This window comes from Tiliqua scincoides, chromosome 4, assembly GCF_035046505.1.
Source record: "Tiliqua scincoides isolate rTilSci1 chromosome 4, rTilSci1.hap2, whole genome shotgun sequence".
NCBI classification, from domain to species: domain Eukaryota; kingdom Metazoa; phylum Chordata; class Lepidosauria; order Squamata; family Scincidae; genus Tiliqua; species Tiliqua scincoides.
In genome coordinates this window covers 29,812,723-29,879,418 of record NC_089824.1, presented here as the reverse complement: position 1 = coordinate 29,879,418, position 66,696 = coordinate 29,812,723, and the positions used below count along the sequence as shown (strand labels likewise).

Below are 66,696 nucleotides of genomic sequence, written 5' to 3'. Positions count from 1 at the left end.
GCAGAGTGTTCTCTACTTTATCATTATACTAATATGTCTGAAGGAGAAGGCTGACTTTTCCATTTCATCTGCAACATCTTCCTTGGGGAAATCAGAAGACTGAAATCTGACCCATATTGGAGGGAGGAGTTGAGAATGATAGTGGTCCCAGTCTACAGGCAAACTTCATTTTCAACATTTTAACCCCACAGATCATCTAACAGTAGATTGTTCTTCTGGTGTCAATATAGAGCAGAAGGCATGACAAATTATTGTCATGACAAAGATTGTTCTTCTGGTGTCAATAGGAGCAGAAGGCATGACAAATTCTTTGGCTGAATTTTGCTTAGCCCTCTGGGAGTCCCAGGGCAAGATAAGGAGAGAGCCTTTCTTGTTCATTTTTGTCCCCCATGGACAGCAATTAGGCAGATGTCTGCAACCCTGTCATCAAGATACATTATCTGAAAATGAGACACTTTGGTGCTGAACTGTTTAGTGCTTGTCATTGCAAGTCTAACCCTACAGGCTGGTACAAGTTAATTTAGATAACATGTATTAGGCAGCTGGACAGATACTTGTAAGCCAGTGTTTCTTAAGCTGTGGGTTGGGACCCACTAGGTGGAATATGAGCCAATTTCAGGTGGGTCCCCATTCATTTCAATATTTTATTTTTAATATATTAGACTTGATGTTACCATAGTATGTGACTGCATTTGGGGAAATGTTACAGACCTGTACTTTTAAAAAAACTACTATGTATATTCTTTTACCATTGATAGTCAATGGGACTTGACTATCCCATTCTATCCCATTGGAAGTGCGGGATAGAAATAAAGTTTATTATTATTATTATTATTTAATTTTTCTCTCTAAACTGCTATGTGAACTTTTTTTTTTTTTGAAAAGTGGTATATAAATACTGTTAATAATAATGAGTAGTAATAACAATATTTAGCATTTATAAATCATTTTCATACAGTAACCTAGTAATCCTTACAATATGGGGAGGCGTATCTGTGGATCTGGTATCTGCAAATTCAGGACCCAATCCTATATTCTCCCAGCGCCAGTGCTCGGTGCCATAAATGTGCCATAAAGCACGATTATAACACCTGGATAGCAAGGAACGCTGGTGCTAAGCCCATGCCAGTCGACGCTGGGCCCAACGCCAGGAGGCTGATGCTGGGGGAGCGCCCGTGGTAAGGTGCACCACCAGGCAGCGGTGCGTTTCTGGAAGGGAGGGGAGGCGTTCCGGGGTGGGGGGGAGGAACTGGACGGGAAGGGGGTGGGACCTGTGACTCCGCTAATTCCTATCCTCCATGTCAGGCTGAAAAGCATGACATGGCGCTCCTCCAGTCTGCGCTGGCAAAATAGCAGGCGCAGACTGGAGGAGACCCATTGTGGCCCCTGCACCCTTACTTGGAGGAAGGGGACGAAAGTCCCTTTCCCCTGAATACGCCTCTGGCAGTCCTGACACAGCTGCTTGATACAGTGGTTGCCATTTTGGCACCACTGTACATGGCAGCAGTGCCGCAGTTAGGATTGAGCTGCCTGTTTTTTGCTAATTTGGCAGATTCGGGGCCCCTGAACCTCCTCCCCATGTGCTCATTGTATTCTTTTGTGTTCTTGTAGAAGCACTTGCAGAGTGGGTGCTTCTTATTTAACAGTTTTGTTTAACTGAAGAGCCAAACATGCAGGCAATCATCCTTTTATACTAGAGAGCATAAGAGTCCTGCTGGATCAGGCCAAAAGCCCATCTAGCCCAGCTTCCTATATCTCACAGTGGCTCATCAGATGTCTCAGGGAGTACACAAGACAACAAGAGACCTGTTTCTAAAACTAGGAGGTTGCACATACCCATCAGATCTTGTAACTTGTAATGGACTTTTCTTCTAGAAATCTGTCTAATCCCCTTTCAAAAGCATCTAGGCCAGATGCCCATCACCACATCGTGCTGCAAGTAGTTGCACAGATTACATGCTGGGTAAAGAATATTTTCTTTTGTCTCTTCTAAATCTCCCAACACTCAATTTTTAGTGGATGTTCTCTGGTTCTGGTGTTTTAGGAGAGGCAAAAGAATATCCCTCTATCTAGAGGGCAGGAAGTCTGGTCTAGAGGGTAGAGCCTCCGTCTGCCTGAAGATAATATCCACAAGGTCGCCAGTTCGAGGCCACCGGCACCGTGCGACCTTGAAGCAGCTGACAAGCTGAAGCCGAGCTATTTCCATCTGCTCTGAGCGTGGGAGGATGGAGGCCAGAATGTGAAGCCAGATCAGAATGAAACACCTTGAATAGTGGTTCTTGAAAGAAAGAACCTTCTTTCAAATTGTAAAAATCCCTATTTAATAAGGGATTTAAATAAAGCCTGCCTATGTAAACCGCCTTGAATAAAGTCTTGAATAAAGACCAAGAAAGGCGGTATATAAATACCTGTTATTATTATTATTATTATTACTCTATCCATCCCCTGCATAATTTTGTATGTCTCAATCACGTCCCTTCTCAGGTGTCTTTTTTCTAGATAGAAGAGCCCCAAATGATGTAGCCTTTCCTGGTAAGCAGGGCACCCTAGCCCTGTAATCATTTTGGCCATTCTCTTCTGCACCTTTTCTAGTTCCACTATGTCCTTTTTGAGATGTGGTGATCACAACTGGAGGCAATACTCCAGATGTGACCTTACCTTTGATTTGTACAAAGGCCATAATAACATTGGCCATTTTATTCTCAAACCCCCTTTTAATGACTTGTTTGGGTGACTAACAGGAAGCAGGAGCATTGTGCTACATAGACCCAACAGGGCTCTTTTAATGTTTTTATCTTGAGGGACTGTGACTGTATTGAAAAGAGAGAACACACCCACATTTGGGCTGCTGGGGTTCCTCTCTTGTCAGTGACACAGCTGGGCAGCCCCTTCCTATTACTGGCGGGGCCACTGGGTACAGCAGCACCAAAGTGGTGACTGCTGTATCCTGTGGCCCTGCGGAAGCCACCACATGTTTCCTCTGGGGAAGGGTAAGGTGCAGACTCCAAAATAGGGCTACTCAAGTTTGTGCCAGCTGTTTTGCTGGCACAGACTGGAGCACCTCAGTGTCCATACCCCTCCCAGGTTGGTCACTTCCCTTGTCCCGCCCTCCCCCTCCGCCAGAACACCTCCCCATCTCAAAAACCTGCACTGCTACTCAGTGGTGTGACTTACTTCCAGGCATTCCTGCAGTGTCTCAGTGCCCAGCACCGGCAGCCCCTCCTCCCCGGATACTGCAGACGTGCCTTATGACATGTTTCCAACACCTAGCGCCAACACTGGAGCTCAGTGCAGGCACTAAGGTAGTTTAGGATTGGGCCCTTAGTCCCCATCACCAAGTAACACATGGTAATATATAATGTGGGAAGTGACCTACTTCTAACTTATTTAAGAAATGTTTCTAGTCCTCATGGACAATCCTAAAAATCTTGCACTGTGTACCTTGAGTAACCATTTCTTAATGCAGCTACTGGAATATATCCATTTGAGCCTAAAATATAGGAGACGAGCCTCCTTTGTTCAAGATACAGATTTAAAGAGACTGGTTTGAAATGCTGAACGGGATCAGGCAAGTATTAGAGACAGGGTTGGGGTGAAGTGAATGAAGAAGGAGAATTGCTTTGAATAATTCATTTGCCTTAATAGTCTTGAAATGGAAGCAACACCAGCAGCAGAGGGATGTAAAGAATTTTGGTTATCAGTGAAGAAAGACTGCAGAGCTGATTGCCTTTTTGCAATTAGTAGATGCCTATTTAGATACCAATCATATTTTCAAGTAAAGGTCAGTTCAATCATGGAAGAAATTCTTGCTTCTTATGAACAGTGGATTAAAATGAATGGCAGATGTAGAATTTTTTTGTAAGTGGCTATCATTTTAAGGATTGTTATTAACTTTTTAAAATAAGAACTATTGTTTTGGTAAAATGAAAAAAAAAACCCAGCAAACTTTAGGTGCCTTCTTAATACACTATTTATTACTACCTGCTTATACTTATTTACTCATATACACTTTGACCTATTGTGAATATTTATTACCTACTATAGAAAAACTAGCAGCAAGTTTCAGGATGTTGGACAAATGGATACTTCAAAAACTATGACTCTTAATGACATTCAGGGTTCAACCTAGAAATGGGTAGCATGGCTTCAGCACTTTGTAAGATTGCATTAGGTCAAGTTAAAAAACACACTCTTGGCAGGAATGTGCTGGAGCCATAGTGCTGAGTCTCAAGTCAAGTCCCTAGTCTCTGCTTCCCCTTGGTTCGAGTCACCCACTAATCATTACAGCAACCATCGCAGCTCATCCAGATCCGTTTTTTGAGTCATTTTGACTCAAGTCCAAGTCTTTTCGAAAAGTGTTAAGCCGTGAAAGTGGCAAAAAAACAACAAGCAAGCAAACACACAAAACTGAGTCGCAAGCACACACAAGAGCTAGCTTTGACTTGAATCTATTCGAGTACTTTCATTTTTAGAGTAAAACCCCTAAATCAGTGCCCAAGTTTTTGACTTGAGTCCATACGACTCATGAAAAATGTGTGTTTTTACGACTCAAGTCCAAGTCATCTGAGTTGCGGCCCACCCCTGACTTAGGGCACAATCCTAACCAACTTCCCAGCTCTGAGATAAGGGTAATGCAACTCTAAGGGAACAAACATTCAGTTATCTTGAGGAGGCCTCCATGACTGCCATCAGACTGCAGGATGCAGCACATGCCCCATTGGCACAGCTGTGTCGGTGCTGGAAAGTTGGTTAGGATTTGGGCCTTAGTGTAATATTCATCAGTTCACTCATCTGGCACAGCCAAGGCTGATACTACTGCACTGACAAGAGCCATTAACAGCAGATGGAGTGCAGTAGTGTGGTACAGTGGACAATGTTGAATTTAGACTAGGGGGGATCTGAGTTCAAATCCTGACTCGGCCAAGAAGGTCACTTGATGAACTTGGTCCAATCGTAATGTTCAGGGTTGTTGTGAAATTAAACGGGGAGGGGGATCTTGTTTGCCATCTTAAACTCCTTAGAGGAAATATGAAATAAAAGTACAATATAATGACAAACAGCATAGAATTGGGCAGAGAGAAGGGATGACGAGTGTGCTGTAGTGTGTCATGGATGGGAAGGACTACATAACTGAATTTGAAAGTGTTTTTGGCCACTGCAGTGCCAGTTACCCTGTAGTTTCACAGAATATACTCCCATTCAGTTTTTAAGGTCAAAAGTAGTGCTACTAGGGGAATAGAAATGATTCCCCCCAAAGCCTCAGTATTTACTTGTGGGAATATTTACTTTTCTCATCCAGTTCCCTGCCACTGTTTTCCAATTTACTGCTGTTTTGGTGCCATTTTTTCTTCTAGTTTTTTCTTCTTTTCTTTCTGGATTAGTCATATGAGCAATCACAGCCAATCCAGAACCACCTAGTGATTGGGATTTTCTCGCAACACTACTGAACTGATCAGATTCGGCTACTTGATGACATCACCAAAGAAAAACAAATTCAATCAAGAGTGAAGGCAGTGTTTTCTGAATGGCTGATATGCATGTTCCCAGTCAATCAAGGATCACATAGTAGGATGATTTCGTGATGCTTCATAAGCAGAGTTGGGGGAGTTGAAGTTGGGCATGATGTCCAAAAATTGGCAGTCCGTAGAAATCCAAGGCATGTCTACTCCGAAGTACAGCCTGTTGAGTTCAATGAGACTTATACCTAGGAAAGTGTGTATAAGAAGAACTGCAGCTTTAAGATGGAATGCAAAAGTCTTATGTATGATTCTGCTGCTGCTTGCTGCTGCCCCACCACTGTGATTACTCACTGGAGGCAGAGGTGAGCTGCTGCTGCCCCAATCCTCTTCCCACTTACTCTCAGAGAGTGAGGATCAAGTACACCTCCTCGATTCCTCTGCTCCTACCCAACTCACTGCTCAAAGCTGCTACATCCATCAATATTCTAGCTAGGTTGGTCCTGCCCCCTGCCCCACTTCCTCTAACATTTGGAGAAGGGCAGGAGATCTGCCAGACCTCACAATGACTTGCATTTGAAGCCATCTCCCTAGTCCAAGTGCTACACTTCTTCCACTACACCATCCTGGCCACCCCATTCTCTGACAACACCAGTCATGAGATGGCATTTGGTCCAATACATCTGACTACATGTCTTCCCCATTGATGCCCAAATGTTTCTCCAGATGCAATATTGAAAAACATACAGGCCGTTTATTTTATGAAAGATCATGCTGTTATAAAGTTGGCAGATGCTACTGAAATAATTCCTCCAACTTAGGCAAATTGCCATGCCTGCAGTCATTATGGCGACAATGTCTTCATTTACACAAAGGGTGAGGAGCTTCTTATCTTGAAACATGAGCTCTTGCAGTGCTCCTTTATTGCTATTACCTATTCTGTATGGTGTCTCTGTCATTTCTGGTATAATCCTGCTATTCTTCTCAAATTTATTTTTAGAATAATGCACAAACTTTTTCCAGCCCAACACTCAAAGCGTTCTCGTTGGAAATATTAAGCATAACTGTCAGGCAAAACTCTTGGCAGAACCTAAAAATATTTTTCTACCCTAGCTGCTGCATGCCAAGGTATTATTGCCACTGCTAAGCCTCTCCTAGAGAAAGCCAGCTGTCTTCAAACATGATTGTTAATGGATTCTCTCCTCCCCCCCCTCCTCTTCACATGAAAGGAGCTCAAATTTCCTGTTACTTCTTCTATGATTTCAGTAATCCTAATGGCTGCTCCCCCTCCCCATGCTGTGAATCTTGCTTTCTATTTGTGGCATGTTAAGAGTCTACAAAATATAGGTAAATCCAGTCATTTTTTAATTCCTTGGTGATGATATTTCTGCAGTTGTCTCATTTGTGTGTCAAGACAGACTGAAGTCCAAAAGGACAGGGCCCAGTCCTATCCAACTTTCCAGTGCCGGTGCAGCCACAATGCAGCCTTGAGGAAAGGGAACAAACATTCCCTTACCTGGAGGAGGTCTCCATGATTGCCCCCTCACTGCAGGATGAAGCACATGCCCCGTTGGCATGGCTGCACTGGTGCTAGAAAATTGAATAGGATTTGGCCCATAATGTGGGATCTTTTGTTGCTGCTTGTACTTTTTCATCACAGCGCTAGTAACTGCCTTGGGGTGGGGATGATTTAGACCAAGAAAAAAAAAAAAGGCAGAAGGTTTGATGTCCCTTTATAAAAAATAGGGGAAATCAAGTCATTCCCATGTCATGACTCTTCCATGTTCAAGCCCTAGCATGACATGTTCAAAGATCAGGATCTCAGGTGGGGTATTCCCATCACCTAGGAGCAGGGGTGTCCAAAGCTTTTGGCAGGAGGGCCACATCATTTGAATTTGAATGTAAAATTTGAATAAATTTACATAAGTTTACATAAATGAATATATTAAAGATGAACTTATATGAATGAATAAAGGTCTTGCAATAGCTCAAGGCCTATAAAAGGCCTTGCACAAAGCAAGACTGGCCTTTCCTTTGCTGCTGCTACTGCATCATAGATGTGAAACAGCAAGCAGTTGAGGAAGCCCTCATCCCACAGCTCACGTGAGAGGTCAAACAGTCGCCCTCACGCTGAGAGCAGTTGCATCGGGCCAGTGCGGGCTCCAACAAATCTCGGGAGGGCCAGAGGCTCATTGGAGACTGGGGGCTCTCTGAGGGTCACATTGAGAGGCCTTGAGGGCCACAAGTGGCTCCAAGGCCGTGGTTTGGGCATCCCTGACCTACAGCAGTGGTTCTCAAACTTTTGAGCACTGGGACCCACTTTTTAGAATGACAATCTTATCAGGACCCACTGGAAGTGATGTCATTAACCTGGAAGTGATGTCATGGCCAGAAGTGACATAATCAAGCAGGAAGTTTTTTAACACCCCCCATACAATCAAATCAAGTAAATTACAAGTTTACAATAACTATAACATTTATTTAACATAAAGAAGAATTTTTCTAACCCTCCCAAGCATTTGCTGATCTGTTTTTAAAAAAATTGTCAAAACATCCCAAAGGCTGCCATTCTATCCACATTTACCTGTGAGTAAGCCCCAGTGACTATCCTTGTTAAAAGCATATACTGTACATTGAGCCTGGTAAAAGTACAGATGGGTAACATTTCCCCAAATGCAGTCACATACAATGGTAGCATCAAGTCTAACATATTAAAAATAAAATACACCCTGAAATGAGTGGGGACCCACCTGAAATTGGCTCACGACCAACAGTTCAAGAAACACTGACCTAGACAGCACTGTCTATCAGAGTAGACAATATTGGGCTATACAGACAAATGGTGTGATTCTAACATGGTATTAGATTACTTGCTTCAGATGCCTGTTTTGGCTTTCAAAGTGTGAACACAGGAAACTGCCTTACAGAAATCCATTAGTAAATCTAGCTTAGCATTGTTTATTATTTATCATTATTAACCACTGCTTACACTGCCTAGGCGCAGCTCTCCAGGATTTCAGAGAGGAATTTTTTCATCTTTTATTTTTTAACTTTTTACATTTTTAGTCATTAGCAGTGCTATGGGCCAACCAGACTTTCCCTAACTTTGGACAGCATGTCCCTTATGTTAGAGTAGTGTTTCTTAACCAGTGGTACTCATAACACTGGTGGTTCTTGAGGTAGTTTTGGTGGTACTCACAGGACTCACAGACCCCTGCTGCCTGGCACTGAGACCAGCAATGCAATTAGACAAGCAGCAGTAAGAGGCTTAGTTTGGCAGGCAGAGCTCCAAAGTGTGCTTTTTGCACACTTGAAGAAACCCTCCTGTCTGCCCTGGGCCTCTTTACTGGCGACTGTTACACTGTATCTTGCCTCCCAATTCAGAAGTAACCAGCAATGCCATCATTGGTGGTACAGGTTGAGACTAATTGTTTGCATGGGTTCCATTCTAAGCACTCACCTGGATTTAAAAAAAAAAAAAAGCACTATAGCAAATCAATTTAAAAAACAATTTCTTTGCTCCAGTGATTGAAAAACAGCCTTGCTGACCTTTTGACTCTAAGATGAGAGTCATTAAGAAGACAATCCATCAGCACTTCACTCAGCCCCTCCCTTCACCAATGCAAAACCTTTCTTTCACATGCTGGGGGAAAGGAGGGGTCTGCAGGAGAGAGAAGGATTGATGGATTGTTAGCCTGCTGCCCTCTCTCTCTCTCTCTCTCTCTCTCTCTTATTAAGGAGGCTGTTGTTAAAGGACTGTTGAGTTTTTAAAACTGATTTTAAAGGGATGCATTTTTCCCCTTCTCCAGGGATCAGAACATTCTTTCTCATTTGCAGGGGCCATTCATGTTGAGTCAAATCTGTGTATAAAAAATTCGTGTATAAATAGGCTGGACCTGTACTTACCATAGGTGAGAGCAGTGCTTTTTTTGTTTTTGTTTTTTAAAAAAAAAGGTGCAGGAACTCACAATTTGTTAATCTTTTATTTATTTATTTATTTATTACCGGAATTTTATAATACCGGAATATAATCTACTTTACAACTCATCTTGAACCAATAGAGGGTGTGTGACCATATGATTTTTGATTCATAACTTAATCAATTCATTAACCCATCTTTTGTGGTTCTCCCCTGTGTACTATGTCCCCATTCCCCATTATTATTCCGATCAATCTATTAAAATCATTGGGCTTAGGGGTGCATAACTATGGGTTTGGTTGTAGGCTCAACATACAATCTACTGAGTCTACTCACAATTCTATATAGTGCATGTCTACTCAAAATTAAGTACACTGAGTTCAATGGGCCTTGCTCTGGACTAAGCATGCGTAGGATTACACTTTTAAGGATTACATCTTTGAATTTCTTATCTGCCAGATAATGGGTTTGCCATATATTGGATTTTGGTTAGAAAATGCACCTGGAACCTCACTGTGCAAAGAGAGGAGGGGTGAGAATCAATGTCTTAAGAGAAAAATGTTTTAATAGTAGTTCTTGAAATAAATTTGCACCTTTGCCAAGACAACGTCCCTCCCTTCTGCTCTACTTCAGTTTCTCTGACTTGCCGGGTGCACACCAGGTCTCACACTTCCTAAAACTGGGTACATTGCTCAGTCCAGGCATAAGATTAGTCCCTCTGTTAGCAAGCATATGGTTACTATAGGCACCACACATGAAGTCATGTTGCTGCCTGGTTGTCACCTGATGTCTTAACTAGAGCAGAAACTAGCCCCCCCCTCTCTGATGGCACAAGCCGTTTTACATATTGTTTTGCAGACCCCTTTGCAGGCCCCTGCAGAGTTCTTCTCATTGATCTGGTGGATCACATCAATTTAAACTTAATAGAGGAAAGAAAATAATGGTGTGGGGAGGGGAATGAGATGGTTCTTTGGTTCTCAGCACAATCTCATTATTGCTCCCTTATTGAGGGGCAAGACTGGGAGAGATGGTGGTGTGTCTATGGACGTTTACCATAGTTCAGTCTTCTAAGGACTATACATGGGCTGTCAGCTGCTGGGGAACTGAAGTGAAAAAGGAGGAAGTGGGCTGGGAAGCAGATGGGGAAGATGCATGGGCATGATTTGAGAGGGCACATGATGAGGCAGGCACCTTGCTGAAGCTGAGCAGGACAGGTCTAGGTAAGTGTCTGGCTGGATGCCCTCCTGGAGACCTCATGGGCTCAAAGATGCCTTCTTGGGTTCCATAATGGAACCCAATCTCTCAAGCTCTTTGGGGGGGGGGGGGAGACTTGCCCACTAGTCAGAAGCGTCATTCCTGTCAACGGGATTGTCTCCCGTGCAGACGGTGGCAGTCTGCACCTATGCACGTTTACTCCAAAGTAAGCCCCACGGTGTGCCTTGGAATCCGTCTCAAGTAAGTTCGGATAGGACTGCAGCATCCTTTCCTCCTTTTTTTAAACAGCGAAGGAAGGAAGCATCTCATCCTCGTCACTAAGGCTGCGATCCTATCCACACTTTCCTGGGAGTAAGCCCCATTGAACACAATGGGGCTTACTTCTGAGTAGACACGCCTAGCATTGCCTTGACAGTCTGGAGGAGAATGAAACGCAGCCCGGGACCTCCAAGGGGCACCTCCTCCTTCCAGCTCCAGACTGTTTTTGGAGCTCCCCCTCCACCTTTGATCCAGGCAAGTGGGTCAGTCTCCCAGTGTCTCACCCCACCAGTGGCTCTCCCCAGAAGACTTTTTGCCCCTTAGGGACATCAAACCCCCCCCCCCCATCTCTCACACAGGAAGGGACTGAAGATCACTTACATCTCCCCGCACACTTCTCCAGCTTGGGTGGGCTCGAGGTCCCCAGTGAGAGGAGCCAAGGGAAGACTTGCCTTCCCCTGTGAAGTGCAGGGGCAGCTCCACAGCTGCGCGCCTCCTGCTGCTTCCGCTCCAGGACGAGCCTTTGGAGAGCCTCTGGGCAGTGGCAGGGCGGGCAGCAGGGGGGGGGGGCTGCATAAAAAAAGGTGCAGGAACACCGTGACTTTTTTTTCCATTAGAAAAAAAAGCCCCGGGCAAGACTATACAAACTGGTACAGTAGGGGACAAATGTTGAGAAACATTGTGTTAGAGCAGGGGTGTCCAAACATTTTGGCAGGAGGGCCACATCATCTCTCCAACACTGTGTCAGGGGGCTGGGGAAAAAATTAATTTACATTTCAAATTTGCATAAATTTACACAAATGAATTTATTAGAGATGGAAATTATATGAATGAATGAAGGTCCTGCAATAGCTCAAGGCCTATAAAAGGCCTTGCACAAAGAAAGGCCAGCCTTTCCTTCGCTGCCACTGCTGCATCACAGATGTGAAACAGCAAGTAGTGGAGGGAGCCCTTGTCCCACAGCTCAGGTGAGAGGTCAAACAGTCATCCTCATGCTGAGAGCAGTTGCACCAGGCCAGCATGGGCTCCAGCAAGTCTCTGGAGGGCCAGAGGCTTATTGGAGACTGGGGGCTCCCTGAGGGCCTGATTGGGAGCCACTAAGGGCCACAAGTGGCCCCCGGGCTGGGGTTTGGGCACCCCTATGTTAGAGCAATGGTTATCACACATTTAGCACTGAGACCCACTTTTTAGAATGAGAATTTGTCAGGTCCTACTAGAAGTAATGTCATGACTGGAGTGATATTATCAGGCAGGAAAATTTTAACAATCCTAGGCTGCAATCCTACCCATGCTTACTCAGGAGTAAGTCCTATTTGCTATCATTGTTAATGAATGTACATAGTAGCTTGTTAAAAGTACAGGTTGGTAACATTTTCCCAAATGCAGTCACATACCATGGAAGCATCAAGTCTAATAGATTAAAAATAAAATATTGAAATGAACAGGGACCCACCTGAAATTGGCTCGCGACCCACCTAGTGGGTCCTGACCCACCGTTTGAGAAACACTGTTAGAGAAAATGAGCAATTGTTCAAGTTCTGTAGACTCTGCTCTGTAGACTCCATCCCAGGGAGCCAAAGGGTAGCACCAGCTGTCAATTCTGATGATCCAAATAGCCACCAGGTGGCATGGCATGGAGCTTTAACTAGATGGAATCAGTTCTTTCCTCCCATATTTTCCTCCTCCTATATGGATAGAAAAACACTAGAATGACTTTCCAAAGTTCCACTAACTAAGAGTTGAAAGCTTCCCGTAGCCACAAACTCTAGGTGTCATCAGAAATCATTATTTCTACACAAAAATCAGACCTGAATTTCAAAGAGCATCAACTCTTGTCTTTGCCCCTCTGTTTTAGAACATCAGATGAGCCCCACTGAGGCTGCAATCCTATCCACACTTTCCTGGGAGTAAGCCCCACTGAATACAATGGGACAATTCCAAGTAGATACGCATAGGATTGGGCTGTGGATCAGGCCAAAGGCCCATCCAGTCAAGCCTCCTGTATATCAGTGGCCCACCAGATGCCTTAGGGAGCATACCTGTATCTTGCTGTTACCTTTGGACCTGGCATTCTGAGGTAGCCTACTTCTAAAACCAGGAGGTTCCATGTTCCCATCATGGTTTGTAACCTGTGATGGACTTTTCCTCCAGATATCTGTCCAATCCCCCTTTAAAGGCTAGATGCCATCACCACATCCTGTGGCAAGGAGTTTCACAGACTAATCACTCCCTAGGTCAGTGATTCTCAACCTTTTTCCTGGCACACTGATAAGGTACTAAAATTGTCAAGGCACACCATCAGATTTTGGACAATTGACAAGGCGCACCTTGCTGTTGGTAGGGGGCTCATATCCTCAATGGTCCTATTAATAAATGACCCTCCACCAAACTCCCGTGGCACACCTGGGGACCATTTGCAGCACACCAGTGGCTGAAAATGGCTGCCCGAGGTAAATAAATATTTGGTCCCTGTTGTGTATATGCAACATTGAGCAGAAGAACATAAGAAGAGCCCTGCTGGATCAGGCCAAAAGTCCATCAGGTCCAGCTTCCTGTATCCCACAGTGGCCCACCAGATGCCCCAGGGAGCACACAAGACAACAAGCTACCTGCATCCTGGTACCACTGCCTTCATGTAGCCTCCTTCGGTAGCCTACTTCTAAAATCAGGAGGTTGCACATGCTCATCAGAGCTTGTAACCTGTGATTGACTTTTCCTCCAGAAACCTGTCCAAACCCCTTTTAAAGGCATCTGGGCCAGATGCCATCACCACATCCTGTGGCAAGGAGTTCCACAGGTTAATTACGCACTGTGTAAAGAACAATTTTCTTTTGCCTGTTCTCATGTTTTATTTTACCTAAGGGACTGCTCACACACACACACCCTCAGGAGACCTGCTATTGATTTTTGTGGGCACCTCTCTCGCTGCTGCTGCTGGAGAACAACAAAAAGAGATGTATTTTTAAAGTGAACCCAGAAGTTTTCCATGAAATGTAAGAGTCACTCTAGCGCTTTCTTAGCTCTGTGTCCTCTCCCAATGGAGAAGATGCATGAACGAGTCTATGTTCTCGAACTACCGTATCTTGTACTCTACGGTTTCCTGACTCTGTGGGCGGGGTCGTCTGTGGGAGTTATTGCCTCCCTCTCGAGAGGCGGCGGTTGTGTGTAGGCGGAGGCAGCGCGGCCGGGGACTCGGCGAGGGAGCGGAGCGGTGGCGCGGCCGGTCCTGCCATGGCCAGGCCTGGGGAAGAAGCGCCGGCCATGGCGGAGGAAGAGGGAGAAGAGGACGCGTTGGGGCTGCTCATACGGCGGCAGCGCAAGGAGAAGCGTGAGCTGCAAGGTGAGGAGGCGGAGGGAGATTGCACTAGGGCAGTATCCTTCCGCCAGTGTCCAGAGCAGGTTGCACTAGCCTGGGGTGGCTGGCTGGGAGCTGTGCATGGATGGCCTGGTCTGCTCTGCTCTGAGTAGGGTGGCCTGTTTAGGTCCCTCTTAATGCTTTGCAAAAAATGGCACCAGTTTAAAAGCCATGGCAGAAATCCCAACAGGGGAAGCTTTTTGCCTGCTAGGGGAATCAGTGAAGACAGTTGGCACTGCTTGGCTTGCTGCAATTCAACCTGCTGTTCAAGGGAAAGCTCCAGAAATCTGGGGGAGAGCAGATGAGTGGCATCTGTATAAGGGCCCCCCCCTTTTATGCAGGAATGTGTGGTTGGGTGGGGAGGCAGTTGAGGCAGAACCTCCCCCCCAAAGGCCTTCCAAAAGTGCCGCCACCTGTGAGGTGGTGAGTGCTTCCGCTGCCTCCCCACCCACCACCTTTTCAAAGGACTCTGGAAGGGAGGCAGAGCCTCTCTGCCAGAGTCTTTTGAAAAGTGCTGCCACCTGTGAGTCGATGGGTGGGGAGGCAGGTGAGGCAGAGCCTCCCCACTGGAGGAGGAGCGCTGCCACCATATGAGGCGCTGAAACACCCACAAACCATGTGTTCTGCCTGCCTGCTCCTCTGTCCTCCCTGCTCTGCGCATGGGTTGTGAATGCTTGGACACCTCACATGGTGGCGGTGCTTTTCGAAGGACTCTGGTGGAGAGGCTCTGCCTCTCCTGCCTTCTCAGCCACCACATGGGCTTGCTTGCATGCCTTGCTCATTTCCTGTGTTTCCGGTAGCATGAAGGTGGCATCCTGTCGTGAAGATCTGATGCAGGGTTTTGTACAGAGGGCCGAAACCTGTAGCATTCGTGGTGCCTGCTGAGGACCAGAAGTGACATTATTAAGAAGTGACATCATTACCTATTTCTGCTGGGCCCACATTTGGTCCCTGTTGCATATATGCAAAGTTGGGCAGAAATGGCTACGCATATGGGATCATTAACAAGTCCATTGAAATCAGTGAGCCTAAGTATACTCTAACCCTGCTTAAAATCTGATCTCAAAGAAGTTCATTGTCAAGTTCTTTAATTAGGCAAAAACAAATTGTAATTATAGTATGAGATTAAAATATGAAGTCTGCACTTGCACAACTCGGCACAATTAATTTTCAACATTGGAATGAAATTCAGGTTCTCTTTTTTGAGTCAATGTTTAGACAACAGAGACTGTTTTCCATATTATGCAGAGGATTACAAAGTCAGAAAAAGCACTTGACTTAGCCACTTTTTCTGAAATAGATGTTTGCTGAAATTTGGGTTTGTCGGGCAGTGATATTAGAAAAACTTGCTTAAATAGGCACACATGATATTTAGCAGGGAAGAGTAAGTGTCCCTCTTCACCTCAGCACAGTGTCTTTTCTAGTGGCAGGGGATGGTGTTCTGCATTTTTTAGATTGTGAGCCCTTTGGGGACTGGGAGCCATTTAATAATTTGATTTTTTTCTGTAAACCACTTTGTGAACTTTTTTGTTGAAAGGCGATATATAAATATTGTTGACAACATTGTATTATTAATTACTATCAAATGATTAATTTTCCAGTTAGTTACCTGTGAATCAGTTTTAGGTTCTCATCCCTGGTCTCTATGCTTTGTATTTCTGCAGCCAAAATTCAAGGAATGAAAAATGCTGTTCCAAAGAATGATAAAAAGAGAAGGAAACAGTTGTCAGATGATGTTGCCAAAGTGGAGGCAGAACTGGAACAGAAACACGGAGAGGAACTTAAGAAGCTCAAGGAGACGTTACCAAAGCAGAATAAGGTATGAATCAAAGTGGACCTTACTGTTAAGCCATTTCTGCCTAATGTTGCATATTCACAACAGGGACCTGTGGGCCGGGCAAAAGTGTGTTAAAGTCCTGTGAGGATATTTTATTCTTGGTCTTGGCGTAGTCACCACCAAAGCTGTATTTCATATTGAAGCTTTTGGGTTTTTTAATTGTGGTAGTGATATATCTTGAGGTGCACTGTGAATGCTTGAATGATCACTAAAGAATACATGTGGCTCTTGGTAGTTTTACTGCCTATGGGTGCAGTCCTAACCCCTTACGTAAGTGCTTTCCAGCACTGACATAAGGGCAGTGCAGCTCTGAGGTAAGGGAACAAACATTCCCTTACTTTGAGGAGGCCTCCGTGAGTGACACCGAACTGCAGGATCCCATTGCACATGTCCCATTGGCACCGCTATTCCAGTGCTGGAAAGCACTGACATAAGGGGTTAGGATTGCGCCCTGTATCAAATATAGGGTAGTACTGTTGCTTATAAGCAAGTTGCTTATAAATACATGTGGTACTTTGCAAGATATTTTAACTAAGTGGGTTTGACTATTGCAATCAAAGATATGAAAAGGGATTTGAAACTGGTAGGAAAAGATATCAACGATTTACAGTAATAGCTTTGATATTACAGGTGGTGAGAATGATATAGCATATTTGAAGGAGCTGTGAGGAATAGCAAAGCTGTAGATCTCTGCATTTGAACTGACTTTGAAAATGAGGTTTGAAAAATCAAGAAGCTTTTTAGTTCCAGATTTTAGGTAATGCGTATTTTCATTTAGGAAGAATCGACAATGATAGATATTGCAAGATTGGAGCTTGAGGATACAGAACTGAGTCAGCCTCCTAAAATATCAAAAGCACAGAAAAGGCGGGTAAGATTTGGATTTTTATGCTCAATGTGTAGGAACAGGTGCAGGATTTCGGCTTTGGTGTTGAAGCTGATGCCCATGGGATTACATTGGAAACTGGAGCCAGCTCCATGGCTCAAACAGATGCAGTAGTTGGCACAGTTGGGTAGCGGGGTCAGAATTCTCATCAACTTCTTCAGTAGAATTCCATGGATCTCTTCTAAACCTTAGGAGTTAGATTTCCATAAATACAGTGGGCCTGCCTTATCCGCAGCTTGGCATCCGTGGATGCCAAGCCCATCCTCAGAGGGTCTCCCAGATTTGACTGGTCTCCTGTTCATGTCAGTGATTTTTGGTTCATGTCGAGGAGGTGTTCTGAGGCGCGCGGGGGAGGGGGGGTTGTCCACAGCCTCCCTGTGTTTCACCTCCTGGACGAGCCTGAAAGTTGCTGACACAAACTGGAAACAGCCTCTGGTTGAGATGCCTTCTGAGGAGGCTGGCATGACCTCCAGATGGCCCAGCACAGCCTCCAGATAAGTTACTTTGGCACTGTGATCCTGGCCCCTGTGGATTTTAGTATCCGTGGAGGGTCATGGAACTGATCCCCTGCAGCTACTGAGGCCCCACCGTAGATATCGTGACCTTCAGTTTACAAGCCATTGACTTCTGGAATTTTAAGGGCTCTTCCTCCTGTAAACTAAGTAGAGCACCTTGCTTGAGCTCCTTGCAGAAAGTCAGTAATTGTTGCCAAGGAGGGTTTCTTCAGGAGAGTCTCTCAACCACCTCCATCAAGACAGCTGTGACCACCCCCTCTTGCAAGAAGACATTAATCATCACCTGAACCCACTGAGTCATCTGCCTCACATTATCAGGCAAGAGGGAACCCTCTAAGCGTGAGTTGTATTAATTCAGAATGTGAACACTTGTTTTTCAACCACAGGAGAAAAAAGCAGCCTTGGAGAAGGAAAGAGAAGAAAGGATAGCAGAAGCTGAGATAGAAAATTTAACAGGAGCTAGGCACCTTGAAAGCCAGAAACTTGTACACATTTTATCAAGAAGGCAATTGGCCATTAAACAGATTCCCTCTGATGGTCATTGCATGTACAGAGCTATTGAAGATCAGCTCAAGGAGCGACAGAATTCCTGGACAGTTGCAACTCTTAGAAGTCAGACAGCAGAGTATGTGAGAAGTCACATGGATGACTTCCTTCCATTTTTGACAAACCCAAATACAGGAGACTTGTACAGTCAAGGTGGGTAGATATTTTGCAATTGAAAATGTTTCCCTTACCAGTAAGCCTGTTGGCTGCAGCAGCAAATGCAGTTGATATCAATACTGTGATGCCAGTACTGTGCTTCAATTATATAATATGCCTATGTCCAGATCTTGAGGACCTCAAAATTATGAATATAAAAAGCTGCTTTACACTCGGCTTTTGGTCTGTATATATTCTGTCATGATTGTGGCTCTCCAGTGTTGCAGTCTTTTCTAGCTGTGCAGGGAAATGCCAGGGATGGAACCTGGGATCTTCTTTTGCTTACGAAACAGGTAGTCTCCCTCAGAGCTGTGGCCTGTCCCTTGAGCAGGTGAAGGTGTGCAAATCTGATCCTGTTCATGTTGTTCAGAAGTAAACCTCTTTGCATTCAGTGGCCATTACTTACAAGTAACAGGATTGCAGATTTGGAGGACAAATTCAAGTACTACATAAAACATAGTACTGCAAATCCTTGTTACTGGATCACAGCTTGAGGGCCTGAGACTTTAAATGTATCTTAATATCACTGCAGTCCCCTATTCCCCAAAGTATACATGTGTGATTATATACCTTGTATATAAAAAGGACCTCGGAACAGTTTGGAAACACACAAGTTATTATACTGGAATGGTTGGCAACCTTCAGTCTTGAAAGACTATGGTATAAGCCTACAGCACCCGGTATTCCCAGGCGGTCTCCCATCCAAGTACTAACCAGGCCTGACCCTGCTTAGCTTCCGAGATCAGGCATGTGCAGGGTATTGTCAAATCAGGGTATTTTATACTGGAAACGTTATTGGAAAATTCATTCCTTTATTGTATTTGTCATATAACCCAATTTTCCAGCTTTGCTCTTATTTCTGCTTGCTATGACTGATTGTTTGTCTTTACTATCTACTTCCCTTTCCCTCATATTTTACTATACTAAGATTTGTTTCTTCTCAGACTTTCATTTATCTTTTTTAGTTTACTTGATCTTCCAACATCCAAATTAAAAAAGATTCACTTGCTGCCTCTCTTTTTCTCCCTAGAGGAATTTGAAAAATACTGTTACGATATAGCAAACACAACTGCATGGGGTGGTCAGTTAGAAGTAAGTATATTGATTCATGCTTTCCTAATATCTAATTTTTGAGGTTTTTAAGAAGAGAACTTTAAAATACTGAAATTGCTTCAGCTTTAGGCAGTCCTTACTGCAGATGATACCAACAAGCATTTTTGGTTTGTCTATACCAGCGATTTTCAATCTTTTTCATTTCACGGCACACTGACTAGATGCTAAAATTGTCAAAGTGCACCACTGGTTTTTTGACAACTGGCAAGGCACGCCACATTGCTGGCTTGGAGGCTCCCATCACCTAGGGGCCTATTAATAAATGACCCACCCTCAAACTCCTGTAGCACACCTGTGGACCATTCACGACACACCAATATGCCATGGCACACTGGTTGAAAATCACTGGTCTATATTGTGGAAGAATGTTTCTACTTTGTAAAAAGATTGGGGGCCCAATCCTATCCAGTTTTCCAGTGCTTGTGCAGTTGTGCTAGTGGGGTTTGCGCTGTATCCTGTGGTGAAGGGGCAGTAACTGGGACATTCTTAAGGTATGGGAACATGTGTACCCTTACCATGGGACTGCATTGTGGCTACACCGGAGCTGCAAAACTGGATAGGATTGGCCCTGGGTCTTTCAGAGTTTACATTTTACCGTATTATAGATCTCAAGCTTGCCAAGACGTTAGAAATAGTTGGGTAAATAGGCTATAATAACCAATTGTCATTCATAGCTCTGTACCTTTATTTTAGGTCCGTTAGTGACATTTGTGCAGTTGACATTCTGCTACTAGCAACAATAAAGAGAAAAGCCATATTAGTCACATTAATTACAGTCTCCTGCGCTTATATGCTTGTTGCTGTTCAATCCATTTCAGTATCTGAAGCGGACTGTAATCTACAAAAGTTCTGCTTTTAAAATATTAGTCTTTAAGATGAACAAGCACAATTTATATATTTACTCTGAAGTAACTTCTGTTGTGTTCAGCAGGCCTTGCATCCAGGAAAGAAGATATAGAATTGCAGCCTCTTTCCTTTTATTAGGAATTTTTACAGTATCTTTAAAAAAAAAAAAAAAAAACTGGGACCAAAACTAAACAGAATTTTGCTTCACAGTTCTGATCTCTGGTCTTGATTTGTTCGTGAATTGTTTTTGAGTCATGTTTGAATTTTTAATTTTTTTTTAAACTCTGTTACTGTAAATTGCCTTGATGCTTTGAGATTGTATGTGAGAAGATGGGATAAATTAAATTGTCATTATGCCTTAACAGCTAAGGGCTCTATCACACATCTTAAAAACACCAATTGAGGTTGTACAAATAGATTCATCTCCCATTATTGTTGGTGAAGAATACAACAGGAAGCCACTAATACTTGTGTAAGTATTTAACCTTTTGTGTAATTTAACTTTTTGAGGTTCAAAGGTTTTATTTTTGTGTTTGAAGAAGACTATATAGATGACTGATACTTACAAATTTCTTGAACAATAAATTTAAGGTTTCTTTGCAGATCATGGGGAAAACCTGGGCATAAATAATGTATGCTCTCAAGTAAATTCACTTTAACCAATGAAATGTACGTGCTAGGTCAGCTTCTATTCATGCTTAAATGTAGGGGGTCTTATTTCTGGGTAAACAGCACTGGCATACCTGGAGGGGGGCAAATGCCCCAGGTGCTGACCCTCCAGGGGCACCGCCTCAAGCCTTCCCCCCTCTGCCCGCCCGCCCGCTTTTTTCTTTAAAGGGAGAGAAACCAGCAGCTCTGCTGGCTTCTGTCCCTTTAAGAAAAGCCTTCTCCCGACGGAGGGGTGCCCAGGAGCACGCCTGGAGGGGCAGCAAGAAGCTGAGTCGGCACTGCCCCCCCGACCTCCTCCTTTATAGGAGGCTAGGGCAGGGGCACCCTACAGCATCAGCGCAACTCCTGTCGCACTGATGCTCTGGCCTGGGCGCCCCGCCCTCTCGCTGCCTCCTGAGAGGCCTCCGGAGGCGAGAGGGTGGCCTAGAGCATCAGTGCTGACTCTCTAGCCCGGGCGCCCTTGTCTTCTCGCTCCCTCAGAGAGGCCTCTGGAGGTGAGAGGGCAGCCTAGAGCATCAGCACGACTTCTGTTGCGCTGATGCTCTAGGCTTCCCGGGCCCGACAGAGGCTTCTGTGTCGCTTGTAAGCAGCGGAGGTCTCCTTTGGAGCGGCCTGAGGCTGCTGGAAGCAGCGCCCCAGACAGGTGGGCTTCCAGCAGCCCCAAAATGCTCCAACGGAGAAGTCTGCGCCGCTTACAAGGCTTACAAGCCTTGGCTGCCTCCTTCGTTTCCCCTTTTTTCCAATGGAGCAGGTAGCCACACAGAAGTCATTGCGGTGACGATGACATCACCAGAAAACGGGGTTGCCCCGGGCGCCAGGACCCCAAGGTATGCCACTTGTATGGGAAGGTAATAAATAACAGTGAATAGGTCTCCATCTGTGTTAAATAATTTATTGAAAGCATCAGTTTTGTCAGGGTCATCTGTAAAACTGGTGTTTGCCTGTACAGTGGTGCTCTCACTACGGCAGGGGACATTTGAAAATGTTGGTGAAATTGTTTGCTTAGAAGATGGCATTACTATGGTGAAAAATGAAGCCATGTTGTGCATAAATGAAGCATGTCCAATTGTAATAAAATTAATCAATCCTTTCCTATTGTACAAATAAGACTGCTGGATGGGGAGTCCCAAGAGTAGAGGCATATTGTAGGAGCAGACTGTGTTTATTGGTAGATTTTTGTCACTTTGCAGTTGATCAGTTAGGATTTCTGACTCTCAGTTATTTAACAGTGGTGACAACAACAGTTCTTTCTACAAGTATATCATGAGTGATAGAATTAAGTGGTAAGTAGAATAGAAGAGTTAGATGGAAAATCAGTAGTGACTGTACAAAAAGTCTGACAGCGCAATCTTAAACATTTATATCTACAGAGAAGTAGATATTTGTCAAATTCCATTTCCCAAATTCCAGTGTTTACTGTATTTTTCAAACTGCTTTTGAATTTGTTCTTGTGATGACTTGATTAGAAAAGTTTTTATTAAAAAGTGCAAATTCATAAGCATAAAAGTTTCAGAGTGTGGTAAATATGACAACATTGGCCAGAACGCCAATATTAAATTCTACACAATGAGGATTTTTTAAGCTTTGTTCCATGTAGTAAAGGTTAGGGAATAGCTTTAGAGATAAGGCGAGAGATTAAATGGTTTGGGGTAGAAGTGAAGGTGGATTCAAAAATTTTATTTACTTTTTCAGCTTATAGCTTGAGGCAGTTACTTGAGGTAGAGGTGGTCATAGAGTAAAAAATGAAGCATTTGTTAATCTGATAATCATACCAGGTACATTGCCACTCCAGAATATGACGTTACCTTCTAAGATTCAGGAAAGCATTTGAGCTCCGAATGCCTGACACACCTCCACTTCATCGTGTTGTGAAGTGCAGGTATTGTAAAAGCACTATGCCAGAATGGAAGACAGTTCAGCTGATTGCTTGTTTCATGCAACAAGCATCCTTACATGCAACAAGCATGATTCTGTATACAGTCATCTCATTCTTCTTTTTTTTTAAAATACAAGTTGAACTTCATTAGTTAACAAAAGATAAGTGTAGGATGAGGTGGAAAGGCAGGATTTTCAGAATATGACAGCTTAAATGTGTTCTTTCTAGCAAGAAATTAGCTGATGAGAACTGAATTCCCTTTTGTGCTTTTGATTTTATTTCTCATATTAACTTCATTCTTAGTAACCAGCAGGTGACTAAGGGTTGGACATTAGGTGTCTTTGGACCCATAGTGTGTGTATCTGCACAGGCCTCCCCCCCCGTAGTTCTATCCTTCTTCCTTCCCACACTTATGCAGCTTTCCTCCTGTCTCTTCTTCCATCATCCCTTTTGTGGTTTCCTTCCCTGCTTACCCTCTTACTAGGTCAACGCCAATAGCATTTCAGGCAGGTGGGCAATTCCTTCTGTTCTTGGAGTGTGGGAGAAGGAGAGGAATACTCTTTCCCCAACTCACCTGCTTCCTCCCAGGGGCCCTTCTCCTGCAAAGAACCCCTGGGAGCAACCTGATTGACTGGGGGAGAAGGAAGGCAGCAATGTCCAAAAGAGACTAGTGCAGGCACTTTCTCCTTCTCTCCCTCAGCAGTCGGCTTGCTTCCAGATAACTTCTGTATACAGTCATGATTTTCAAATACGTAGATATTTTCAAACACGTAGATAGTGGGGGATCCTCCTTCCCATGCTACAGTTCAGTGCACCATTACTTAAGAATAACACCCATGGAAAGCAGTGGGTCTACTTCTGAGTAAAAAGGGTTGCAAATATCTCATCTCTCTGCTGTAAATTGAATTGCACACTCTCAGTTATGTGTTATGGGTTGTATGTTGTATGTAGAGCTTCTGGCTTAACACGCCAGACATCTTAAAGGTGGAATTGATTCATGTTTCTCCTGCAGGGGTTCCCAACCTTTTTCACTTTCATATCCTTTGGCAGCCCATTTCTATAAATTGTACCCTTCATATTAGCAAAATGTTTGTAATAATACAAGCCCTCATCTCTTCTCTATGAAAGCCCAGACTTCATGTATTCATCACACACTTTCTCTTTTCATCTGTTTGAAGAACAGAAGACTCTGCCTTTGCACTCTTTTGCACCAGAAGTGTGCTGAGAAATTGATCACTTTCCATATTATGTTTCAGCTCTTTTACTGTGCTGGTTTTCAATCACTGGTTCATAGATGCATTGATGACCAAAAACTAGCTATTGGTGGGGCTTTCACAGCCAACTAGCTATCTCCCTTCCTGCCTTGCTGGTCCTTGCAAGGCATTCCAGAGCAGAACCTTTTCCTGCCATTATTCCATTCTTTTTCAAGTACCCTTAAAGGTCCTGTTGAGTGTCCCTGGGAGTACATGAATACCAGGTTGGGAACCACTGTTTTACTGGTATGTAGTTTACAGTGCACTTACTCTGATAGTGTTTACAAAAAGGTGGTGAAGACCAGAATTTAAAAAAGAATAAAAATGAATCTTATGATCTTTTACTATGTTTTTAATAATTTAGAGACTACAGTTCTTAGGTAACAATTAGTGGTAGATTATTTTTCAGGAACTGGCCCCGGGTAAAATCAGACAAAACTATAGTCAGACGCCACCCTAAGTTTAACCCCCGACTTATCTGAGGGCCATAGAAAATTCCATGATTGTCGGCTCAAAACCTGCCCTTGACTTATCTGTGGGGTCTACTTATAAGCAAGTGTCTGTGGTAGATTATCCCTGTCACAGGGCCCTTTGGAACTGAAGGCCCGTAGCCTTTGTCCAGGTTGGCTTACATCTTAATACTATCACTGTAGTGACATGTTTATGTGCTATTTGAATTCAGAGGAAATTTTTATTGTTTGTCTATAAATTTTTTTATTTTAGGTATATGAGACATGCATATGGATTAGGAGAACATTATAATTCCGTAAAACCTCTAACGGACATGCCTACAGAAAATGCAAGCTAATGCGCAATTCATCAGCAGACAAGAATGATGGTACATCTTTGTACTTAAGACTTCTCATCTTTGAATAGGTCTGAAAGCATACCAGTTCTGTTCCAGTTCTTTAAAAGACACTGATGATTTGGAGAAACATAAGAAGTCTGTTCTATAAACACTATAGATTCTGATTCAAATCATGTTTTAGAAACTTTTTCCTGAAGTGTTTGTAATCTCTTAATAAACTGTGTATTACTGAATTTTTGGTTGGTTTTGCATCTTCTTTGAGTTTGAGTTCGAGAACCTTTATTGGCATAAAACAAATTTAACAGGGCACAGGAACCAACAATTCTGTTCACAGCATAATATTCAGGTAGATGAAACACATGAGGATGTTTTCTTTATAACAGCTAACAAATAATCAGCGACCAAGTCAGTGGTAGTTGCAAAATTATCTTCCAAAAGAAAATGCAAGGGATCATCAGAAGAACCAGGGGGAACAGGCAAAATTGGATCAAAAAAAGAATCACGAAGTGTTCGAAGAGCAGGGCAGTGACACAGGATATGAACCACCGTGTCAGGTTCCAGGAAACTGAATTTGCAGGTCCTACTATCGAATGGAACATTGCAAAATCTTCCCTCAAGAACTGCAGAGGGAAAAATAATGAACCTGGTGAGCATAAAAGCCCGCCTCTTACTTGGATTAACTAGCTCCCTAAAATAACAGCACGGTCGGCAGCAAGAGATAGACCGAAATAATGAGGGGAGCAGGTGGGGTTGATGCTAGAAATTAATAACTGGGATTTGACTTCAAAAAGTATGGTCTTAATGATGGAATGGGCCTGATTAAGACCAGTGTCGGCAAGTGATTCCAAGGTAATTTCCAAGGATTGGAGTTTGGCTTCGAAGAGCCTAAACCAATTAGAAGTATAGGGATCTTTTAGTAGATCGTGGAGAAGGGAATCAGGTTGGGAATTGGAGACGCAACCAATCGTTGGCATAAAGCAAAATAGGGAGGGGGCACCATTGAGGGTAGGGGCAAATTGATCACAGTGAAACAACCAAGTGCGCAAATCAGCCAAAAATAAATAAAGGGGGAGCTAAAATGCAACCCTGACGCACTCCTTTCATGACAGAGATCCTGTCCGAGAGAGATCCGGATCTGTTGATACGGACCCAGCAAAAGTTAGAAAAATGGAGTATTGGATCAAAAACAACAATCGGGTCAATCCCCATGAAGCTAGTTTGCTCCATAAAAGTTCCCTGTTGATGGAGTCAAAGGCTCCACGTAGGTCAATAAAGGCCACGAAATAATTTGCCCTTATGGTGGACTAAGTATTTCTCTACGAGAAAGGATAGTAAAAGGGTGTGGTCAAGGGTAGAAGAACCCAAATGGAAACCTATTTGTTCCCTCACAGGCAAGGCCTTCTGCTGGGCCCAGGCACTTAGCCTGTTCAGCAGATGTTTGGCATAGAGTTTCCTCACGGGAGAGGAGGGATCACCTTTTTTATAAATGGGAACAAGAGTGGAAGATAGACCAATCAGGGTCTTTCCCTGATTCGTGGCTATCAAGGTGAAAAGATTTGCTAAAAGATCGGCCCACCAGCTAGGATCGTAGGTTAGAATTTCACACAGAATGTCGTCTGGGCCAGGAGCTTTCCCACTCCTCAGGGAGTTAATAAGCTGTACCACCTCATCCTTGGTGACCGGGGGCCATATAGGGAGATCATAGGGTGTGCGTACAGGAGCTGGTGTCAGACGGGGAGGTAAAAATTTTTGAAAAATGGGATACCCAATCAGAGGAAGAGATAAGACATTGTTCATTTGAAAGGGGAGGTGAGTTAGATCGAGAAACCAAATGCCAAAAGGACTTGCTGTTCTTAGCTGAGATAGCTTCCAGCAACAAGAACCACTTTTTTAGGGCAAAGTAGTTCTTCTTTGACTCAAGAAGTCTTTGGCAATACTTCTTGAAAGAAAAATACAGATCTAAAAAAAAAAGGTGAGGAATTGGAACAAGCCATACGATAAAGTTGTCAAACCCAGTGCTTCGCTGACCAGCAGTCTGTCAAACCAAGAGGGCAGGCCACGGTTGCTGGTAAAAGGCTGTATCGAGCCAAGCCTCTCAACTAGCATATGAGTAATTGTTCAACAGGTCAAAATTGCAGTATGAGAGGAGTTGGTTGATTCTATAGTGTGTCTAAGGTTTTCTATCCCAGGTTCTCTGGACCAGTGATCAAAGGCCGCCTCAGTCTTGGGCAACCACTTTGGGCGAGAAAAGAACTGGGAAGGGGGGTCACTATGTGCCCGCATAGAAAGGGGGCACGCTAATGACAATAATACAGGTAAATGGTCGCTATCTGTCCGAAGTCCAATTTGAAAATCAAGGGTCATGGGGAGGAGCTCAGGGGAAACTAAGATGTAATCTAACACACTCGCCCCATGGGGGGAAAGATAGGTAAATTCTCCCTGGGCATCACTCCCAAAAGAACCATTGAGAATGTAAAGACTGAGACTAAGGCACAGATCGACCATATAGGGAGCATAACCGTTAATGCTATGGTCAAGGGATTTCCTAACCCCCTGAAACTGGGGGGGGGGGGATCGTATCCTCCAGGTCCCATTTCATGTACTTGGCCAGGAAAATATTACTTGTGTCAAGTCTAGAGTTAAAATCACCTAATAGGGAGGCAAAGGGATAAGACAACGATAACTTCTCAGCCGTTCTCCTCATGGCTGCCCAATAGTTCAGGGGAGATGGGTCAGAGGGGGGGATGTACACATTCATCATGAGGATTTGAAACTCATTACATTTAAATAAAAAAACTTGAAGAAAGAAAGAATAGGAAAGAAGAGGGATTATTATCAAACCAAGGATAAAATCTAACCAAACAACACAGGCCAACCTGGGGTTGTCCCTTCGCTTTGGATTTAAAAGCTGCTAGATGATGAGAAGCAAATCTGGAAATCATTGAGGCTTCCAAGGACCTGGTCTCCTGTAAAAAAATAATATCAAAACTGGACAAAAATTTGATAAAATCCGGATCAGCCTTCTTCCTATTCCAGCTTGCAATATTCCAGGAAATCAATTTCAACGAGGGCGCAGAAATCAGGGAGGAAGGAGAAGGGACTGATAGTCAATGGGAAAAATCATTAACTACAATACATTGGGGAGATACGGGAAGAACACAACCGTTCACATAGAAGTTCGCAGTCGCGGAGTTCTTGTCAATCGATTTAGAGGAGGTATCCAATACGCCGTTACTGGAGAAAGCAGTTGAAAAATTCTCCATTGAGACATCCAATCGAGTCTTCTCCTTATTAGTGAAATCGCAACTAAGGGGGGGCACTGCTTGGGTCTGCGCATCAATAAGAGTGAAGGCGCCTCCTTGGGAACTTCTGTCTACAACACATGTAGGCGATAAGGGTACGCCTGGGGGACAGGAAAATGAATGAATAATAGATGGACTCCCCTCAAGGAAAGTGAAATTGTCACGGGTGGGGGAGGGATGGAAAATTGTTTAAGTCCTTGGAATCAGGATTTGAGATTTCAGGGGGAGGAAGAGGGCTGAATGAAGAACGAGGTGAAAGTTCTTAGCGTTCCACCATAGGGTCAGCAGGGACACTGGAATCCGGACATGGAGCCAACTGAAGAGAAGGAAGAGTAGATGATATTGGGAGATCCAGAAGAGGTGGAGAGGAGTTGTAGTTCAGAACAGGAAGCACTTTCCGAGCAGGTGAGGGCTCATTGGTGGGCTTAAGATTGTCCTTGGTGGAGGCCAAAACAAGCCTCGTTACAACCGCGTTCTTAAAGTGCCTGTGAGGGTTAATTCCAACATCTCTGAGGTCATGGGAGTAAGTGAACATCAAGTTTGGAATATCTTAAGAATGAAAATAAAGCAAAAAGCGTTCCTGTCGTTGGTACGTATGCAGTCTCACAACTCTGGATAGATTGATTTCAGATATATCCTTCCTTAAAAGGTTGGCCAGATGCTTCTTAGCCTTCCATTTCTTTGACCAGTCGAAGGATCTGCCATTGAAAGGAAGTACTGTAATGGCAGCACTCTTGGGATCATAGGTTAACTTAATAGCAGGCTTCCTGGCAGGAGAGGAAGAAGATTCCATGGGATTGGAAATGGAAGAAGGAACATGGGGCTCAGAAGGTTTGGAGACCAGACTTGGCTTAGAAAGCTCCTGGTGGAAATTAAACAGATCTAGATGGAGCCCCTTTAATAGAGCAATAATATACTCTAATAGGTCAAAAATTTGCTTAACAGTCTTTGCAATCAGAATGGATTGTTGCATTAGCAATTCAACATCTTCCCGACCTGATGGAACTTCCTCTTCGCCTGGGCCTGCTCCTTCCTGGCCATCAATCGAGGCTCTGGTAAGAGAAGGGGGCTGAGAGCAGTCGGCCGCTCCGGGGGAATCGGCCAAACTGTCGGGAGGAGCTGCATGAGATTGTCTCTTCAAAGGGGCAAAAAAATCATCAAGCCTGAACTGCTTAGAGTAAGGAGAAATTGTTCCAGAGTCTTGACATTCTGAGGAGAGAGGACATTTCCTCCCCATTAAAAAATATGAGATAGAAGAAATAACAGAGTGTACTAGCTCCCACTCACAGTTCTTGGAGTAAATGGCGGTTGTTGTCTCAGGACCAACTGAGAAGCAAAAATGACGTTTGAAGATAAAAAGAACAACAAAATGCTTGTTACTCAAAACTAGGGCACAAATCCAATAAATATAGATAAAAAGGAAGCCTTTAAAAAGCAATTAAGCCCATAAAACAAGTGAAAAAAGTTAGGGCATGGCAGAGCTCCGATTCCTGCGGCTTCTCAGTTTGGGCTCAAACTTGCATCTTCTTCATCAGTGGCAAAATGTGTTTATACTGGTCTTTCATGACTCTTCATTCTTTAAAATAAAGATAATTAAGTTGAAGATGATGCATTTATTAACAATATAAAAGCACTGCTATGGGACAAACTAGTTAAACTCAATATAGATCCTAGACTTCTAACTCTTATTCAGAAACTTTATACAGGCACCACCTGCTAAATTAAATTTACATCTTCGGGGAAATTGACCCCCAAAATTCAGGTTTTAAGGGGAGTGAAACAGGGGTGCATTTTAGCACCCACTCTTTTAAATCTTTTTTTACACGATTTTACCCCCTTTTTGCTTCAGATAGATGGACATTTTTCCAAACTAGGTTCAATGCATATTCCAGCATTGCTTTATGCAGATGATGCAGTGCTGGTATCCTGTACACCTATTGGACTTAAGTGACTTTTAAATAGAACTTCTGACTATCTGAAATGTAACAAACTTGAACTGAACTCTCAGAAAACCAAACTTATGGTCTTTTCAAAATCATGGAGCCCAGGTACTTGGTCTATTGGAGGGGAGAAACTGGAACAGGTCAAAAGCTGTAAATATCTTGGAATTCACTTCCACTACAATCTTTGCTGGGGTACTCATCAAAAATTAGTTACCAGCTTGGCCCATGTCACTTTGCAGAGCACCAATCGATTCTTTTTTAGTCAGGGCAATCGTTATATACCAGCTGCTCTCAAGGTATTTAATGCCAAGGTATTGGCACAGCTCCTATACAGGTTCCCTATCTGGATTAGCTCTATAAATCACACCCTTGAGAGTATCCAAGCTAAATTTTTGAGGGCTATCCTGGGTTTACCTAAATCTGTACCATACTCTGCATTATGTTTGGAGACCGGACAATCGCTCTTAGTATCAAGAGCATGGCTTTTAACCATAAGCTATTGGCTCCAATTACATTATAATGTGAAACCAGGCAGTCTCCTATCCAGAATGCTATCTGAGTCTGGCTCTTCTAAATGGTATAGCCAAATTAAATCAAAAATCGAATCAAATGGTTTTTCATTGGATTTTTAAAGTTTCTATCCATTCCCTGAAGTTTATCAAAGGGTAAAGCAAAGAATGCTAGACATTGAGGCACAAAACTTCTTTGAACTTGCTTCTAGAATTTGCTCCCCTCTTAATTTCTCTATCCCGCTAAAGTATGGGCAAATGGCTCCTTATCTGAGTATTCTGATCAACCCCTCTGAACGGCAATCTCTTTGGCAAGATTCAATGTGTTTCCATCCAAGGTCACAGAAGGCAGATATAGGCAAATACCATATAAAGAACGCCTCTGCCCTTGTAATTTGGGAAATGTTGAATTAATCATACACATTCTTTTTTATTGTCCTCGGCACACTAGATCCCGCCACACTTACATGACTCCACTTCTCGGCAAAATGAATGTGCTTTTGGATGAGGCAAAACTGAAGTGTCTCCTAAATGACTGCTCACCAGATGTGCTAGAGGGAATTTCTAAATTTTTACTTTTGGTGATTTCCAAGCCTTCTTAATGTAATTTGTCAAAAATGTTGATATTTTATGTTGAACTGTAAATGTTTTATTAGTAATTTAGTATCTTAACTCCGTTTTTGATAAACAGGATTAGGACTAATTATGTTTGCTTTTATGATTTCTCTATCTATGCCTAATAAAGGTTCATTCATTCATTCATTCATTCATTCATATAAAAGCATTAGACTGTGGGCATGGTTCTGTGATGTCTCTCAAAATTCTTTCAGCCACTTGATTACATTTTTTTTCTCACTTCCGCTGTAATCCTCCATATTGAATTCTCCTAAGTAGGGATTGATAGAATAATCAAAGGCCCTACATCCCTGTTCTACTAAAAATTAAACTTCACTTTAACAAGTTTTGATATGCTCTTTGATATTTAAAATCATGTTTGCTTCATGTAAAAAAAATATGTTGAAAGAGTATTCTTACAATACAGGTTGTGCAGTAGTTCTCAAACTTTTAGGGAGATTTACTCCCTCAGTATTCCTTTGCGGTGGAGGGGCAGGGACAGCAACATGATATTGGGGATTGTGTCACTAAGGAGGGGTGAAGGGGGTACTGGAGCTGCTGCTGGACTCAGGGCTGCTGGAGGCTCAAGGAGGCTGTGGGGAGCCCCACGCAGCCTTCCACTGGGCTCCCCAAGGCTTTTAGAATCTTCAGAAAAATGAGCACAAAGCACTTCCTAGTTGCACTTCCTAGTTCCTAGCTTTAAAGACCCACTTCTAGGTTTCTTGTTCCTCTGTTGTGGCCCCAAAATGTATTGGTATAGACACTATACTGCATTCAGCCACTAGATGGGGTGAATATTGGAATCTAGTGGAATGAAATTATAATTAATTTCATAGCAAAGGTAGGAAATGGGATTTTGGTGCTTTTTTTCTTGTTACAAGGCATTTGAAGGTGGAGCTCGGTATCAGTGGTGAGTCAAATCAGTGGATACCAAGGTTCCACCTCTGTTTGGATATGAATAGGATTGTGTTATTTGCACTGACAAATAGAAAATGGCCATGGTAATGCTACCAAGTGACAAAAGTAGCCAGTTAAAAGTACAGATCTCCCCAAGTGCAGCCACGTACCACGTTGGAAGCAAGTTTAATATACTAAAAATATAGAAATGAATGGGAACTTACTTGAAATAGGCTTGTGACCCACCTAATGGCTCCTGACCACAGTTTGAGAAACAGTGGCCTAAGCCGGGGTATCAAACATAAGGCCTGGGGGTCGGATGTGACCTGCAGAAGCTCTTAATGTGGCCCTTGGGCTCTCAGTTGCTGAGCAGTGCTCAGGTGTCACTGCTGAAAGGGCAGCCTCCATAATAATTGGGCTCCCCCATATCTTGAAAATATTTGTCTATTTTCTGTCATGACTCATTTGTAGCTAATGAGTTTCAGAGTGAGGAAAAGGTCCTTATTTCTTGTTATAACCTGTGCTTAATGACATTACTTCCTGCCTAATGACATCACTTCTGACCCTCAGCAGGCATCATGAATGCTAGTCAGCCCACTGTAAGAAATGAGTTTGACAACCCTGCTCTAAGCCATTTTCAGCCACTGGGCTGTGGCACACTGGTGTGCTGCGAGTGGTGCATAGGTGTGCCACAGGAATTAGGGGGAAGGTCATTTATTAGTAAGGTCCTTGGGGGACTTGAGCCCCCCACCAACATAGCACGGTGTGCCTTGTCAACTGTGAAAAACCTGCTGGTGTGCCTTGACAATTTTAGTGCCTTGTTAGTGTGCCATGAGATAGACAAGGTAGAAAATTGCTCGTCTAAGCCATTTGAAACCATTAGGCCGGGGCACACTGATGTGCTGCGAGTGGTCCACAGGTGTGCCACTGGAACTGGGGGGAAGGTCATTTATTAGTAAGGCCATTGGGAGCATGGTGTACCTTGTCACTCATCACAACACAGGTGCTGTGCCTTGACCATTTTCTTGCCTTGTCAGTGTGCCGTGACATGGAAATGGTTGGAAATGGCGGGTCTGAGATGAGAACTGAATGGGAAAACAGACTATAAGTACTTCAAATATATTTTATTTGAAACATCCTATGTATGTAGGTGCGGCCTTTCCAGCAGCTCAAATGCTTTCCAGCTTTCCTTCCTGGGCAGGGGGTAGGAAGGCCCTGTAGGAACATGAAGGAACCACTTTCCTCAGTGAGCTCACAAAAGACCAGTTGCTTCCCCCTCAGACCCCGCAAGGCCTTTCTTGGTGGGCCGCTGTGAGATTGGTGGGCCGCTGTGAGATACAGGAAGCTGGACTAGATGGGCCTATGGCCTGATCCAGTGGGGCTGTTCTTATGTTCTTATGGGCTGCCTCATCACTGCAGCTGCAGCGAGCTATTCTGTTCCCTCCTCGTTGCCCCACCTCTTCATAGTCGCGTCTCATCCAATCACAGCTTGCCTCTCCCCCCGCCCCTCAGAGCTTTCTGCGCTTCGCTTTTCTCTGCTCGCAACCATCCTGCTTCCGGCTTCCGTAGTGTACCGCCGTTACCATGACCACAAGCGGCCTTACAGGAAGGAGACCTCGCTTTGCCGTTTCCGTGACGACCGGAGGAGGCCTTGTTTTGCGTCGCGCTGTTTCTATGGGGCTTCCGAAGCCTGCCGCCCTCCGTGGCCGGAGGGCGAAGAGACATGCCGGAGTGGCCGCTGCTCCGTGCGCTGCGCGGGGGACCTGGCACTCGCTCGCTGTCCCTGGACGCGCGGCGGCTCCGCCACCTGCCCCGCGGCTTGGGCTACATGAAGGGCCTGGAGAGTCTGAGCCTGCGGGGCAACAGGCTGCGCCGCCTGCCCCCGGACGTGCAGGCGCTGACGCGGGTGAGGCGGCGCTGGAGGCCGCGGACCTGTCCACGCTCACCTGGGAGGAACCCCACTGACTCTAATGGAACTTCCTCCTGAGTAGACATGCCTGGACGGGGCTCTGAGGCTGCCATCCATCCTATCCACACTTACCTGGGGGTAAGCCCCATTGACGCCAATGGGACTTACTCCTGAGTAGCCATGCGGAGGACTGGGCTCTGAGGCTGCCGTCCTAACCACACTTACCTGGGAGTGATCCCCATTGACTGTACTGGGACTTACTCCTGAGTAGACATGCCTTGGGCTGGGCTCTGAGGCTGCAGTTAACTCTGAGTAAGCCCCATTGACTATAATGGTACTTACGTTTGAGTAAACATGCATAGAATCAGTCTCTCTCTCAGTCTCTGCCAGAAAGGACATTGGCACCTTTGTTCTCTCCCTGCACCTGTGCCTTTAAACAGCAGCCTCACATGGCCTTGTTTATACCTGTTAGAATTTTCTTTGCAGGGAACTCGAGTGATAAGATAAGTAAGCTTAACTTACTTATTTGTAAAATTTGTGATCCAGACTAATGTAATGTTGCCTTTGTGAGGACCAATCAACAAGTAGCAAAGTGTCCACAACAATCCTTAAAATCCCATTGGATTCTTCTTTATCAGTTTAGAGATGGTAAGCAAAAGAAGGGGGGAATATTGAGGACATACTGTAGAGTAGTGGTCTTCATCCTTTTAATTTATTTATATAAATAAAGCATGAAACTGGAGACCCTACAATCAATCCTGCACCCCCTCCCATGACCCTATCCACCCCCCCATCACAGCTCACTCCCCACCCTTGTAATGCCCTCCCAGCACTGTTCACTATAACCAAATATACTTATTAGAGACAACAGAAAAAAATTTCTTTACTCAGCATGTGGTTGGTCTGTGGAACTCCTTGCCACAGGATGTGGTGATGGCATCTGGCCTGGATGCCTTTAAAATCGGATTGAACAAGTTTCTGGAGGAAAAATCCATTACGGGTTACAAGCCATAATGTGTATATGCAACCTCCTGATTTTAGAAATGGGCTATGTCAGGATGCCAGATGCAAGGGATGCAGACCAGGATGCAGGTCTCTTGTTATCTGGTGTGCTCCCTGGGTCATTTGGTGGGCCACTGTGAGATACAGGAAGCTGGACTAGATGGGCCTATGGCCTGATCCAGTGGGGCTGTTCTTATGTTCTTAAATTAACATGAAGCCTGGCACTAGTGAAAGCTCTTTCAGCACAGTTCCTAAGAACCTGAGCAGGATTGAGGCACAATCTCCTGGTATGTGAAGGGGTACACCAGATGTTTCTCCCCTTACCTGGTGGTGCTGTACTCCAGTGGTCTTCAACCTTTTTCATTCTCATAAGTTGCTATGACCCCACAACTGTGGCTTCATGACCCCGTTGGGGTCCCGACCCCAAGGATGAAGAACGCTGATGTAGAGCTCTCAACAGGAAAATCAAAAGATGGTGTTCAGGAAGAGATGCTGGAGCCTGTGTGATTCAGGTTTGCTTTGAAGATTGGAAGGCATTTATTAGAGCAGTGCTTCTCAAACTGTGGGTCAGGACCCACTAGGTGGGTCATGAGACAATTTCAGGTGGGTCCCCTTTCATTTCAATATTTTATTTTTAATATATTAGACTTGATGCTACCATGATATGTGACTACATTTGGGGAAATGTTATAGACCTGTACTTGTAACAAGCTATGCATATTCTTTTAACAATGATAGTAAAGGAAACTTACTCCTGGGTAAGTGTGAGCAGGATTGCAGCCTAGAATAGTTTTCCTGCTTGATGATGTCACTTCCGGTCATGAAATCACTTCTGGTGGGTCCCAACAGATTCTCATTCTGTCCCCCTGGGTCCCGGTGCTCAATGTGTGAGGACCACTGTATTAGAGACTTTCTGTTTTCAGAATATGTTGGGTGAGAGGTGTCAACCAACCTTTGCTTGCTTCTTCGGTCTGAGCAGCCCCTGTCTATGTATTAGAACTGTCTCACACCCTTTAGAAGCAGATTCAAATCTGCATGAGAGGCTCCTGAATGGCATCTTTTGATCTGACAAACTGCAGACTGCTGGGAACCCTACAACATATCCCTATTATTCCTATGCCCTCTTTTGCTGTCAGTTTAAACCTGATATAGAATTTGAAAGCTTGCTACTTGACAGCTTGTTACTTTTTGGTTGATCTGAATACAAGTATTACTCTATTTCAGAGTATAGATTTTTCTAATAGAAAAATACAGTGACCTACAACTTTGCCTTTATGTGTGTATTTACGTATATGCTCATGTGCTTGCCTGCTGCTGTTAAAGGCATGGGGGCAGAGGAAAAGGTGGCAATCCTAGTCAAATTTCATACTAAAAATCATAGTTTATTAATTTGGAATACTTAATGCAGGACAAGCACCACTCATTCCTTTATCCTAATTCGGTTTGGAATTTTCAGTCTGCATTGCTGAATGCATTGTGGGGTTGCTAGAAACCACTCTAGAAAATGAAGACCTTCCTGCTTTGATTCTGAGATGCAGCTGTTCCTAATAAGCAATGTATATGACCTCTCAAACTGTGAGCTGGCATAAGATAGGATCTTTAAATAAGAGGCACTGGCTAATTCTGTAAACAAGTTGGAGTTTCCAATATTTGGGCATCACAGTGCAGCTTTTTGAACAGATCTAGATATGACCACAATTTTCCTTTGCAATAAAGTTTTAGTTCAAATCAAATTTTAGACCATATATAATTATAAAGAAAAGATGCTGCTATTTTAATGGCTGTAAATACAGGGGCACAAGCCAACTAAAGATGAAGACTTAAGTTTCAGTGATCTCCACTAGAGAAATTTAAGTAGCAATCCTATGTACATTTACATGAGAGTAAGCTTCATTGAATGTAATGGGTTTAGTGTGTCTGACTAAACCCTCATAGAATTATGCTGTTAGATATGTGCTTGGCTCTCCCAGTGGAATCAATGACTTTTAAAGTGCCTAACTGGACTTTAGGCCATATTTTCTGGGTTTTTAAAATCTGATTAAATTTGGATGATTTAGAGCTGAATCAAGCAGAAAGCACTGACTAGAACAGCTGGATGGAGGTGGGAGGACTAGTCATCTACACCTTTCAATCTAAGTCTCTGTTTAATGGTTCATAAAAGTGGTTATGGAACTTTTTATGACACTCTGAATCTTGGCAGAGCTATAATTCATCCTGGGACTAATATGCACTTTTTAAAACAACATTTTTAAACATGTTCTGGTGAAACTCAAATTACTTAAAAATACATTCACAAAGCCCTGTAACTGTGACAAGAAAGTGTGTATTTTTCCATGATTGTAAAATATTTCTACTTCATGCTGGAAACAGTGCTGTTGAAAATGCTGGCTGTGCCATAATGCATAATTACTTTGAGAAATGCTCTGCCAGCCCCTTTTCTGAGGTATCATGTTTTCTTCCTGGCCCTTGGTGGACTGATGTGTAGCAGCATTTGGTTCTCCCAGCTTCTCTAATGCATGTTTTGGGAGACTAAAGACACTTACCTCATTATTCTCACATAAAGGGAGCTTCAAAAGCAGGATTCCAGGATCTACTATTTAAGGGGGGAAAAAATCTCAGTGGGCATCTCACCTTTAGGCACTTACTATAGCTCTTTGGATCCTATTTGAAAGGCAAAAAAAAAAAAAAAAAGTAAATCTAGTCCAACTGATTTTCTACAGTTTGCTTAAGCAACTGAAACCATAGAATGTTAAAGACAAAAAGCATGTGCACTACAGAAGACTACTTGTTTGCAGAGAAGAGAGATGCACATAACTTGAGCAAGCAAGCCAAACCACATTCTGCTGCAGAAAACAAATCCCAGGGCTAACAACCCAATGTGAAATGGCAGAAAAGGTCCAGATAATGGCTTGGTTTCAAAGAACTGTTTGCTGAAGAACATTCATGTGTACTGCTCTATATACTCTTGCACAAGAGGAAGATTTCTCATAGGGAAGAACCACAATATACTGGCGATTGTGTTATATAGTATGAGAAACATTGTGAATGTGGAAGTTACAGGTTGTAGCATATAACCTCTAGCGGGCCATAGAAGTTTTTTTTTTTTTAAGTTTGTACAAACTTTATGTACAACTTTATGTACATCTGCTTATGCAGATGGGAAAACTTTCAGATTTAGGGGTACTTTTCTCATGTAAAGCTCTTATATTAAGTCAGAAAAGCCTTTCTGTGAGCAGCAGAGGCTTTTGGAGGGCATCTTTGGATCCAAGTCCTAAGACATGCTCTGTAGAAAAGTCATTCAGCATACCTTTCCCAATGAAATTCCATACTACCCAACACCTACTTCTAGTTATGGCACTTCCAGATTTTTCAGAAGTAACTGAAATCTCAAGTCCTCAACTTTTTTGGGATATCAGTAGCCAAACTTCAGGTTTGTGTTTGAATGCTTGAGAAAGGAATCCAGTTAGTTCTTTGGTCTTACAGATTTGTTACAATCATTCTAAATGTGAAAATCAGATAGAATAGAAACTAAATGGGGTATCGTAACAGATACATTAAAGCATTTACTTAAAAATGAAATGTTCTGTTGCGTTCCTGAATGACATCAGTTTAAAAAATAGTATTTCATGATAATACTAGTTCATTAGTATTTTGTAGTAATGGTAAATTGATCTTACATAATTTCAATTTAATCAAATATCTGTTCACAGTTGACAGTACTAAATTTGGGAAACAATATTTTTGAGGAGGTTCCAGAACAGGTGAAATACCTTAAATCTCTGAAGAAGCTTTATTTGTTTGGAAACAAGGTCACCAGAATATCACCTGAAACATTTGGTAAGAATATATTGTATGCTGCCCAAAATCTAATACTGAGTGTACAGTGTTTTTTTGGCATATACGTAGGGCCATTATAAAGAGCGCAATTATAACTCCTACCTGAACCGGCGCAGCCATCCCTGTGGTGGCTCAGAGTGTCACATTTCTGGGTGGGGGAGGGTGCAATGGAGCTGGTTCAGGCCCAGGAGGGGGTGGGATTGACAGAGGAGGCCTCAGCCATATCCTAACCCCCCTCCCTGTCTGCCCAGCATTATGCCTGGCTTCCCTGATTTATACCCACTAAATAGCTGGTGCTAATCCAAGAAGAGGTTGGGGCTTTACTTAGGGTAAGAGAAAATATATCCCCTTACACTGAATAGACCTCCAGCCACCTCCTAACCATGTGGTCTGGCTGTGCTGGTTCAGGTTAGGATTGGGCTGCCTATTAAATCTAATTTGATTAATCAGTCACTTGAGATTACCACACAAATCTGTGCTTGTTTATTTGGAAATAAATCCCACTGTTTTTAGTGGGCAGTCATGTGGAAGATGACAGGTGCAATTAATTCATCAATTAAGTAACAAATTTATTTCTATTTGTTAAACAGAAGTAAAATCTTTTTTTTTTTTTTAAAAAAAAGACTTTGTTTTAATGTGATGCATGAATGTATTTAAACAGGTGCTATTTTTGTTTTTTAGAAAAAAATAATTTTACCTTTCTTCCCCAGAGGCGGATGAATGTCTCCTTTTAAATGGTGACTGCAATTTATCGTTTTCTAAGTACTGATATTTAAAAAAATGTTTAAAAATCTACCTCATTAATTGAGCAAGCTTTCTAGTTGGCCAAAAGGTTCTGGTCAATTAATCTAACAAATTAAACATTGCCACCCTACATATATAGTATATCAATTTGGCAGAGTACTTAAATTAGAAAAAATATTTTGTAAATTGAGCAGTTTCCATATCTGTTCCCCCTTCTTAATAAGGGGTTGGATCTAGACACTGTGGATCCAAGAATGGAATCTTTGACATCCTTTTGAGTGTCATATCATCATGCCATATCACAAATTGCTTTTCAAACTTCAGAGTCAATTTGAAAAGGAGCTTATGATATGCCATGAGTACCTCTCACTCAGAATGAAGGTCAAAGATTTTATTGGGAATGCCCAAGCATATATTTGACTCCAGGCCGAAATGTACAACTTATGCAGGTAATTATGACAGTCGAGGGCAGCAATCTGAATCCATTTTCTCTGCAGCTCTGCCATATTTGTGTGCATATATTTTGCTGTTCCTTGTTGGATTTGTGAGCCTTTTGCTTTCTATCATTTAAGCAGTAGTTGCTCAAAATAAAGTATTGTCTAACCTAATATGTGCCACTTAACAGTTTCTTCTAATTGAAAGTACTAATTAGTACGAGTTACTAATTAGTTACTTTCATAAGAAGTACTTTCATAAGAAGTACTTATTTCATAAGTAGTACTTCATAAGAAGTACTTAGTACAAGTTACTAATTAGTTACTTTCATAAGAAGTACTTTCATAAGAAGTTTCATAAGAAGAAAGTAGTTACTTTCATAAGAAGTACTAATCAGCTAGTACAGTGGTTCTCAAACTGGTGGGTCGCGAACCACCAGTTTGTGTAAAGGTTCCCCCATCCCTTTAAGGGGTGGGGGAAGGGTAGAGGCAGGGAAGCAATCCCCAGGATCGCGTCCATTGGGGGGGCGAGGGGGGCTGCTTGTGACTTACTTTCAGAAGGCAGGGCTTCAGGAGATATGGGGAACCCTGCGCAGTGCTCCCCAGGCTTGGAACTTTCACTGAAAGTGGGCTCAAAGTGCCTCCTACAAAACGGAAGTGCTTTGCGCCCTCTTTCTCTGAATGTTCCAAGCCTCAGGGAGCGCTGTGCAGGGCTCCCCGCACCTCCTGCAGCCTGCTGCAGCCCTGCCTTCCCCCACTTAGCAGCATGATCCTGGGGATTGCGTCACTGCCCTAGCCCCTCCCCCACAAAGACTTACTGAGGGAGTAAAGCTCCCTCAGAGTTTGAGAACCACTGAGCTAGTATAATACTGTACAAAGATACACTAAATAAGACAACCTTGTTCATCTTTTGTATCGCAGCTATAGATCTAAGTACAGTGGTGCCTCGCATAACGAAATTAATCCGTTCCGAGAGTCCTTTCGTTATGCGAGTTTTTCGTTTTGCGAAGCGCGTTTTCCCATAGGAATGCATTGAAATTTAATTAATGCGTTCCTATGGGCAAGAAAAGTCAGAACAAAGTCAAATTTGGTTTACAAAGTGTTTATTAAGTGCTCTTTAAAGGCATACATACTGTACAGAGGATTTCAAAAACGGGGGGGGGGATGCTGAGTGGGGAGCTTGAAGGCTGTAATCCTGTGCACACTTTCCTGGGAGTAAGCACAATGGGACTTACTTCTGAGGAGACACGCACAGGATTGTGCTCTAAGCTGGGGAGGACACAGCAGCTGCACTCAATTGCTTGCTTTTGCCGTGATCATGGGGGGAAACGTGAAGGAAATGGGGCAGTGAGAGGGTGAATGAGCGATGGGGGGATGCTGAGTGGGGAGTTTGAAGGCTGTAATCCTGTGCACACTTTCCTGGGAGCAAGCTGACATGAAGATCCTCCCCTTACTAGGGTGGACGGGATCATAAAGGGACATGAAGATCCGCCCCTTACTAGGGTGGACGGGATCATAAAGGGACATGAAGATCTGCCCCTTACTAGGGTGGACGGGATCATAAAGGGACATGAAGATCCGCCTCTTACTAGGGTGGACGGGATCATAAAGGGACATGAAGATCCGCCCCTTACTAGGGTGGACGGGATCATAAAGTGACATGAAGATCCGCCCCTTACTAGGGTGAACGGGATCATAAAGTGACATGAAGATCCGCCCCTTGCTAGGGTGGACAGGATCATAAAGGGACATGAAGATCCCCCCCCCCTTAAGACAAACCAGGACAATAATAAAAAAAATTCGTTATGTGAGTTACCAAACTTCGCACACCGCTTTCGTTCTGCGGGTTTTTCGCTGCGCGGGGCATTCGTTATGCGAGGTACCACTGTATATAATATTTATTTTTATACTGTAAAAACCTGTCAGGCCATTGTACTTTCTTTTCTAAATGAAAGTTGACCAGACATTAGGTGGTGTTGTTGGCTGGTCAGAAGTCCCGTTTTCTTGCTTTCTGACCATATGATTTCAAAACAAGCCCTATCGCATATCTTCCACTGTTTTGTCTAGTTTGACCCCCAGTCATGCGTTACTGCCTTGTATTGGTTGTCCAGTGCAAGGTGGAAGATATTGGTGAACTCTGTGCTGATTCTGATTAATACAAGCATTGCTTGCAATGCCTGCTTTTTCTGGATGTGATTGAACTTATACCTCTATTTGCAAAGCAGACATCTCACCTAAGAGGACCTTAGACCAGCATCTTTTGTCCATGGACATTTTCAGAACTTGGAGACACACAGCTCTATTCTTAATCTTAATTGGATGGAGCTGTAGAAGTTCGCTGTCTGTATGGTAAAACATTCAGCTAATTTTCATATATGAGTTTTGATTGGCACAATACAGTACTGTACAAACAAATCTCTGTTTGAAACATAGGATATTCACCCATTTTATATTGTTGTTAATTTTTAAAAAATGAGTAATGACGAAAAAGTAGCATATATGAAAGCGTAGCAACGCAAGATCCAATAGAACATTTAAGGCAAATTAAAAAATGCATAATGAAGTCTATAGAGAAAATATACTTTATCTTAAAGTTGTGTTTCTTTATAGACGGATTGCAGAATTTAGTACTTCTCAATCTGAACAACAACCAGCTTAGCTTTCTTCCTCCAGAGATACACAGGTAATTTTGATTACTGTATGACTCAGGTGTTACCTGAACTGGCTGCTATACAATTTAATAACCATTATATTTATCTGGACCGAAGACATCACATTAACTATGTCTTTTGTAACTACCTTCAAACTAGTTGACTAATCTTCAAATATAAATTAAACTATAGAATTGGTTGTGGTGGAAAGACCTATGACGTTTTTCAAAAATTCTCAAATTAAATGACTGCATATAAATGCAACTGTTATCCTGTACATGCCCAATCTCATCTGATCTCGGAAGCTAAGCAGGGTCAGGCATGGTTAGTACTTGGATGGGAGACCGCCTGGGAATACCGGCTGCTGTAGGCTTATACCATAGTCTTTCGAGACTGAAGGTTGCCAACCAAATGCATGTGTAGAAATGCATACATCAGTGGTTCCCCAACTTTTTAGCACTGGGACCCACTTTTTAAGACCACATTATTGCAGCGATTTTCAACCAGTGTGCCATGGCACACTGATGTTCCACAAATGGTCTGCAGGTGTGCCACAGGAATTTGGGGGAGTGTCATTTATTACTAGGGCCACTGGAGAATATTGGCTCCCCACCAGCAGCATGGTGTGCCTTGACAATTTTAGCCCTTGTCAGTGTGCCCGGAGATGAAAAAGGTTGAAAATAGCTGCTCTATCAGGATCTGCTTAGCTTTATGAAACTTAAAACAAAAATTCACTTTATCAGCTGCTCAAGCCTCTGTTTTTATCCTTTTTGCTGTGGTTGAGATCACCTTCTGGAGCGTTTATTGAGCTCCACGTTCATTGGATTGGGACCATTCTGATTGCCTTGCCTTTGATAAAAGCAGAAGTCTTTGATGAGAGCAGAGGCACAGTTGTCTACCCAGGTGTAAGTGTGCATGTGTGGCTTAGGCCCAAATCCTAACCCACTTTCCAGCACTGGCATAGATGTGCCAATGGAACATGTGCTGCATCCTGCAGTTGGGGGGCACTCACGGAGGCTTCTCAAAGTAAGGGAATGTTTGTTTCCTTACCTAGGAGCTGCATTGCCCTTATGTTGATGCTGAAAAATGGATTAGGATTGCACCCATAGTTTAGCATTCTGTAGGGCTCAATACATTTTCCTTGTCAGCTTGGAGAGGGAACTTCCTTCTTGAGAGGTTGTTGGGGCCTATGTTCATTGGATCCATTCTGTTCCAACCAGTTGCGTTCCCCTTGGCATGCCCTTTGAAGTGAACTGAGGCATGGTTGCCTACTTGCTAGTAAATGCGCACATGCTGCTCCATTGTGGTTTCCATAGGGCTCAGTACATTTTCCTTGTCAGCTGTTAACTTGTCAGTCTTGTGACCCATCAAAATTTGGGTCACAATCCATTGACGGGTCCCAGCACACAGTTTTGGAACTATTGGCATATATCATTGTCTAACAATTGCGCAATTTTCCCAAACTGTTTGTACAAGTATACCCTCTAGTATAAGTGTAAATGTAACACTTTTCTTTCTTGAAAAATGGCAAAACTATAAAAGAGATTGGTAGTATTACAAAAAGTAACTCTTTCCATATAACGAACACAAATTCATGACAGCATTTCTTAATCTAAGGAACTAGAAAACAAAAACATCTCCCTCCTCTCTTTTCCTTTTACTCCCCTTCCCTTATGTGCTTTTGTGTTCTTACAGACCAATCCTACTGGGCTGCTATATTGCCAGAACTCATGTTCCAGCAATGCAGCTTGCTTTATGGTTGTCACAAAAGGTGAAATACCTTTCATCACAACTGGACCACCACCACAAGCCTCAAGTGGTAGCATGCCAGTGGCCCATCAGGGAGCCCTAGTGCTTGTAAGGGGGAGGAATGGGATGGAGATTGGAACAGAGAGGGGGTGGATTGAGGTTGGGAAGGGGGCAATATTAGTGACAGTAGCCAATATCCTATAGGATAGGTTCCCCCTTCCTGGGTACGCTTGGACTAAGATCCATTTGGGACAGCAAAGGCTTATCCCCAAGCAAGGGAACAAATATTGCCTTACCCAGAGGAGACCTCTGGAACTGACCGTCTGCAAAATGCTGTTCCAGTGTCATTGCTGCATCTGTAGGAGAGGATTTAGTTAGGATTGGACAGTTTATAAGCCTGAGAGCAGGGCCTGTATATCATTGTTTTTATTAATGTGAGCCACTTCAAAAGGCAACCATGGAAATAAAATGTAACATAGTAAAATAAAAGATTTTATTTGCTTTATGGTCTAGTTGTGCCTAAGATGTTTACGTCAGCAGCAGTAAAACAAAAAACTGCCAGCCATGCAGTACACCCCATTTTTGCATAAGATTTGCAAGCCAAACCATGAATACTACTGTACTGCCCAAATAGTGCTCAGCAAATTTGAATTCTCAAATGTTTACATTCAAGCATGCAAAATTACATATTCAGGTACCATGTTTTGCAGTATTGCATGCTTTGAGCAGTGGTTCTCAAACTGGTGGGTCGCCAGGAGGCTATGTATCCAGCATAGAATAGGGGCCAAAAGCAGCTCTGCCAGAGGCAAGGGGAAACTTTTCCCCTTACCTTCGGGCAAGAAGGTGGTGCAAATCCAAGGAGAGCATAGCAGCTTAAAGTCGCCCCTAACTCCCTGGGAACGGGAGTTGGAACATGTTTAACTGCTGGATCCCAGCCCTGCCTCCCGCTTCCCACCCTCCCCCTACCCAAGAATGCCCCCTCCCCCTCCCTGCCCCCTCCCCATCTACCTCAGAGCTTCCGTCGGAGCAGAGGCTTGTTCCAGCCTCCGCGCGCTGGCCTAGCCGACTCCCAAGGAGTCTTTATGGCACATTTGTGACCCTCCTGGGCTGGTGCAAGGGACTTGCGCCGGCCCAAGCCTGGGTCAGGATTGCGCCCTAACGGTCCAATCCTATACAACTTTCCAGTACCGATGCATCTGTGTCAATGGGGCTTGTGCGGCATCCTACTGTTGGGGGGAATCACAGGGGCATCCTCAAGGTAAGGGAATGCTTGTTGTCTTACATCAGGGCTGCATGTGGCTGCATCAGCGCTGGAAGGTTGGTTAGGATTGGACCCTAAATTAATCCTATAGCTTTCAGGGCTTCTGTACATTTATTATGCTACATGAGAGGCCTATCCAGATGAATTAACACGGTCTTTCCTTTATAATAATTAAAATCTGTCTATATTCAAACATATGAGGCCACAATTATTGGATAAACACACAAAAGCAATATAGTTTTGGAGGCCATAACAGTGATGTTCTTTGTTTCTTCCACAGGCTTGAAAATCTTGAATGTGTGAGTTTAGATAATAACCAACTGCAGTGCATTCCCAAGGAGTTTTGTTGTCTCAGAAAACTGCGTGAACTCTATTTGTCCCACAATTCCATCACTGCACTTCCTCAAGAGATTGGAAACCTGATAAAACTCAAGGTCTTGATTTTATCAAGAAATCAAATAGAAGAGCTCCCTCATGTGAGTGGCTGGGGCTGGACCACTATGAGCCCAAGTGAAGCAGTTGCCCTAGGGAACATATTGGGGGGGGCTTCCATCTCTGCCCACCTACTTGCCTCTACTGTTCCTCCTCCTACTTCCACTCTGTGGATTGGAAGTGGAAGAAAGGGAAAGAAAAAAGAAAATGTGGCGGGAAGGAGAGTGCTGAGTAAGAACATTGGGAAATCAGAGTAGAAGAGGCTAACAAATAATCAGTAAGGTTTCCACTAAACTGTGCAGTTGTGCAGTTTGAAACCAAACTGTGCAGCATGAGACTTGGCAACCCAGAAGTTCAATGGTGACGCATGATGTCATCACAGATTGTTCAGAGATGTTGCAACATAGTCACAACACTGCATAGCAAGAGAAGGAGTCTGTGGACCAGTGTGGTGGACCCCTTATGGGAACATAGAGCATTGGGTAATGATGTGCATTTGGCATGCTGCCTCAGGTGTCATGAGATCTTGGGCTGGCCCTATGAGTAGAAGTGTACCTTGGAAAACAACCTGTTCTTGAAGATCATATGTTGACTGTCAAAGGGTATTTTTAAATGTTTTGTCATCTATTAGGTGCAATTTTAACAATACACTTTATTATTCAGTTTAGGCATGGTATTGATAAAAATAAGTGTGCGTTCCAATGATGGGAATAGCAAACTCACAGAAGATCACCTGCTCCCTTGAAAGCCATGTTTTTTTATTTATATACGTTGGCCTCCAACCTAATGTCTCAATCAACTTTCAGAGGCTTACCCCTGTTCTATTGTTTCTATTTTATATTTCACCTCTTGGAAGCTAAAGTTACACTACCTATATTGTAAGAGAAACAGAAATAAGCAACTGAGTAATACAGTATATGCTAGTGGTTCCCAAACTGTGAGTTGTGGCTCCCCAGGGAGCCATGGAAGCCAGCCAGGGGAGTTGCGAAATCCATGCAAAAAACCGCCCTATACAATAAATAGGATTGTAGCCCTAACGGGGAGCTGTGGCCAGTGGCCCAGTAGGTCAAGAAAGCTGCCAGTGAAAGACCTTTGTGTAGCTGAGGGTAATGAAACTAGAGGACTAAAAGTCACAGACAGGGAAATACCAGGATATAAGTGCAGGAAGAGGAGAGAGAGAGAGAGAGAGAGAGAGGTTGACTAACAGCATAGGAAGAAATAAAATAATGAATATGTAAGCCTTTTTGGTGGTGCTGTTTTGTTTTGCCACTAAAGGCCACTTCATGTATTTCACAGCACCAAATATGTATTTTCTACCACAAGTTTGTGCTGACTTGGCTAACTGGTCCCCGTACCCATTTTAAACACATCATTTAGTGTGCTTGCCACATACATGTTGGTTGTGATGTTTTTTTTGTTTTTGTACTTGTTCAAAGCAGCTGAGGAATATTAGATGGACTTTAGACAATGTTGTGCCAATGTTTGATTTATATATTTAGTTCCATGCAGAAGCCAATAAACAAAATTTCACATAAAAAGTTCAAAGTATTACTGGAAAAGAAAGTGTTGAACAAACACAGCTGTGAAAGCTCTGCAGCTGGGTTATTTCTTGTTGCTGCTACTGAAATTACTCTCAGTTACCTCAAAACTTTAAAGTATTACCAGGATATGCTAAAAATCCCATATTTGTTCCACTGAATGTTCAAGAATATGCAAACAATTAGGTATGGCAGACAGAGACCTGTGGTAGTTTTCAAACTGGAAATAGTGTTTAAATGAGAAGTGACCATTAGAGGTGACATGAGAGGAGAGTTGAAGATTATAAGGTCACACAATACCTGAGGAAGATAATTCCCCTAAATTGCTGACTTGCGGCCCAATCCTATCCAATTTTGCAGTGCCAGTGCAACTGTGCCAACAGGGCATGCACTGCATCTTCTGGTGGGGTGGCACTCATTGAGACCTCCTCAAGGTATGGGAACATTTGTTTCCTTACCTTGGCGCTGCATTGCGACTGCACTGGTTCTGGAAAGTTGGATAGGATTGGACCCTTGGATGCCTACTAGATTTTGCAGAAAGCACCTGCAGTTGCTGCTGCCTCCTGAGCATGACCATAGAAACACCAACAACCTTCTGCATTGGAGGATGTTTTAAACATCATTTTTGAATATATTTACCCTCTTCTACAGCTCAATCCTATGCACCGGGGCAGCCACAAGGAGCAGCAGCGCCAAAATGGCAGACATTCATCCTGTGGACCCAGGGCAGGCACCAGAGTCTCCTTGGGGTAAGGGAACGTTCATTCCCTTACTGTGGGTAAAGCCCCAGCAGTCCCAACGGGTCTCCTCAGACCTGTGCCAGAAATTTAGCAGAACTGGAGGCCCAAGTAGGGCTCCGCAGACTGGGAGGGGTATAGGATTCGGCAGCAGAATTTGCTGCCATCTCTGCCCCTCTCTGGCCTGATCCTTCCCTCCTCTACCCAGTTCCACCTTCCCCCCGCCCTGAAAAGCTGCTCCAACAGCTGGGGGAGAAACCACCAGCTGCTTCTGTGGCGGGTCCTCCTGGTGCTGTGTGTTGAGCGCCAGTAGTAAAGCGTCTTATAGCGCTTTTATAACACCTGGTACAAGCACACCACTGACGCTGGGCTCCATTGGATTGGGTCCCTAATCCCCCAAAGATCTGCCTCAAAAAATCCTTTTTTTAAAAGAATTTGAGCCCCTTGGGGACAGAGTTATTACTCATAGGTAACTAAATAGTGTAAGCTGTCATGAACAGGTAAAAGGGAAGGTGAAAGACAGGATATAACTACTGTACCTGAAATGAATAGTAAATAGTGTGTTGGTGCTTGTGGGCATAAAAACCTGAGAATTTATTTAAGCAACACTATTGATCTTCACCATATAGTGGTCAGTGCTGAAAAGATTCTGACATTACAATTGATGAAGAATAAAAGTGGTTGGGTGGCAGTGAAATATGCTACCTCTTGCTCCGGATGGGAACTGTGTTATTTTAAAATCTATGTAGGGCTACATTGAGGCATGGTACGTCTAGCATGCTTATAACATGGAATCGGTTCAGATATAATCCTAGTTCATTGAGCAAGGGTCTTGGACCAGTGTGCTACCCTCTCTTCTTTATGGGAGGAGGAGATTAAGATCTTCCTATTGTGGTTTGTAACACAGTTTTCTGTTTTATCCAAATTTGAGAAACGGGTTTATACAAACCATAGTTAATAAGCCAGGATATCAAATTAGGATACTTCCTGATTTACGGCCCAGTCCTAACTAGTTTTCTAGTATCAGTGCAGCTATGCCAGTGGGGTATGTGCTGCATCCTGCATTGAGGGGGCAATCATGGAGGCCTCCTCCAGGTAAGGGAATGTTTGTTCCTTATCCTCAAGGCCACATTGCGGTTGCACTGGCACTGAGGTTGCACTGGATAGGATTGGGCCCTTAGTCAGTACCCATGTTGTTTTTAAAGTAATAAGTTCAGTATTTATGATCAGAGGCAAACATCTGCTAGAAGCAAATTTAAAATATATTTGCTCTAGAGATTTTTTAAATACAGACGTTATCAGATTCCCTGTTAGAGTTTATTTCCAGCTTCTCACCTATGATTATTTTCCTGTCACTGACTGTTGTTTTCTTTCTGTTACTTTTAGATATTTTCCTCCTACATCTAAGCTTTGGCATAGTTTAGGTTTAATGTCTTAATTTACATTTGGCACTTAACTACATTTTTTAAAATCAACTTTAACTAGGGACTTTGCAAATTGAAGAGTCTTCGAGTCCTGGATGTAGCAGGAAACAATATACAGGTTTTCCCAGCAGCAGTAAGTATGAACCTTAATAAATCCCTTGAATAATCTTTAAATTGTGGAATTAGTAAAGTGTTCCTGAAATATGGATCTGGGTTACATATGTAGGAATATGCCTCTTTTCTTAAAATCATAGTCTCAAAACAGGTTTTACCTGTCTCCTAAATGGAACAAGATCCACACCAACCAATCAAAAATGAAAACTCAGGCTATTAAGAAAAACAAGGTCCCCTACAGTGAGATCCTATACATGTTTACTCAGAAGTAAGTACATTGAATTCAATGGAGCTAATTGTCAGATAAGAGTGTGTAGATTGCAACCCAAATCACACACTCACCTGAAACCCCCACTTTACCTAAGTTCAATCACTGAATGGTCTGAGACAGAAAGGAAAACAATCCAATCACAGAAATTTATTTTACTAGTACAAACCAGTGAAACAGTAGTCTGAAAACCACTTAGTATACCATACCTAATGCTTGTCCCTTCATCTTCATTGTGAGTTTCTTGCAAACTGCATCATAATATTAAATCTGTAGATGTGTTTTTTCTTGATCCCCACTGTTAGCCAAATATGGTGACCTCTGTGAGGCTGATAGAACTGAATATCATCCCAGATGGAAATCATGCTCGTCAGTGAGAACACGCTGCAGAGGCAGGCTTTTTACATTTAAAAAAATGCAAAATCTCAGCAACCCAGACATGTTGGTAGTTCCGGGCGGTATTCTGCAGCCCACCAGAAATTGGGTCATGACCCACAGTTTGAGAAACACTGCACTAGTGTATATTTCACATTTTCTAATTCACTTGGGAAGTGGTTTTCATTTGTCGTTATCTTGCTTTTTCTATTCTGTAGTGTATTTTTCCCCACTATAGGTTGAGCCTCATTATTCGCTTGCGTTCCATTCCAAGCATTCACGTGGGTGGCAATAAACTCACTATAGCAAATCAATTTAAAAAGCAAAGTTTCTTTGCTCTGGTGATTTAAAAACAGCCCTGCTGACCTTTGTGATGTAATGATAAGAGTCATTAAGAACACAATCCATCAATCAGTCCTCCTCCAACAGCTTAGAAAGAAAGCTGCTTCACTCAGCCCCTCCCTTCACCAATGCAAAGCAATCACCTTTCTTTCACATGCTCAGGGGGAAGGGAGGGGTCCACTGGGGAGAGAAGGATTGATGGACTGTCAGCCAGCTGCCCTCTAACAAGGCTATTAAGGAGGCTATTGTTAAAGGACTGTTCAGTTTTTTAAACTGATTTTAAAGGGATGCATTTTCCCCTTCTCCAGGGATCAGTACATTCCTTCTCATTTGCAGGGGCCATTTGTGTTGAGTCAAATCTGTGTATAAAAAATCCTTGTATAAATAGGCTGGACCTGAATATACCAGTTGGTTTTACACAATTGTCTTCAGTTGTTGCAGCTTATATTTTATGAAGAATTATATTTATGAAGTTAGGGCATGTTAGAAAAGTGAATAGATGGGATTCACAAAGAACCCCTTAAAAGTACAAGAGTGGGAGATATCTCTGATTTCTATCAATTGCGCTTTCCAGTGGCAGCCCCTCACCCATGCCTCATTCCTCCATTGTTCCAGAAGGTCCCCTGACCCTTGGGAGCACTTTTCAGAAAGCATATGGGGCTACAGTAAAAGAAAGGAACAAAAAAGCCCCATCATCCTTGCTGGACTTGGCTCTTGGTTCTTTGGATCTCACCCAATAAATAGAAAACCTTTCAGAATTATAGGATGCAGCATTTGAATGAACGCATGCTTGCAGTAAAATTGACAGTCACCTGAGGGCAGCACTCAGTTATGTTATACAACTCAAATCATGACATTCCTTCCACCAAGACACAGAAAACATGAAGCAGAAGAGTTTGTCTGAAAGAAAAAAAATGTCAAGATTTTCAGCCTTTTTGTAGCGAATATTGAAGTTTATCTGAGCAACAGCCCAAGACACAAAACTATTGCCCACTACTGTCCAGTATATAAGAACTTGACTGATGATGCTTACTGGTGTTTCCTGCAGCAGTGTGGATGATGTACACGACTGTCTCAAATGCATTTATATACATATCACCTATAGTGCTGCAGGAACCTTTTGCTTAACATCAGTGATTTGTATTTGTTGCTTAATACATATAGCTGCCCTCAGATAATAATGGTTGTGACATAGGTAGAGGTACTTGAAAATGGTGTTATTTATTTTACCCCAAAGTAAGTCCATTGTGTTCAGTAAGACTTAGGGCCCAATCCTATCCAACTTTGTAGTACCAATGCAGGTGTGAGGTAAGAGAACAGATGTTCCCTTTCTTTGAGGAGGCCTCTGTAACTGTCCCCCCAACCACAGGATGCAGGACATGCCCCATCGTCATGGCTGCCTCAGTGCTGGAAAGTTGGATAGGATTGGAACCTTAGGCCAGGAGTGCCCAAACACCAGCCCTGGGGCCACATGCGGCCCTCAAGGCTTCTCAGTGTGGCCCTCAGGGAGCCCCCATTCTCCAATGAGCCTCTGACCCTCTGGAGATTTGCTGGAGCCTGCACTGGCCCGACACAACTGGTCTCAGCGTGAGGGCAACTGTTTGACCTCTTGTGTGAGCTGTGGGAGGGCTCCCTCTAATGCTTGCTGTTTCATGTCTGTGATGCTGCAGAAGCAGCAAAGGAAAGGTCAGCCTTGCTTTGTGCAAGGCTTTTTATAAGCCTTGAGCTATTGCAAGAATGTTTGTTTCATTGCATTCTGCTGTAAATTACACATCAAGTGATACATAACATGATAGTATCATTTCTAACAACCGTAAATTTTGCAATTTTGGTCTCTAGTGGTGTCACCCTCCCCGAGGCTGGCACCCCCTGCTAGCCCATTCCCTTCTAGCTACACCACTGTGTAGCAATAACTTTTTTCTCATTTGAATAAAACAGGTATATCTCCACTGCATGACTCCTAACACTGTTTGATTATGCTTCTTTTTAAAAATGTTCTTATCAAAATTCCTTGCTCAGCTACACAAATCATACTGATGAAAGAACAGTGCTTGTTACAACAAATACAACCATTTATACTTTGTAGATCTACAGCATGTGTGTTGAACATGCAAACATTTACTTTGCTTTCTGTGTCCAGCTGTGCTCTTAAGATACTGTTCTCTTAAGATACTTAAGAAACCAGCAAAAGTTAAGCATTTTAAGTCCTGTTGATTTCAGTGGAAGATTTAAGTATATATTATATCTCTCCCCTCTGAAATTGTGTGATAAGGGGCACAATCCTAACCAGGTCTATTCAGGAGTAAGTCCTTTTTTGTTCAATGGGGCTTACTCTCAGGAAAGTGTGGTTAGGATTGCAGCCTTAGGTGTTTAACTTTGGCAGGCTCAAGTGCTCTATAAATAGTCAAACTAGGCATAAGTGAAAACATGCTATAGTCATGTCTTTATACCGGAAGCGCCTCTTATTTGTTCAAGTCTCCTGTGAAGGAATACTCCATGAAACTAATGGGAAAGGTGCAGTTTTCTCCTTTGCACTATTCTGAAGCTAAAAATCATCCTCTTGAAGTGGTGATTTGTTGCAGTGGTGGAAGTATTTTAAATCACACCTTCATTAGTTTTTGTCTTCAAAATGACATGGGACGAAAAATGAATCTCCTCCTTGTGTGTCACAGTACCATACCAGATTGCCCCTTGCCATACTGGTATTATTAACAAATAAGATGCACGTTTGGTAAAAGGCATATCCCTACAGCACACTTTTTTTCAATGTTTAGTACAGTGCCTGCAGAATTCATCTTCATGAACGAGTATGTGGAACCTGAGCAAGCTGTAGAACCAGAGTTCCAGACCTACTAATCCAGTGGTTCTCACACATTTAGCACTGGGACCCACTTTTAGAATGAGAATCTGTCAGGACGCACCGGAAGTGATGTCATGACTGGAAGTGACATCATCAAGCAGGAACATTTTGAACAATCCTAGGCTGAAATCCTACCCACACTTACCCAGGAGTAAGTCCAATTGACCATCATTGTTAAAAGAATATACATAGTAGCTTGTTAAAAGTACAGGTCTGTAACATTTCCCCAAATGCAGTCAGATACCATGGTAGCATCAAGTCTAATATATTAATATGGAAATGAATGTGGACCCACCTGGAATTGGCTCAAGACCCACCTAGTGGGTCCTGACCCACAGTTTGAGAAACACTGTACTAATCTGTTTTCTGCTATATTTTATGAGAATGAAATCATCTTTTGACCTGTTTTGTAAAGGAGATTTGGATTACACCTCCAGAATTCTGTCATAGTTGTAGTTTTAAAAGTATTCTAAGAAACTGATATATTTTATGATGATTGCTTCTCTTAAAAACTATGTGACCTGGAGTGTCATTGCCTATTCAATCATCTTGCCCTGGAGGTGTGAACCTTTCCATGTCACAAAATTTTAAGATTTTATAAGCTTTAGGGAAAAAATTATAAGAAGTTTTACAGATACACCAGCTGCGTAGAAGAATGCTCTGCTTTTCTGTCTTTTAATACATATTATAGGTATTCTCATAAGGCCAGATTCTTCTGACTTTGTTCACACTAGGTAATGTTTTATACCGTAACAGCAAGCTTGTTACTTTGCTTTTGCCTATCCTTGGTTGCACTTTCTAATAAATCAATTTCTTTTGGAAACTATACCTTGTATAGTTTTTGCATGCTATATCACGTTAAATTAACATCTCAATCCTAAACTCCAGTGGTGATCAGAGGAGCAGTGGCACTGAAATGGCCACAACTGCATCCTGTGGGGCCAGGGCAGCTGTCAGACACTCTGGGGGAAAGGCAATGTTTACTCCCTTACCCTGGGTAGAAGGCAGCTGACAGCAATGGGTCTCCTCAGAGCTCACCAGCTTTAACCTGGCACAGAACTGAAGAAGCCTGTAGGGCTTTCTAGCCAGAGATGGGGCATAGGATTCGCTGGCAGAGTCTGCTGCTGTCCCCACCCCATCCCAGACCGGATTCTCCCTCTGGCCCATCCTCCTCCCACTAACATTACCCCACATATAGAACAGCACATTTAAGTGATATAGGAGTCACCCGGAAGATGAGTAATTGCTTTAAATTAGACTTACATAGGCAAGCACTTTAAGGGCACAATCCTAACCAGGTCTACTCAGAAGTAAGTCCTATTTTGTTCAATGGGGCTTACTCTCAGGAAAGTGTGGTTAGGATTGCAGCCTGAATTGGACATTAAATGTCCATGTGACAAAAAAGGGAAATCAAGGACCAGGTAATATCTGAATAAGGAAAGATCTGCTTGTAGCCATGTTGGTAGGCCCCAGTGTCAGACCCCAGCTGTATTCAACATTAATTAGTGCATACCAAACCTGGGAGAACTGTGGAGGAGGTTGCTTCACAGGGCCTCTGATATCGTACCAAGCTACCAAGTGGGCTCCAAGGCCAGTTTGATTACAACAGGGTTCAGCTGTGAGTGTCTTGGGATGGGAGGGGGGATTCCACCATGAGTAAGGAGGCTGGTGGCACGTTCACCCCTAGAATGTTCGGCCGGCACCGAGTCTTGATTGGTGGATGGGTCAGGAGACCTATAAAGGTGAGGGAGGGACGCTTATGCTGCGCTGATTTTGTCTCTGGCTGAGGGGGCCTGAGATCCGGGACCGCTCTGGCAGGAGTGAACTCAACTTGACTGCAGCAAGATGGGCTAGATCAGAATTTTGGAATGCTAAGACTTTGGTGAGTGATAGTTAGAGTTAGGAGGTAGTTGTTATTGTTTTTAGACTGAGTGTTGTGTTGTAATGCTATACTCTTTACCTAAATTCTTAAATTTTAGACTATGTAGTGCTGTCTGTATAACCCTGCTTTAAGCCTTTATGCAATAAATCCTACTTATTACAACTGACTGGATTATTGGGATTGGAAGGGAGTACAGGGACTGGTTGTGGGAGGCAATCCAGTGTGGCCGGGGTGGACCCTGGAGACCCTGTATGGGAGTCTACTCCTTTTTATGAAGCTGAGTCCAAGAGGGTGTCAGCTGGAGTACGACTCAAGGGGAGGGTTCCCCAAATTTATCCTGGCTATCAGGAGTGGAAGCTCTGTGGTTTAGGAGCTATTTGGCAATCGGTCTTGGAGAGATCTGCGGGTGCCCAGTGACCATAAGGGTTTATGGCCACTTGCTCACCCTGAGGGTAATAAAAAGATTACCCTGCCATAAAGGGGTGGGAGTGGATTTCCGTCACAGTCCAATACAGAAAGTAATTATAATTATTGAAGTCTGCAATGTAATGATATTGAACCTGATATTGATGCTTAAGAATTCACATCTGTGAATAAAAACAAAACACCACATTTTGCATTTTAATTCAACAAATTTTCAAAAAAAAAGTCATAATTTTTCAAACACCTCTACTCAGAAGGAAGGAAGTGGACATCTTTGTTCCTAGTGAGCACTGGTGATGAAGGAAGGAGAGCAGAGAGGCACCACAGAAATAGCCCGGGAAGTGATGAAAACGTTCTTTATCAGTACATACAGGTAGCTGGTGCTCCGTTCCCCATGCATGTCAAATAACACAGCTTTTACCATATTTAGCATGGCATTATATAAAGATTTCATTGAAATTATTTTTGTTGTCTTACATTAAAAATGTTATTTGTGTTGATTGAACAGATGGATAAACTTGAGCTGAAGGAACTTTATTGTGAAGATAATCCATTGCTTGAGAAGCGTCCAATTTATGCCATACAAGAGAAGGACATTTTGACACTTAAGGTTACTAATTTGCAAAGTAAACCTTTTAAAATGGTTTAAAATTTGCTTTTATTCCAGATTTCAAAATCATTTGAATACTAGTTATTCAAATGATTCTAAATAATCATTCTGTAGTCCAGGAAGTGGTGTGATTTACCTCTCAGAAATTATCACTCTCTTGCAAAGAGAAATTACAAAAGAAGAGTTTATTCTGGAGAGAGGCAGAATTTAACTAGAATCAGTTTTTCAAAGGAGATTTTTCTAGAAAAAGGATTAACCATTTAAATATTGATTTGAGGTAAGAATTTAATTCTTGCTTAAATGATAAAAACACATTATTAGCTTGCAACCTGATCCTATTCTTACTTTCCTCTGGTGCAGCAGCTGCTGCATCAGCCCTAGGGTGTCACAAAGATGCTATGTAGCACATTTGTGGCACCTAGTGAGTAGGCTGTGCTGTCCTGCCAGTGCTGAATCATTGAACTGTGCCCAGTGGAGCAGGTAAGCTTCCTACCTGGTGGCGCAGGGGCGGAGCAGAGTGGAATGGGGGGTGGCATGCAACTTGATGGGGGAGGGTGGAAAGGGGGTGGTTCAGGCCCTGGAGGGGGGAGGGATCAGTGGTACTGGCCTCTGCCGAATCCTATTCCCCCTCCTGGACTTGACATCCCAACATGGGGCTTCTTGAATTTGTGCCAGCGATTTCACTGGCACAGATCCAAGTAGCCCCATTGCGCAGGCTGGAGCAAATGTTCCCTTACCCTGAGAAGACCCCCTGCCTGCTCAATCCCAGCACTGGAGACAGTGTGGGTCATGTGGCCCCCCTGTGCCAGCTTGGTTAGGATTGGGCTGTTGGTTAGTTTAAATTGCACATCTTTAAAATAGATTGAATCATGAATATCTATACAAATTATCTGACATGTTTCAGTTGGATCTTTGTGATTAGAAAAGTCCAGCCTGATTAATTATTTATTTAGAAGATTTATGTATTTATTTAATGGAATTAATAAGGCAGGCAGTACTACGCCTATGCTTGGCCAGTCCTCATAGAAACACCAGCAACATGCCACACTGCTTCAATATAACAGTATCTCCTACCTGCTGTAGACCAGGCCTCAGGGCCCTTCCTCTGACTTTAACGTAAGCGGCTGGCTGCAACTCTAAAGTGACTAGATCCAGGTGTGGCTACCATGGCTTCTAGCCTATATCTTGCAATTCATTGCCAGTGCTTTGCCTTACAGTGCAGGCCTTCCACCTACATGCCTCTCATGCATTGCTTGTGCAACATGGAGTGCTATTCTTACAAAATCTCAGCTTCCTTGAGGCTGTTTTAGGGCAGCCACAAATAGAGGCAGGATGTTGGGTAGCAATAGAAATTTGCTACCCAATAATTTTGCTTGGAATGACTGTGGATGGGATTTGCTTCTGCTCAGCATCTGACTGATTGCCATGTTTGGGTTTAGGATATAATGTGGCTAGCAATAATGATTTGGGAAAGGCTTCTTAGTTCTTACCTGTTTTATTTTTCTTTGCATTCTACTGGTAAATACAGCTTAGGTCAGTTGCATGAGTCATCTGAAGCAATTAGGGACACCATATGATGGTATACCTATTCTTTGCTTAATGTGTATTATGGTTTAGAATGTGTAAGTTAGTTTTTATGGAATTAGTTCTATGTACTGATAGTTCTGATTTGTTGCAGGGAGTTAAATTAAGACTGGAGTCCTAATTACAGACTAGATCTAGGGCATAAGTATCTCTGAACTCAGTGGGGCTGACTTCTAAGACAGCAAGCCTTACATCACACTGTACAAGGTCTTACACGTGTAGAGACAACATCAATGACAAACTATATACTTATGAGTTTTTGCTTCTGGCTACCTCCAGCTAATCTCTATTTAGTTTATGCACATGACTGTTCACAGTCATGATGTTTGCACAGTATAAAGATACAGAGTAAGTGACATTTTCTTTTTTATTTGACTAATAAAATAAATTAGCTACTACAAAACTGCAACCTTTTGAATTCACCCCTGAGCTCCCTTCAGTAACTGACATCAGAATCACGCTGAAACCTTGCACACAGTGGTGCTTCCTTACATGTGACAATCACATGTGTGTAGTTTGCTGCTTGTACATATAATGGGAAACAGATAACAATCCTTATTGACACGGACAGAGTTCCAGTGTAAAGATACCTTCTAGCAGTCTAGTGGGTGTTCCTCTATTGGGATTACTCTGTCAAGGGTTTCTAATTGCTTTTCTCACCATCTCACAGAGTTTCTTTTGATTTCACAACTGACAGACAATAAGCTTGGGGCATATCAGTCTTTTGGATGAGAGCTGTGCCTGTTCTGTATCCTGTGCAATTAATTGTAGATACTACTTTCAGTATGTGTAATGTTTTGCTTCTACAGTAGTTCATTAATTATTGGTTACTGTATCAAAGTCATATTCATTTTGATTTTCTATTGCAAATATTTCTAGTTATGCAAGATAATCTGTCTTTCTGATAATACAGGAAATAACAGCAAGATTTATTCTCGCTCATATGAAAGACAAAGACCTTTTCTTGGATAGAGCAATAAAGCAGAACTCAGAAGTGCAGAAGATGCTTGCTGGGTATCGGGACTGTGCTCACTGTGGCTGTGGTTTTCTGAATATGTGGCTAGAATGTGTACAGTTTGTGGCTGTAAAACAGGTAATTTTGTTTACTGAATACTGTAAAGCTGGATTGCCTGTCTAGATTTTGCCAGGTCTTACTGCTGAAGGCTTCTCTAAACCATCTCCTATGTTTATCCTTTCATTTTTGCAGCTATAGATAAAATCCTTATCAGTCCCCAAATATAAGTAGAGCACTTCAGGATCACTTAAGGGGTCCATCCATTCTAGCATTCCCTTTCCATCAGTGCCCTGCCGTCTTGGCTAATGCAGGCATGTCCCTTCCTGAATGCCAGTCATTTATTTATTTCAATTGTTGTTCTCATGTTTATCCCACCTTTTCATTTATTTCATTCCACTTATTTATTTCCTTTGTATCCTATCCTACCTCTAACATGCTCAGAGAAGAAGCGTATCGGCTTCACAAAAAATTCATGAAGTGGTTATGATCCTGATTGGGCCCCCTCCCTTTCACTATTTTCAGTTAAAAACAAAGCACTTCTTTTGACTTTCAATTGCAGTTTTTTTAAAAAAAACTAAATATACAGAGTTGGCAGGCTGCATTCTGCATCAAAACCTCAGTGGGGAGCTCCCTGTCTCCTGCTGACAATTTGTTCTTTTCCTACCCCGTGTACAGTTCATTAAGAAAACATAGCTCCCACTTGACTGCATTGTGTACTTCGGCAACCTCTAGTTTTGTCCTTAGCCATCTCAGGCCACAATCCTGTACATATTTACATGGGAGTAAGTCTCACTGAACTCAGTGGGACTGACTTCTGAGCAGACATGCACAGGATTGTGCTGTTAATTGTTCAATGTTGATATCTTCAATTAAAGAATTTGCTTGTGACCAATAACCTGATTTGAAATTGGCTACCATGTCTTTAGTGACCAAGGCCCTATTTTATAACATGGCTGAGAAGTGAAGGCCTTGAATTCTTGTCTCATGATTGTTCTTTTTTCATCTTTGTTATTTCTGCAGTACTTTACTTTTCCATAGTTTCTCTTAAAGTTATATCGGTAGGGAGCAATCTCTTCACATGTTGCTGAATGAACTTTCAACCCTGCATAGAATGATGTCATGTAATACATCAAACACCTTTGAAGAGATGAAAGCGAGCCTGGCTCTTTCCAAATGAGTTTTCCTTGGAGGATCTGTATTTTGGAAAATTAATGTAATTTTACAACAGCATGTCCTTCAATCACACATGCAGCTAAGCCCCAATAAAATCCGCATCAGTTTCATTTATATGATGATTAATTTTATTCATGATCTAAACCTAGAACACTTATCCAGTTGGTACAATTACATCATCAGATTACAAGGAAAGTGGTTTACTGCAAAAAGCTATAACAATTGTGTGTATTACTAGTGTATCATCACAGTATATTATGCGTGCAGAAGTAGAAATGACAAACTATAAGTTGGAGGGGAAAGAATTCCAAAAACTTCCAACACTTTTTAGCACAAAATGTTTGATCAGTTTTTTTTTCTTTTTATGGGAGGTCTATTCTTTCTCAGTTGCAGGTATTTGAACTTCCAAGCCCAGTACAAATTTCCTTGTGAGAAGCAGACCACTGTGACTTTGACCAGGTCCCAGGAGCTGCTGAGCAGCCCAATATTAGCCTGTGCTGGTGCAGTAGGGTTGCATGGCCCATGCTGTATCCAGCACTGGAACTGATTGGGTTGGACATTTCCTTGGGGTATGGAAATATTTGTTCCCTTACCCCGCATAGCACTCGAGCCTCCAGTGGGTCTACTCAGATCTGTACCAGCAAAATTGCTGGTGCAAGTCCAAGAAGCCCCATGTAGCGCTTTCTGGCCTAGGAAGGGTAAAGTTATGGTGGAGGCCTCCTCTGCCAACCCCACCCCTCCCAGACCTGGTGCAAAGTCTGCATGAATCTGGGCCACAGGATTGGATCTGGAAAGGGGGTTTGGATTTGATGGGCACTGCTACCACCAAAGCCAGCCCCTTCTCAGACTGGATCTGCCCCCATCAGTGCCCCTACTGCCTTCCTGTTCTGCCCATCCCGCCCCCTTCCAGCCCATCCCACCTTCCCTGCTGTCTGACCTGGATCATTGGGTCTGCAACAATCCTCTGGCACACAAGGGAAGACTCAGGCCTCCCCGTTGGTGCTCTGGCGGTGTGTGACCACACATAGCTGGAATGCATTTTACATCTCATTCTGCCAGCATAAGAGCCCAATAGGATTGGGTTGTAACAATTGTTTGCCCTTCCTGCTGAGGACAATTAAAGAAGTAATGATTAAGCTGAGCCTTATGAAGAGCTTCCTTGTTAGTAGATCCATTCAGAGATAGAACATGCTCCTTAGGAAGGATGTGGAATCTTTCTGGCAAGTTTTAAAAAGTTTGAAAAGGCAACTATCAGAGGTTCTTTAGACACAGGTTAATTATAACATTGGGCATTAGCTAATCCTTTTGGTTTCTTATAATTCTGTGATTATTCTGTTGGTCCTGGCACTCAGTTGGTTCAGATGAAATGCCAAATAATGGTTTGGGCTAACAGTGGTTTAGACTCTAAGCCATTATTAATATTTCAGCTATACAGGCAGACTAAAAGTTGTGAGATTTTTTCCTTCCCTGATGCTTTATTAAGCATTGGCCTTAAACAGTGGAACAACATCCCAAGCCAGAGTTTGTTGGTTCAGATATAATGTCAAACTATGGCTTGCAAACCAGCTGCAGACTGTGGTGTTTGGTGGTCCTAGTTTGGTGGTCAATAACAAACCACTGTCTATCCGATGGTGTTTGTTCATATATCATGTTCATGATTGGCGTAAGTTTTGAACCATCTCTTCGTGCAAGCATAGTATAACAATGTATCACCTTTCACTGATTTGTACCAATGGCAATAGAGGGATGTGGTCACATTCAGGAACCAAGACCTACCACTGGTCCAGTTTCAATACAACAATAAAAGTGTAGTCAGGGAAAGGGCATGAAAGTAGTGTACCTTGGCAATGTATTTTTAAAGCAGTATCACTAAGGTTTAGCCTGTGCACTGAATTCACAAGACTGTGAGACTTCAAAGAGAATCTCTCCACAGAATACTGTATGTCCCACCCCCCTTTTGTAAGAGAATCTGACCAAGGTCTCTAAAAGGGCAACTGCCTGCTATCCTTTTTAGAGGCTTGTGCTGAAGTGGCAAGTCTGACGCTGTTTTCTCACACCTCATCAACAGGGTACCACATCTTGATTTTCATTTCATTGTTCCGCTCCTCCAATTATTATGTTTTGAATACCATCCAATAAATCAGCTTTTCCTGGACTCCTGCTGGCCCCTTTTTTCCACCAGGTTACGTAGTGTTGGATTGTCCTTCACAGAGGCTAAATTCTGATTGCCTTGCTGTTCAGCGATAAATGTGCTTCAAGGCTGTGTGAGGACATCTGTAACCCTGACACAAATGTTCTTCATTTTAAAATCAATGTTCTGCCAACACTTTGTTGGTTTATTGTGTTTGAGCAAACAATGGTAGGAAGTTTTTACTGTATTGTCTGATGGGAAAGAGGTTCAGGGGAAGGCCTTAATTTTTGAGTATCTACAATTTATTTAAAGGAATATAGTCTGCAATGTATTGTAACTTGTATAAAGTGAAATTTTTTTACCTTTTCTTTTTTAAAAGGAAACGAAGACAAGCAGAAACTTACGGCTCTTACCCATCAGGGCTCTGTTGTGCTCATACAAATGCTTTAACCACCGTGACCGTGAACTCTTTGGAATCGCTGTCCCCTAGAGCAAGGAATGGATGCATTCAGCAATGCACTTCAACCAGCATATCCATTGTGGTATTCTTAAGAACTGAAAGTGAACTTGGCATTGGGGGCTGCCTCAATATTCCATTTAAAATACAGTTCTGTTGCAACAGTACTCGTAGAGAAATGATCTAGTTCTGGGTAGAAATTATTCTCTACAGCTGTGCAGGGCCAATGGTGTGTTTTGGCAGACTTCACCCTGCTTCTGAAAATGAATGACTCAAACTCATGACATTGTTTAATAGTGAGGTAACGTTTTATAATGTTAACTGTAACTAACCTGGGTTACCGTGGTTTCTTTGGCTTCTCTGTTATAATCCATCACCCCAATGTGAAACTCTGCTAAGTGTTTCCCCACACCACCACCTCAAAAGCTAGGGTCACATTTTAAAATTACAAAAGAATACTTTAACGTGAGTCCAGTGATCACATAGTCCTTGATTTCAATTATAAATCCTGTTATCTAGATGTTGATAAGTTGGCTTTAACAATTAGCAAGCAGAATTTTCAGGACTGGAGAAAATGTGTAGTGTTTTTAAAAAGAAAAGGAGAGATGGCACATTTAGGAAAGATTTATTTGCTCATAGTTGCTTTGCTTATTCTAGGCTGAGTATTGTGGAAAACTTTTTTGGGAGGGGGCAATTCCATAGCGAAACAGGCAATTACAAGTAGATGGGATTTTTGCTTGCTTGCTTGTGTTTCCATTTTGACTATATAAGGTGCACTTCTCTTTGATTCCCAGGGATGTTTTCTATCTTAAATTTTTCTATAGTGCAATTCTTTCATTATCTGTAGCTTATTTTCCCATTTCATGTAACTAATTATGGTGCCACAGAAAATAGGGCTGTTACTTAAACTTGTTCTAAGTATGTGGATTCGGTGTTGATGTATAGAGATTATGGACGTTCTAATCTAACTGCATGAGAGTTATTTCAATTTGAGGTTATAGGTAGGACCGTGTGCTTACCTAAAGTGCAGATATTTTATAACCAATAAACTCCTCTGTTAAAAAAAAAAAAAACCCTCTAGGTAACAGAATTACTGCTAATCCAAGCAGAATATTATGCAAATTAAATCAAACCACATATCTGTAACATAAGCATTATATATGTATATCCCAAAGTGTGGTAGAAAGGCAGGGTAAAATTTATTAAATAATTGTTTTATATAATTTAAGATCATAATAGATGCTTATTTGAAATAGGGTTGAAATTATCCCCCCCCCCCAAAAAAAAAAACAAAAAACTGCAACTTATTCTAAATTTGAGCCACCTCCATTCCCTTGAAGGTGTAATTGTGTGCACTGGCTGCAAGGACACGTGGTTAGTACTAGGCCCCTAACTACCATCCAGCTCTCAATCTTGCCTCAGACCTATCACTTGAGGTCAGTACTTGACTAATTTGCACCCAGGCAGGCACATGGGCTTCCTGTTCCTTGTAGTGGTCTGGTAAACACCCAGGCCAGGACAGTTGTAACAAAGTTACATGATGATTGCTGCACATGCAGCTGCTCCTCCCAGGGAAGGATGGGTTGAACCTTTCATTTTCTTTTAACACCACCACAACCCAAAAAGAAAAAAGCTGATTTTGAAATCAAAGTTTTAAATTTTGACATTTTAAAAGATAATGAAATCTGAATCATGGAAAAGCCTTGAATTGTGTTCTTGTTATCCTGTTGCATGAGATGACACAGTGTTCTGCATCAAATACAAGCCATTTTCAAGCAGGGTGCTGCGGCACACTGGTGTGCTGTGAATGGTCTCCAGGTGTGCTGCGAGAATATGGGAAAGGGTCATTTATTAGTAGGGCCATTGGAGGATGTGAGCCCCCCACTGGCAGCATGGTATGCCTTAAGAAGAGCCCCGCTGGATCAGGCCAAAGGCCAATCTAGTCCAGCTTCCTGTATCTCACTGTGGCCCACCAAATGTCCCAGGGAGCTCACAAGACAACAGACACAACTTGCGGCCTGGTGTCCTCCCCTGCATGTGGCAATCAGAGGCAACCTGCCTCTAAAACCAAGAGCTTGCACATACCTACTATGACTTGTAACCCGTAATGAACTTCTCCAGAAACTTGTCCAATTCCCTCGTAAAGGCATCCAGGCAAGATACCATAACTACTTCTTGTGGCAAAGAGCTCCACAAACTAATTACACTCTGGGTAAAGAAATATTTTCTCCCTGAGAGTTTGAAAACCACAGATGTAGGGAGTTATGGGGGAGGGGCTGGGGTAGTGACGTGATCCCCAGGATGTTTCCAATGCTGGGAATGGAAGGGTGTGTTTGACACTTACCTCTGCCAGCGCCGGCCTCTGGGGGTGTGTGGGGATCCCCACAGAAACCTCTGCTGAGCTCCCCTTTCCCTCAGGAGGCCTCTAGCAGCCAAAATTCCCTCTACAAGATGCAGCAGAAGCTACACTGGGGCCGCTGTATCACCATGTGGGAAGTTAGGTAGGATTGAGCTGTAAATTCTTCCTATTCTGCTGTTCTGTGCTGTAAATACTCCTCCATAGTGGTAAATTTTAAGGGGTGGAGTTTTGTGGTAACATACCACCTCCCCCACAGCCTTGAATATATAATTCATGTTCTATATGAATATATATATAATTTATGCCTATGAATATATGATTCATATTGATGCAAAGTATCAAAGCCTGGTAGTTATGCTATAATATGCTTACCTGAAACGTATGTTTTTGATTGGTTTGTATGTGTAAGTTGTAAAAAAGAAATGTCCAAGCAGGTTGGAGCGGAGGAGAAAAAAAGGAACTGGTTAAGTCAGTATGGTTTCGGTTTCTCATAAGCATTTGGCTGGGATTTGGCTGCGTGCCGCAGTGTTCTCATTACAACAGATAAGATGCAAGCACGGTGAATGTTCCTTTGTCTTCAGACCACAGGAAAAAAATCTTTTCTGTGTGCTTTTAAAATTCGGTCTGTCTCCTTTTAACACACAGGCTCAGCAGCATGGTTTTAAGTTCAGACTTCATATATAGGTAGATAGCTATATAATATTTTTTAGAGTACCGCTTGCACTTATAGCCTTCATAGATCTCACAAAGGCTTTCGACCTGGTCAGCAGAGACGGCCTCTTCAAGATTCTCCCCAAGATTGGATGTCCACCCAGGCTCCTCAGCATCATCAGATCTTTCCACAAGGACATGAAGGGCACTGTTGTCTTCGATGGCTCCACATCAGACCCTTTTGACATCCGAAGCGGAGTGAAGCAGGGCTGTGTTCTTGCACCAACCTTGTTTGGGATTTTCTTTGCTGTCCTGCTGAAGCAGGCCTTTGGAACTGCAACAGAAGGCATCTATCTCTGGACCAGATCAGACGGAAAGCTCTTCAACCTCTCCAGACTGAAAGCAAAATCCAAAGTCCAGCTGAAATGTCTGTGTGACTTCCTCTTTGCCGACGATGCAGCTGTCACTACCCACTCTGCCAAAGATCTCCAGCAGCTCATGGATCGTTTTAGCAAGGCCTGCCAAGATTTTGGACTGACAATCAGCCTGAAGAAAACACAGGTCATGGTTCAGGATGTGGACTCACCTCCCTGCATTACAATCTCTGAGCATGAACTGGAGGTTGTCCATGACTTTGTGTACCTTGGCTCAACGATCTCCGACACTCTTTCTCTCGATACCGAGCTAAACAAGTGCATCGGTAAAGCAGCTACCACATTTTCCAGACTCACAAAGAGAGTCTGGTCCAACAAGAAGCTGA

The 66,696-nt window shown here is 42.9% G+C and overlaps 2 protein-coding genes across 4 annotated transcripts; both read left to right on the top strand.

Annotated features, from left to right (window-relative positions):
• The first annotated feature begins 13,977 nt into the window (after positions 1–13,977).
• Positions 13,978–24,941, top strand: OTUD6B (OTU deubiquitinase 6B). The gene is made up of 7 exons (XM_066625528.1): positions 13,978–14,188; positions 15,868–16,022; positions 16,819–16,911; positions 17,828–18,140; positions 19,174–19,235; positions 20,468–20,574; positions 24,624–24,941. The coding sequence occupies exons 1-7, from the start codon at positions 14,080–14,082 to the stop codon at positions 24,706–24,708; spliced, it is 924 nt and encodes a 307-aa protein (XP_066481625.1). The 5' UTR covers positions 13,978–14,079; the 3' UTR covers positions 24,709–24,941.
• Positions 24,942–33,627: 8,686 nt separating this feature from the next.
• On the top strand, positions 33,628–66,453 carry LRRC69 (leucine rich repeat containing 69). 3 transcript variants are annotated; one of them, XM_066624791.1, is made up of 8 exons: positions 33,628–33,880; positions 38,596–38,722; positions 42,511–42,583; positions 45,842–46,037; positions 49,754–49,825; positions 56,465–56,566; positions 59,064–59,243; positions 62,849–66,453. In XM_066624791.1, the coding sequence occupies exons 1-8, from the start codon at positions 33,698–33,700 to the stop codon at positions 62,957–62,959; spliced, it is 1,044 nt and encodes a 347-aa protein (XP_066480888.1). In that variant the 5' UTR covers positions 33,628–33,697; the 3' UTR covers positions 62,960–66,453. The 3 variants fall into 3 exon arrangements, with proteins under 3 accessions (XP_066480888.1, XP_066480889.1, XP_066480890.1); XM_066624792.1 differs by lacking the exon at positions 56,465–56,566; XM_066624793.1 differs by lacking the exons at positions 49,754–49,825; positions 56,465–56,566.
• The last annotated feature ends 243 nt before the right edge of the window (positions 66,454–66,696 follow it).

What these genes read in the sequence shown, in the direction of transcription:
- OTUD6B (XM_066625528.1), top strand. Translation starts at nt 14,080, where the DNA reads ATGGCCAGGCCTGGGGAAGAAGCGCCGGCCATGGCGGAGGAAGAGGGA. An exon ending in CGTTACCAAAGCAGAATAAG is followed by an intron (nt 16,023 to 16,818) that starts GTATGAATCAAA and finishes ATTTTCATTTAG; the next exon opens with GAAGAATCGACAATGATAGA. An exon ending in CAAAAGCACAGAAAAGGCGG is followed by an intron (nt 16,912 to 17,827) that starts GTAAGATTTGGA and finishes TTTCAACCACAG; the next exon opens with GAGAAAAAAGCAGCCTTGGA.
- LRRC69 (XM_066624791.1), top strand. Translation starts at nt 33,698, where the DNA reads ATGCCGGAGTGGCCGCTGCTCCGTGCGCTGCGCGGGGGACCTGGCACT. An exon ending in CTTCCTCCAGAGATACACAG is followed by an intron (nt 42,584 to 45,841) that starts GTAATTTTGATT and finishes TTTCTTCCACAG; the next exon opens with GCTTGAAAATCTTGAATGTG. An exon ending in AAATAGAAGAGCTCCCTCAT is followed by an intron (nt 46,038 to 49,753) that starts GTGAGTGGCTGG and finishes AACTTTAACTAG; the next exon opens with GGACTTTGCAAATTGAAGAG.